The sequence below is a fragment of the Gymnoscopelus braueri genome, assembly GCF_963280865.1.
Source record: "Gymnoscopelus braueri genome assembly, chromosome: 4".
NCBI classification, from domain to species: domain Eukaryota; kingdom Metazoa; phylum Chordata; class Actinopteri; order Myctophiformes; family Myctophidae; genus Gymnoscopelus; species Gymnoscopelus braueri.
This window is the reverse complement of record NC_137605.1, coordinates 5,086,930-5,147,877: the sequence shown is the minus strand read 5'-3', so window position 1 is coordinate 5,147,877 and position 60,948 is coordinate 5,086,930. Positions and strand designations below refer to the sequence as shown.

The 60,948-nt window shown below is 41.4% G+C and overlaps 1 protein-coding gene across 1 annotated transcript; it reads right to left on the bottom strand.

The window, feature by feature from the left end:
- Positions 1-276: 276 nt before the first annotated feature.
- LOC308083820 (peroxisomal carnitine O-octanoyltransferase-like) lies at positions 277-36,905 on the bottom strand. The gene is made up of 17 exons (XM_080426215.1): positions 36,826-36,905; positions 33,604-33,726; positions 28,492-28,616; positions 26,062-26,243; positions 25,690-25,814; positions 24,681-24,789; positions 22,256-22,349; positions 18,999-19,124; positions 17,071-17,172; positions 14,807-14,890; positions 13,852-13,959; positions 11,846-11,976; positions 9,085-9,208; positions 7,094-7,172; positions 5,970-6,063; positions 4,444-4,563; positions 277-3,569 (listed from the first exon to the last, which is right to left on the bottom strand). Exons 2-17 carry the CDS (start codon positions 33,716-33,718, stop codon positions 3,449-3,451), a joined length of 1,839 nt encoding a protein of 612 aa, XP_080282341.1. The 5' UTR covers positions 33,719-33,726; positions 36,826-36,905; the 3' UTR covers positions 277-3,448.
- Between the last annotated feature and the right edge of the window lie 24,043 nt (positions 36,906-60,948).

Genomic DNA, 60,948 nt, shown 5'->3' with positions numbered 1-60,948 from the left:
AGGAGAATAGCCAAACAGACATTCTTTTGTGCACGGATTCCATTTTCTTTTTACCAGCTGAGAATGCAACCATGCTTGTCAGCTTTACCTCAGCTAACACAAGCTAATACTGTTAAATCATTTAACCAAGTTGTTAAGAAAACCTCTCATCTCAGTTAGAATCACTGCGGAAAGCACACTATTACATTCAAATCACTGATTCGATTCATGTTAGTACGTTAGTAAGAAATAACTGCAACAAGTTGATTGAAATAACTGCAACAAATTGAAATAAAATCAAGGTAAAACTATAAGACATGAATCATTGGATGCAGCCAAGCTGCAACCTTTGCATTGATCTGTGCTCAACATTAAACACGATTACTTCCAAGTAAGTTCAAGGCCAAAAACAAAAAGGCCAGTTGACTGAAAGCGTGGTCAGTTGCATAAACTCACAGTAATACAGTACTGGCCTCAGATTAGTCTTAACCACTATATGGTTCACCGGAGTCCCTCAGAGCTCTATACTAGTAGCTTTTTTGTTTTCTGTTATTGAGGGGTAAGCTTTTGCAGGGAAATAGCCTCGAGCTATTGAGCTTGTCGATCTACTATTTTCTGCAAAAGCTTTCCCCACAATACGAAGGCTGGGGTTTAAGTGGTTATACCTGATTTCATACTTTGTCATATTACAGCATCTTGTGTAAGACACCGTTGTACAACAGTAAATATTAGAGGGGATGTACGTGATATTTCCGTTAATATACGTTTTGAAATTTGAATAGCTCTATACTCAGTATATGTACAGTAACAGGGGTTTCCCCGTCTCGCCAACTCTTTAATAAGCATAAAATACATTTTCAGGTTGGGATACCAACTGTATCCAGTCAGGAGAGAGAACTCATACAGGATACAGGATAAACAAGTTAATTTGGAAGCGATGAAACAACAAATGAGCAGACAAAATTGGAACTGGAACACTATGAAATTGAGTTCCCTTCCGCCTCCATGACTGGATGAAATTGGTATCCCACCTGAAAAAGTATTTTGTATTTACTAATGAGCTAGAGAGATGGGTAGATCCCAGTTACTGAACAAACAAATTTATAGCATTGATTACTATCACAATACGAAGCTTTAACGTTCTAACAAAAAACATACACCCTTTAAGAAACCCCTATGAGTCTGTGTGCAGCATAAAAATTAAGGCCAACTTATTTTGTGGCACACAATTATCTCCCCTCCATTCCGAATGAAATTGTCATGCTTACAGCAAAACATCCAAGAAATGTAGCTAGCATCTTTTTTTCTAATCTAGGGCTTGTTATGTCAGGAATATATGGCAACCATTTGACCATGTTTCCTGCCATCAAAAGAAGGCTATCTGACCAAACATCATGTGAACTGTAAAACAGACATGCATTTTGCATGTATAGTTTCTATCTACAGTATGTTTAATAGGCTCTATGCACAGCAGCTAAATTGGGGGGAAAAAATGGGATACAATGATACTAACTAAGGTTGTGTTCCATTCTGGTCAAACAGAGTCAGGGTGCTGACATTGTGCATGTTGGCTCACTGGAAACACTCTGCTACACCAGTGGGTCTCAAAGGGTGGTCCAGGCACCCTCATGGTTCCTTGAGGGGGTTCCAAATGGCCCCTTATGGGCATGGGCGGTTTAATGCACTATGCAGACAACACAATCGTGTGGAACCCCGATACAGAGGGTTCCCCTGGGCTGCCCCCTAAAAGTCAACGATTAGCAGTTGATTTTTTCCAATAGCGTGAGGTAGTTTCAATCGGCTACGTGTCTACTTCTATTTCCAGTGGTACGATTTCAAAATAAAACATGTGATGAATGATCACATTACAAGAATAGATTAAAAAAAAGGGCTCTAGTTTTGAAATGCTTTGAGAGGAAACAGAGGCCCCTTGAGGACGTTCGTCAAGCCTGTGTTCTTCCGTGCGTAAAAGCAACACGAACATAATGGAATATAAACACAAGACTTTGGGGCAAAAGTTCATATTTACCATGCTCTCTGAAACCAAGACAATGTAGGCCTAATGGCCTATGGAACAAAAGTGTGTTCTCTTTCATCATCCTTTGCAGCAGGTGAGTAATTAATCTAATGCTGGCTAAAGTTGCCTACAGATACAGAACTTTACAGTATACATTCTGCACTGCACGCAGTGATGCGTCACATTGTCTCAATTAAATTGTCTGCCGTCATAAATTTAGTTGTCTAAAAATGCTCAAATATCAATATGGCATTAGCTCTTCTCTTGTTGCACAAATGTATGTGGTCTACTCAGCACTGAAATGTTTGCAAATGTAGGCTATATATGTAGGCTATATATTTAGTCATGAAGACAAGCTTGTAGATAAGCATTTTTGGGGGAAATCGCAGATATCTATTGGCAAATTCATTGGAATGTATTTCTGTCTGTATCCGAGTTAAGTTCAGTTAACTCGGATCCGAGTTAAGTTCTCCTTAAAAGTTCTTGAAAATAGTTGGCGTTCTGCTGTAGTAGGTATGTGCTCTCCTTAAATCCTTAATCTAATCATCTAAAATGATTGGTTAGGTAATTAATCCCAACTAAAATGACAACAAATAGGCTTCCTCTACGTCATCACATCAATCTGTGATGGACATTAGGATGACCTTAATTAAAGCATCTTTCTGAACTCCAATCCTCCTGTACCAATGCTTTAAGTTAAAATTGTATTTATATCTATGGGGGAATGCTGATATTATGTTTAATTTGTATGATAAAAACGTTAATTAAACTGCACTTTTACACTGCACTGTCCATACTCAAGTTCATACTCAATTATGACAATTTTTCAGTATAGGTATTGTACAGTTGGGGGGGGCAAACTTAAGCTTTGCATGTTAAATCCGCCACTGCTTACGGGTGTGTAACTCTGAGAGTTATGGGGGTTTAAATTAAGAAGTTTGAGAGCCACTGTGCTACACTAAATGGAACAGAGCCATGATTAGTATAAGTGAGCCTCTTCCTTACTTACGTCACAGGTCTTACCAATTTCTTTCCCATATGGCTGCTGTGCATAGAGCCTATTGCTATGTGTCCACACGTTTTATGCACACTGTCTCTCCCTTCCGGCAGAGAGAGGTAAGTGCAGCAATGTACTTGACATTGCTATTCAGAGCAGACACGATTATATACAGTAGTGCTTATTAGTACTTTGTCGTACGACAGTGTCACGTGCTGAAAATAGCAGATCTACAAGCTCATAACAAGCTCAATAAGTATAAATCGGGCTCAAGTCAGTCTTGCATTAGTCAACAAGGAAGTGTGTTTTATGCGTCCGGTTAAAGTCAGCTGTCAAGTTTGACCAAACGTTTTCCTTTAATCAAAGAGAGCAGTTTTATGCAACTGGTCGGTGCTGGGATCAGCTACACTGTGGACGTTGTACTGAGCTGGCCTGGGGTCAGTGGATCAGTCGGTTTACAGCTGTGAGGTGGTGGCTAGGTGTAGGATATCCTGGAAGGAGGCGCACAGGTTCTGGTAGAACCGCTCTGCGTCTGTCTGGGGGTCCGATTTCCACGCCGTGACAGAAGCCACGATCCTGAAGTCAAAGACAGAGACGTTAAATAGTGTTGCTGTCCGGCAGAAACCAGCTAATTCCATGTTTCCGCTTTTCCATAAATCAGTGCTATGGAACACCCTTTACGTCTGTCTGTTGGTAAAAAAAATATTGAACCAATAAAAAGTATTAAAAAGCGCTTCTGACAAAAGCAGCTAACTCCATTGGATCCTCAAACTTTCTGCTAAACCACCAAAGGGGGGTGGAGTTGCTGGTTTTGCTGGCTCCAGGCTCCACCCCCTTTTGACCTCCAACCTCATTGTGAGCTTGGAGGTCCATTCAGCTGTTCTTATCAATGATGAACAAAGCCTCATAACTAACACTTTTGTCTTGTTCCTTTCATTTCCTGAAAAATGTACATTTTGGAGTTAGCTGGTTTCTGCCCGACAGCAGAGATATATAGAATGTGTTGGTGCTCTTCAACTGAGCAAGATCTACTGTGTTCTAATGCACTGATTCCCAAACTTTGTATAGCTCGAGAGAGACCCAAAAGACACATCTGATGTCTCCCTGGGACCCAAACTAGCGAATCTACAAGCTCACAACAGTGTGGGCTTGTAAATCTGCTATTTTTTTTCACTACTTTTTCATTCATGGAATTCCTTTGATTTCATGAATTTCTTTTGAACTTCATACTTGAAAGATTTTTATTTAACTATTTTGGGGGAAAAAAATACAGTTGTAGGAAACATGCACTGAAAAATGTTTTTTAAAATAAAAATAAAAATGTTAGTAAAAAAATACTCGTGACCCATAGAAATGAGTCTGTGTGACCCAAACACGGTCGCCGCCCTAATGTTAGGAGAAACACCGCTATGATGTATGGACACAGGGTTCTACATCAGTCACCACTCACCTGTCGTCTCTAATACGGTAGAAGACGCCGTAACCATGGTGCACCATGGGAGCTACGGCGCCCAGAACAGTAGTGTAACCCACCAGGCTGGAGGACAGCACAAAGTTACCCCCACCACCACTGTAGAACACAAGACACAATATACAGAGTTCATTTTGACAGCTAATTTTGTTGTAGTTTTTTAGTCATAGTCATTTTAAATACAACTCCATTTAGTTTTAGTCACATTTTTTGTTAAATTAAATGTTTTAGTTTTAGTTGACTAAATTTCATGAGATTTTAGTCAACTAAATCTACAGTTGATTTAGTCGACTAAAATGCATGTTGGCGGGCCGTGATGGCGTCGTAATGCCTGATTTATATGAGCTGTTTGGAGAAAATAGACGATCTACAAGCTCACAACGCGTTGTGAGCTTGCAGATCGGCTATTTTCTGAGTGTGACACCCACACACAGACTAGTCTCTCCCTAACATTCTGTCTAGTCTTTATTTGTTGATGAAATTGTCAATACATTTAGTCATAGTTTTGGTTATCTTAGTTTTTTTGTTGTTCTCATCATAGTTTTTAGCCGACAAAATAATAACAAAATTAATTAAGTCACAAACATGCACATAGTCAGTGTTAAATGTCTCGACTAAAACTATAACGATTTTTTTCGGCAACTACCTTTTTCCACTGACGAAAACGAAATAAAAACTATGACTAAATATATTGACAATTTTGTCAACAAATAATAACTAGACTAAAATGTTAGGAAGGGACTAGTGGAGAAGAGATCCAGGAGAACTAAGACACGTCATTTCATGCTTGGTTGTGCGGGTGTCACGATTGTGCGGGTGTCCGATCTACAAGCACACAACGTGCCAGAGGTGTCATTGTGAGCTTGTAGATCGGCTATTTTCGGTAAACAGGTAAGTATAAATAGGAAGTTATGACGCCACCACAGTTATATTATTTTACAAGCCACAAACAGTAGTTAATGCATGAGGAAGTTGTCATCACTGTAGATGGAAACTCTACTCAGCTATTTAATAGTAGTAGCTGAACCATGCAAAATTCTAATTGATTGTGAATTGTTGCTATCTGTTTATATGTAGAGCATGTATGTATGTATGTACAGTTGGCGCCTAGTGAGTTTGTCGTTTCTCACGTTTCTCATTTGCTCCATGCAGCTAACCCACCTCACGCAGTAAATTTAGTTCCAAATACTACCACGAGGTGGCGCTTTGGAGTCACTAAACCCATGCCTTTTTTTTTGTTTCAAACAGACAGACAGACAGACAGACAGACAGACATACAGACAGACAGTATGCATGTCACTCTGCAACCACCAGAGGGGTGCAAGGAACACCAAAACAAACTGAAACAGCCATGCAGCTCCGCTATGCACAACTTTTGGTCGGTCTATTTTCAATGTATTTCAGAGCCTCCAGTGGCATCGCGCAGATATCCATTCCCAACACGAACAGTACAACCCAACGTGTGGTCTGTTGTGTGTATTTCTGATGGGTAAGTGTTACTGTACCTCTTGGCAAACATTGGATCCAGGAATATGTCTGGCGTGGGTATTCCCTCCTCCCCGGCGACCAAGGCCAGGCCTAGCAGGTGTCTGTCAAACCCTGGGAACAACAATCACTCTGTTGATGTGAGACACTGGAACTGTTGAGCACACTCACACTCACCCCCCACCTCCCACCCCTATACATAGCATAGGATGTAACATAGGAATGACCCTGGCTGGATGCATATCAATGGTCCATTGTGTGACCTGTTAAGCAATCCAATGCGGGGAACGCACCTCGTGTCATTTTAGATTTCTCTGGCTATTCAAAAATAGCAGATATACAAGCTCATAGTGCGACAATGGCGGCACAGAGTGCCGCGCTATGAGCTTGTATATCAGCTTTTTTTTATTGTTAACATTTGTGCATATCTTTAAACATACATATTTTTTAAAAGCAAACATGTGTAAAAAAAAAATGTTCCATGCAGGGTCCCCCCCCCCCCATAAGCAAAGATTTGAGTTACAAATGTTTGCTTTAAAAAATATATATATTCAAAGATATATATATTTTCACGATTTTTCTAAAAATAGCAGATCTACAAGCCCATGGCATGGCAAATGAGCTTGAATATCTGCTATTTTTGAATAGCCAAAGAAATCTAAAATGACAGAGATGCGTCCCCGGACTGAATGGGTTAAGTCAGGGGTCTTCAACGTTTTCAGGCCAAGGACCCCTATAGCTGAGAGAGAGATGAAGCAAGGACCCCCTCTATATTGTACAAAATTGTGTTACAGATTAAACTTTTTTTGTTTACATGGTCTGCTCTTTTTTCCCTCTACACCTATACCTCTTTGCCAAAAATAGCCGATCTACAAGCTCACAACGCCTCGCGCTGCGAGGCGTTGTGAGCTTGTAGATCTGCTATTTTTGGCTAAAGTTCTCCTCAGAAAAGGGACGCTAGGGTTCAAGTGGTTAAGGTAAAAAACAAAAATCATAGCACACAAAGATTTGGCGGACCCCCTGTAGTAACTCTGAGGACCCCCTAGGGGTCCCGGACCCCCTGTTGAAGACCCCTGGGTTAAGTACTGTTCTGAAGCAGTCAATGCAGCAGTACAGAGACACACAGTAACACACTGTAACTGACCCTGTGCATTCTGGGCTTCGGCCATCAGTTTGTTGTGTGTGCTGAGGGCCAGCAGCAGAGCCTTCCTCCTGGCATCAGTCTGACAGAGAAACAACAAACACATTGTAGTCAGTGGTCTGGGGACCCCCGAGGGGCCTTGACGGGGGTTCCAGGGGGTCCCCTAGGTAAATGACTGATACAACTAGAGAACGTACAAGAATGTCTATTTAAAAAAATTGTTGATAAAGTAGTAGTATGCTTCTATGGATTCTACTGGTTCTACTGGAGTGAAGACCCGCTCCTTGCTGCCTTTCCAGCCAATGGCAGGTCGTTTCCGACCTGCCACCAGCTTTTTCAAGATGGTGGATTTGAATTGGCCGAAAAAAAGTGGCTTCAAAACGGGGCAGTAGAAACCAATGGGTGACGTCGTGGCTCCATTCATTTTTAAACTCTATGCTTAATCCATGAAGATACCGGAGATACGATTCTACAAATGTCAACAGTTTTCTGAAAAACGCACGTTTCTATATCAGTGGTGCTCAAACGTTTTCATGCCAAGGACCCCAAAAATTATATGTATTTGGCCGCGGACCCCCAGCTGAAAATATTTTGTTCCAGGGACCCCCCCCCCCCCAACCAGAAGCAAAGATTTGAGTTACAAATGTTTGCTTTAAAAAATGTATATATTCCAAGATTTGCAAAACTTTTCACTAGTGCCACGCTATGAGCTTGTAGATCTGTTATTTTTTTAATAGCCAAAGAAATCTAAAATGACACAGATGCGTTCCCGGTCTTAAACCAAGCACACCTGGGGTGATAGGGCATTTTCCGTTGCAGCACCCACCCTCTGGAACCCACTCCCACCTCACATCAAAACCGCCCCCACCCTTGCCGTGTTCAAAACCTCCCTCAAAACCCACCTCTTCAGAACTGCTTTTCCCACCTAGCCTGATCTCCTACCACCTTTTCAACTGCCATCCAACTTTTGTTTTATTCCCTGGCCCTCTGCAGCCTTTTTAACTTTTTAACTTTTATTCTCGAGATTCTCTTATTAAAGTTGTTTTGTTTTGTTTTTATTTTGCTCTTCTTAGTTCTATGTAAAGCGTCTTTGAGTATTCAGAAAAGCGCTATATAAATCCCAGGTATTATTATTATTATTATTATTAATGGATTGAAGCCTATAAACTTAGTGGACTATGGAGCCAACACAGGAGCCTATTGGCAAAATCCTTTTTTAACCCTCTGCACTTTAATGTCTTCACCGAAAATAGCCGAACTGCAAGCTCACAATGCGTTTCGTGAGCTTGTTAAATCACCTATTTTCGCAAAATGTCCGCCCCCCCCCCCCCCCCACTCTGAATAGGGTTAACTCTTTTTAACGCCATCGACGCGTTTTCGAGTCAAATGCTACTTAACCCACCCACGCCATCGACGCGTTAGACGCGCTGATAGCTTTTTCATTGTTTAATCTGTGATCACGCTGTTCCGTTTATTTTTCACCAGCAGATTCTGTTTTTGTTTTTTTCTCACTCACCCGGATCCGGATTCATGACCCAGATTCCGTTTTCCGGTTCTCGGAAGGCCTTTTTTAGGCCTTTTAGGCCAGAATAGGGAAAAACACGTTTTTTTTCACACGGTATAAAAAAACGAACGGAGAGCTCTAGTTCTATTTTCTTTAGTCTGGATGACGAACAGTTATCGTCGTCGTGTATACCAACGGTCTGAAGCCCGATCGGCGAGCTGCGAAAACGTCACATCCGGATATGACGTATGGACTGTTTGAGCCTGTTTGGGGGGGGGTGGTCGAGCGAGTGAGCGAGTGATCAAGAGGTCGATCTGCTGCTCTCTGCTGGTCGCTCTGTCGTGTGTGTTTAAAAACGCAGCCAGACAAACTTAAATGAATTTAAATAACAAAATAACAAAACAAAAAAAACACGAAAATCGCTGGCACTGGGGGAGTACTTTATGAAAATACTCTGGCAGTAATAGTATGACACCGTGTGAACGCTTACGGTGCATGTGGGGTCCAGCATGGCCTGGCACCAGCTCACAGCCTCGGCGGTACACGGCCTCATGGTCTCGGTTCTCCCGTGATAGAACCTGCGGGTCATTGCCGTCTCATAGCAGCTGCCAGGCCTGAGACAAGGAAGAGACAGAGCAGGATAGTTTTATTTACATCATATTTTGTGTAAACCCATTCAATCCAGGAACGAAATATTTTTTTAAATCGTGAAAACTTTTGAAAATCTTTGAATATTATTTTTAAAGATCAGTGTTTTAACCCAGCAACCCTATGTAGATTACGCCACTGCTGAAAAGCATCCCAGCCCAAACAGTAACGTAACTAATAATTGGGCCGCGCGACCCGGAAATGACCGTAATAATCCTAAAACGGGAGCAAAACTATTTTTCAAAAAAATGGGGTGGCCCACCGGCCGTTTGCCCTGTCTTGGCGGCCTGGAATGGCGCGGCCGTTCTGGAATTGTCCCAAATTTCCCAGTGGCCAGCACGTCCCTGCCGGGAACGCATCTGTGTCATATTAGATTTTAGCAATAACCATTATTTTATTATTCTATGATTTCTAGATCTGCTATTCAAAAATAGCAGATCTACAAGCTCATAGCACGGCACCGCGTGCCACAATACAAGCTTGTAGATCTTTTTTTTAATCGTGAACATTTGGACAAATCTTTAAATATATATATATTTTTCAAAGCAAACATTTTTAAGTCAAATATTTGCTTCTGGGGATTCTATAAATGTCTTCTAAATCCTAAAAAAATGTTTTCCTAAACTTATGTTGCTATAATATCAGTGGTTCTCAAACTTTTTTCATGTCAAGGACCCCCAAAATGATATGCATTTGTCCGCGGACCCCTATGTCAAAATATGTTGTTCCAGGGACCCGCAGAAGCAAAAAATTGACTTAAAAATGTATACTGTATTTTCAAAGATTTGCACACATTTTCACGATTCTTAAAAAAATAAAAATAGCAGATATACAAGCTCATGATGTCTGTTATTTTTGAATAGCCAAAGAAATCTTAAAATGACACAGATTTAATGGGTTAATGTGCAACCAGAGAATATAGGTCACCCCGGTTTCCTTATGTGAGAGCTGCGCCTGAAAGAGTTACACCTCCAGAGTGTGTTTGCACTGAGAATATAAATATATATATTGTAAATGTCAGCGGAGTTGGATTTTACTGACCTTATAAATAACATCTTAGAGAAAAGAAGGAGAAAGCCCTTATGATATCAGCAAAGAGAAGTCAAATAGGCTATAACCTCGTAATTCAGGCTCGCGTTTAGGTTCGATGCCTGGCCTTCGTTGCATGGTGAATAGTGGTTTGAGCGGCGCAGACTGCTTGTAAACAAAAATTATGTCACCTTAACTGCTCTGTTTACATCGTCTTTGTGCGTTCTGTTCAATATGCTTGTCTAGCCAATCCGATTACTTAAAAGGGATAGTTCACCCCAAAAAATATGAAAATGTTTCTATCAATTAGTCACCCCCATTCCTAAGCCAATATTTTGATGACCAGCGGACTGGTAGCCAGCGGTTCCGGTAGGAGACATAAAGGAGACTATTTGTGTCTCCTACCCGAACCTGCTGCCGGTCATCAAATTATTGGCTTAGGAATGCGACAAAAACAAAACAAAAAAACCCTTTAAGGCCTAGTTTATTGGGTTTGGTGAGTTTGTGTCACTGTCTGAGCTACGGGACGTTGTGTTGCTCCAGACCTGCTGGTTATAGATCTGTTCTCTCTAACATCCATCTTTCTACACGCTACATTACATGTGGACTTCAAAGACATTAAACGTTACGAGTTGACAGCATAAGTTGTGTCTGGGGCGCTCAGGGTTAGGTGGCACAGTGGTTAAAGGGCAAGACCACTTTGGTAGCGGTTTGGTTTGTGTAGTTACCTTGCCATGATGTAACTCCAAAGGTGGACAAGAAATGAAAAATAATTGCTCCATTAATTAGAAATTGATAATTAAAAATATGCTCCCCATTGACTTACATTGTACACTGAAACAGCTCTCAAAGTCACTCTTTTAGCCCATAAACGAACACAAACTAAGCTGATTCAGACAATATAGAGCATCACTAAACCCAGTACTGTTAATTTTTTTAATATAAATGTCAACTTCCTGATCATTTTACTATTTGAAGATCCGGATCCGCCGATCCAGTCCAGGTTTTCTTTTGAATAAAAATAGCTAAATCAACAGTAAGTTAACATTTTTATTTAAAAAAGAAAACATTACTGGGTTTGGTGATGTTCTATATTGTCTGAATCGACTTTGTTTACATTCGTTTACATGCTAAAAGAGCGACTTTGAGAGCTGTTTTACTGTACAATGTAAGTCAATGGGGAGCATATTTTGAATTATCAATTTCTAATCAATGCAGCAATTATTTTTTATTTCTTGCCCACCTTTGGAGTTACATCATGGCGAGGTAACTACACAACCCAAACCTCTACCAAAGTGGTCTTGCCCTTTAAGTCCCTGTCCACCACCGCGGATGTATTGGGTTCAAATCCACCGTGGTGCATCCGGCTTTGTCGAGCGTCTATACGAACACAACTGGCCCGTGTTCGGGGGAAGGGAAGCAGAGAGGGTGATATCACTGCGAGTCAGCAGGATGCAACAGCAGTGACAACTCAGAAATGTGTGTGGGGAGGAATTCGTTGGCATAACGACTAAATCGGAGAGAAAAAGGGGTAAAAATAACAAAAAAACAAACAAACAAGTTGTGTCCGGTACCTTCCATGGATAGTGTGGTAGGTCAGCTGCATGGCCAGCTGAACAAACGTGTCGGGGTGAAGCTTCCTCTGTTTGATGTCAGTTTTTCCAAACGAGGTGAAGGCGCGGCACACAACCTGCAGGTCCTGGGTCTGTACAACCACAGAGAAACCCATTAAAGGGACATTTTTGGACCACGGTTTTCTTACCTTTTCTATGATGTTATGATATCCTAGGATGAATGGTACAGTAGAAAAATGTCATAACTCCATCCTGGGTCCACCACAGCTAGATCGCATATTTTGATAGCTTTTTTTTTTAGATCTGACGTTCATAGTGACAGAACACTATGCAATATGATTGTCTTGAATGCGCCCCACCGGAAGTCTCGCTAGACAAGATTGAAATCTCGTCCAGCGAGACTAAACTTCTAAATGTTAAGTTGCTATAATATCAGTGGTTCTCAAACTTTTTCATGTCAATTATATGTATTTGGCTGCATACCCCCATCTCTGGGAGCTGGGACTCGATTAAAAACATTAATCTAATTAATTAGAGGCTTTGTAATTAATTAATCGCAATTAATCGCATATCAATATTTGACCTGAGAACAGTGAAAAGTATATTTTTTGTACTCAAGAACTGTACTTAAGTACAATTTTGAGGTATTTGCACTTGACTCTCAAGTATTTCCAATTTCTAATACTTTTACTTCTACTCCAGTAACTCCACTATATCTCAGAGGCAAATATTGTACTTTTACTCCACTACAATTATTTGAAAACTTTAGTCACTAGATTTAGATTATTAATATAAAACATACAGTAACCATGTGAAAATAGCAGATCTACAAGGCATTGTGAGCTTGTAGATCTGCTATTTTCCACCACTGGGGGCTGGTCGAGTGTGTTGTTGTTACTGTTGTTTTATAGGAGTTTAATGAATTATTAATAAAATCGCGCGCATGTGACCCCGCAACGCATCGGGGTGAACACACGGGACAAACGTGAGCGTAGGGGGGGGCATCCATTACAGATTCTGATTTGCCCAGCCAATATTATCAAGCAGGCTATGCAGGCGCGTCTTCATTCATGTTTTCATGCATTGTGCTTGCTGCAGTTTACTTTGTTGTCTGAGAAGTGAGAAACACGTCGGTTGGTGCACTGGTATGATCGGTCCGTCTGAAACTCGTCCAGTGAGAAACGTTCCGCGGTGCAAATATAGGTGCGATTAAAATGCGTAATTTCTTTTAGCGCGATAACTTTTCTGTAATTAATTGATCGAAATTAACGCGATAAAGTCCCGGCCCTACTTATGAATAAAATCCCATTTAGTTTTAGTCATATTTTAGTCATCTGAAATGTTTTACTGTTAGTCTAGTTTTAGTCGACTAAAATGTATTTTGGCGGAACTTGATGATAACGCCCGTTTTATACTTAAAAATAAGCCGATCGATAATAGCCGATCGAGAAGCTCACAACACGTCTGCAAGGCGTTGTGAGCTTGTAGATCGGCTATTTCTAGACCCGCACGCAACCAAGCATAAAATGACTGAATCTAGTCCCTCCCTGACATATTAGCCTAGTTTTTATTTGTAGACGAAATTGTCAATACATTTAGACATATAGTTTTTGTCACCATAGCTTAGTTTTTATTTAGTTTGTGTCAGTGAAAAAAGGTAGTCAACGAACATTTTTCGTTGACTATAATGTATAATCGACAAAATTAGTGCATTTAACCTGGCCTCCTTATTTTGGGCTTGTTTGAACTTTTTGAAGAATCTTGAAATGTTCACGTAATGACAACAACAACTAAATTGCTTATCTACAAGCTCACAACATGTCAACATGTAGATCGGCTAGGCTATTTCCATAGTGAGCTTGTAGATCGGCTATATCCGCTACTTGTGCGTGACACTGTGTGTTCCCCCAATTAAAAAAATAGCACTGCAACACTGGTACACAATAACATAGAGTATTAATTAAGGTATTACTACATTTCTAGTGTAGCGTGTGTTGCTCTCTCACCGTCTCCAGGTAGTGCTGCTTGGCGTGGCTGATGTCTCTCCTAACCGCTTCGTCCACAGTGAACACCAACTCCTCTGGAAACGCCATGGGCCTCACTGTGTATGTGCCCTGTACACACACGCACACACACACGCACACGCACACGTTTTGGAGAAAATAGGAGAGGGTTAACATGTTAAAATTCACTGAAACTGACAAACTGTACAAATGGTCTTCCCTCTACACCAAGTCACTTTGTCATAAATAGCATATCTACAAGCTCATGTGTCACAATGCAACACGCTGTGTGCATTTCTTTTGCCAAATATTAACCTATTTTCTCCGAATGTTGACCTAATTATAACATGCCCAGAATAGGGACACAAGGGTTCATGTGTGTTGCAGAAAAAGAGACATGCTGCTTCCAGAGCTAATTGGTCCTTTTCTCGATCCTGTTGACTGTTAACCACACTGAATAATCTCCTGAATTCAGCTGATAGATGTCGTTGAGAAAGTACAGTGACAGATTTTGGTTTTCTGAACTCCCGTCTGCAACTATGTAGTTTGGACTAGCACATAGAAACCCAGCAGTAAACAACATAATGTCATATTATGCTGGATAATATCTAAATATTACAGGTACCATAACTAGGTTTGTCAGCTTATCTGGATTAGTAATTTGAGCTGCAAATGAAAAACTATTGTAATGAGGCTGTCTGGTTGTATGTACAATATTTGCCCACAAGAGGGTGCAACCACAAAACTAACTTGAGCCACAGCTCAACTATGCTTGCAAAACCTACTGTTGTAGGTTTACTTGTTTACTCTTGTGTACTCATTTATGAGATGTAACAATAAAAATAACCTGACATGACCTCTATGTCATGTCATCATAATAAATACATAAATGATGTTTTGCGAATATTAAGGGAGAATCACGACACATAATGGTAAATAAAAGCTAAGCTGACCTTACCTTCCACATTCCATCCGTTGCCTTCAGCTGCTGGTCCACATAATAGCACAGAGACACCAGAACCATGGCATCGTACGGTGCATGCTGCAACACAATACACTACATTAATACACTATACAGTATACACTATATCACACATGGGCAACATACGGCCTGAGGGCCGGACCCCACCCTTAAAAAGGCAGCATTTTATGTTAATGGTTTTGAGGGAAATGTATTCAACTCGACTCCGATTAATTATTAGTAATTAATATGTACCATTTGAGTGCATACCTGCATTATATATTCCATCCATATGTACAGTAGCTACTTAATGTTAAATGTTTATAATGTGACAGAAGTGAAACAGTCTACCTTGAGTGCCATATTTATTACGCATATAATGCAATATGTTTGATAATGTGAGTGATACAGTACAGCTGTAAAAAATAATAATACAAATAAATAAATAGTTGGCCCTATTGTAAGCAGTCTGTCGTGTCTACCAAATGCATGCAGTTTTAACAAAATTCAGCAGCAGCACTATGTGTTTCAAGTTTCAATCCAATTGTCCAATGTGTGGCCTGTTAGCCCTGGAAAATAATTCTGCCCACCCCTGCACTATGAACAGTACACATATCATCTCCCTACAGAAGCTCAGGCAGCCCCTGGCCATAATGTCAAAGTGTCCTTGAGCAAGACACTAACCCCTGAAGCCACGAGTTATACTTCGCCGCACGATCGGTGTCGCACACTTAAAACAGCCGGTCTGTCTGTCTGATCGTCTGTTTTCAGTGTGAGACACGGTTGTGTGACAGAGCATGAATTTGGCTTGACTCCTCAAGATGAGCAGCTTGGTGCCTTGCATGGTTTCATCCACCATCGGTTTACGCACACACACACACACACACATTGTGTGTGTGTGTGTGTGTGTGTGTGTGTGTGTTCTTGTCAACTAGTTGTACGAACGCTTGTTTTATTGTTTTATTGGATCTTGTTTAGTCGATACACTTATTTTTTTTTTTTTTTGTTTTAGCTATTTTTGTCTCATCTGTTTAAGGAAATAGGTAGCTGATATAATGCACTTTTACCTTAGCGCTAGGTATACTCTTGGTTGCTTGTTTTTGCAGGAAATGCACTTCAGACTTCTGGTGATTAGTAGTTTTCGTTCCCTACCTATGTTGAATGCACTTATTGTAAGTCGCTTTGGATAAAAGCGTCTGCTAAATGACTGTAATGTAATGTATGTAATGTAGTGTGTGTGTGTGTGTGTGTGTGTGTGTGTGTGTGTGTGTGTGTGTGTGTGTGTGTGTGTGTGTGTGTGTGTGTGTGTGTGTGTGTGTGTGTATGGGTGAATGTAATGAATAATATTGTAAAGTGCTCTTGAGAAAATGCAACCACTGATTTGCCATTTAGCATAAAACAATGTCATATTTTTTACCATTAAATTGAACCATTTATAAGCTTCACAAATGGCACACACACACACAAAAAGTCGATCTACAAGCTCACAGTGTGTGTGTGAGGTTGTAAAATATGTAAATAATATGTAAATAATAATGTTAAATATGCCCAAAATAGGTACACAGGGTTGAAAATAGTTTAATTGTGAAACATTTTAAATAACCTCCAGATAAATAATTTCTCCAGAATGTTGAACCTAATAGCATCTCGCTCTACTTTACAAAATAAAAAACACATGTACATGTACACGCACACAATGCATACATAGTGTACACACATGCGTGCAAATAGTGCATAAAGCAGGGGTCTTCAACGTTTTTCAAGCCAAGGACCCCTTAACGAGAGAGCGATGAAGTAGGGACCCTCACTACATATTGTATAAAATGGTGTTGCAGATTAAACCTTTTCATATATTTCATAGATAGCTTCATAGACTTGTTTGACAGCACTATCATCTACAGTGTTGTGTACATTTATGTTTTAAAAATATATATATATTTTAGATTCATGTTAATGTGCATTTCTAGACGTTTAACCATTTAAACCCTCAATACTGACCTTTGAATCTGAACTTGGTCTGCTCTTTTCCCCCACTACACCAAACCCCTTTGCCGAAAATAGCAGATCTACAAGCTCACAGCGCCTCGCAGCGCAAGGCGTTGTGAGCTTGCTGCTATTTTCGGCAAATGATCCCCCCAGAATAGGGAAGCTATAGAATAAAATGAATGAATTTTTTGGCGCCCCCCCCCTGTAGTAACTCTGAGGACCCCCTGTTGAAGTACTGTACATGAATACATGTACACAACACATCATGTACTCACATCGCAGTTGGATCCAAATGTACCGTTAGAGAAACACAGGCTGTTGTAGGACTTATCTCCCCATCTGATGGTAGGATCACCTATCATCGCCTGCTGGGTTATCTGCAGGTTTACGGTTCACAAAGACACAAAGCTCTTCTCTTAGAAACAGTGCTTTGTCAAGGACCCCCAAATCAACACGTATTTGGCCACGGACCCCCATCTGAAACTATTCTGTGCCAGGGACCCCCCAGAAGTGAAGACTTGTGTCGAAATATACTAATTAAGGCTCAAAATGATTAAAAACTAGAAAAAAGTGCACAGGTCTACCAGGTCAGGTAGGTTATTGTGGGTCAGCAATGTTCAGAATTTGCCCATCAGGATGGAATGTGAAAAATCTAAAAATTGTTTTGCAAAAATAGGCCTCCTGGTGGTGCTGTAACAGGACAATGTGAAAAGGGTGGCATGTGTTCCTTGGCCTAGTGGGAATGTGCGTGCAAAGTTTCGCGGCAATCGGACACTGCGTTTATGTTGAGGAATTTTGTTCAAAACAAGCCACTCCTTTTTTTTTTACTTGGCCTATAGGGAGTGTGCGTGCAAAGTGTCACGCCGATCGGTCCAGTTATAGGTAAAAAACACGAATTAGCCTGTTATAGCGCCAACCTTATGGCGGATTAGAAAAATGTAGGGTGACATTTCTTCCTCGGCCTAGTGGCAATGTGTGTGCAAAGTTACACGGCAATCGCACGCTGTGTTCATGATGTGAGGCGTTTTGTTCAAAATCGGACCACTCCTGCAAACTTTGGAAGCCAATCTTAGCCAATCAGGATGGAATATGAAAAATCTGAAAGAACTGTTTGGTTTAATGACTATAGAGATACTGTGTACGATTTGCGTGATGTTTGGACAAAATCTGTAGGAGTGATATCAAAAGAATTGTTTTGCCTTCGGCCTGGTGGAGACAAAGATGTCCAAAAATGAAGATGAAAATGAAGACTTTTAAAAAATAGCAGCTGTACAAGCTCTGCTATTTTTTTTATAGCCAAAGCATAAAATATGGATAAAGTGGTTAAAATGATTGTGACACTATATTAACACATTTTGCTGGGAACCCCCCCACCTTGACAACCAATGTCTTAGAAACATCGATTCAAGGGACATCTCAGCCCTAAGATAAGTCAACTGCGTCTTTCAGTTGTATTTACCACTTGAGTCCTATTTTAAACGTACTCATACGGCGGAAATAGGTGATCTACAAGCCCACAACGGGTCGCATCACGGTGTGTTGAGCTTGTGATCATGTGCAATTTAAGCCATGTGCTATTTCTGACATTGTATTGTCCACTCCAGGCTGTAGTTTCTCAACATACCACAATAATTTGGTAATATTTCAGAATAAGTTTCATCCTTGTGAGTTTGTATGTGATGGTTGGCAGTCAGACTACGGGGATAATAAATCAGCTGTGCTTTTAGGTGAAACACTCCATGATTACATACTATATACAGCTGAGCTCACACTAAAGGATAATTGGGGAGATTTTGCGTCAGAAACTCCCGCCTGACAATTGAGGGTGGTCGCTGTTCGAGGCTGATCAGAACCGATTATTTACCCAGATTATCCAGTAGTGTGAGGTGTTCAATCTCCTTATAAAGGGATACCCCATTATCAAACATGTTTAATATTCATCTGGATGAACACGTCGCTACTGTCTGAATGGGACGGCAGAAGTAGACAAGCCTACTGTACAAGGAGACAGACGTGAAGTGAATGAGTAGACTTTTAAGATAGCGACCACTCAGTGAAAACAACCTGTGGCGCGTTGGACAGCTGAGGCTTGTTGATATGTGGCAACAGCAACTCCTGTAGTGTGAGCCCAGCATTAGATAGGTCATTGTTTTGTGTGTGTGCGTGTGCGTGTGCGTGTGCGTGTGCGTGTGCGTGTGTGTACCTGTGTGTAGTCGTGTGGGGTGGCAGACGGCTTGGACTGGTCCAGAGAGATGACGAACAGGCTGCTCTGAATGGTCTCCAGATGGCTCTTATTGATCGGATCAATACTGATCAGATAGTCTCTGGCCTGTAGAGACATGGCAAAAAAACTAATGTTCATGTCAAGGACCCCCCATCTGAAAATATGTTGTGCCAGGGACCCCCAGAAGAGAAGATTTGTGTTACAAAAATATAAATTGTGTTTTTTCTTTTTTTTTAGCAGATGTACAAGCTTGTGAACTTTTAGATCTGCTATTTTTCAATAGCTGACGTATAACCGGTTCAAATTGTCGTGATGCTGTATTAACTCATTCACTGCCTAGAACGACTAAAACGACTTTTGTCCTTTAAGCCCCCACTGCCAAGAACGACTAAAACGACTTTTAATTTTTTTTTCTTTTTTTTTTTCTTATTTATTTATTTAATTTTTAACCTAAAGACCAAGGAGATATGATTTGTTGAAGATCTAGACTCCAATCCACTTCCTTGTTAACTTAAAACTTAAACATTTTGTATCTTGGCTCCTGAGTACTTTCTTTTTCTATGAAAAATCTCTGGCAGTTTGTCAAACGCAAAAATAAAAAAGTTCTGGCAGTGAATGAGTTAACACATTTGGCTGAGGACCCCCTGGAACCCCCCCACCCCCCACCCCCCACCACCACTGGCATAAACAACAGAGAACAGTCCAGACTATAATAGATGAATGGATCATTTATATGTTGTGAAAATAACCCATTGACCACTTTCACACTTTCAAATGTGCTCCAGATAAATAACTTCATGACTAATGCAATCCATTGTGTGCGTGTGTGTGTGTGTGTGTGTGTGTGTGTGTGTGTGTGTGTGTGTGTGTGTGTGTGTGTGTGTGTGTGTTTTTATGACTGTATGTACTAGATATAGAAGGTATCAGCTAGCTATAAGCTATGTTACAGATCTACTAAAACCAGCAGGGGTCACTGCACTCACATGACAGCATGTTCATGTTTATGTGAGTGGAGAGACCCATGCTGCCCCACAAAGCCAAAAGTGCAGTAATTATGCAAAAAGATTAACCCATTAAGACACATCTGTGTCATTTTTTGATTTCCTTTGGCCATTCAAAAATCGTGGAAATTTGTGCAAATCTTTGAATATATATATTTTTTTAAAGTGAACATCTGTAACTCAAATCTTTGCTTCTGGGGGTCCCCGGAACGAAACATTTTGAGATGGGGGTCCGCGGCCAAATACATATCATTTTGGGGGTCCTTGACATGAAAAAGTTTGAGCACTGCTGATATTATAGCAACATAAGTTTTTTTCAGAAACCTGTTAGGATTTAGAAGACATTTGTAGAATCGCCAGAAAAAAAGATTTGCAAACATTTTCCACAATTTTTCAAAAAATAACAGATCTACAAGCTCCTAGTGCGGCACTCTGCGCCGCGCTATGAGCTTGTAGATCTGCGATTTTTTTATAGCCAAAGAAATCTTAAAATGACACAGATGCGTTCCCGGTCTTAATAAAATAACTTATTTTAAAAAAAAAAGGGTTTTCAATAGGCCAGCCAGCCAAAGGGATTATCAGTATATAAGTGATATTATATCACTTACTGTAGGTAAGGTATATCTGTTATTGAGGTCATTATTTATCCCCGAAAAAACACGAAGGCTAATTTGACCTTTGAGACACATACATAAGTCAGTGTGTCCAACAACCTACTTGCTGCACTTTGGGCTTTGCAGGACAGCATTGTCCACAATAAAGATCAATAGAGGCCATAGATAGAAAATGTACCTTTATCTGAGAGAGGCAACATAACATATACATAACATAAAATAGCAGATATACAAGCTCATAGCGCGGCACCGAGTGCCGCGCTATGAGCTTGTAGATCTGCTATTTTTTTTTTAAACATTGTGACAATTTGTGCAAATCTTTGAATATAAATATATTTTTAAACAAACATTTGTAACTCAAATCTTTGCTTCTGGGGGTCCCTGGAACAAAATGTTTTGAGATGGGGGTCCGCGGCCTTGTAAGCTTGTAGATTGGCTATTTCTGCTATTTTTACATGTATACAATTATTAAATAAAATATGTCAGTAATTTCTTTGTATGTTTCAGTTATTTGTCATACATGCCCATGTGCAATGTTTTATTATTAAGACTAAAGGGCAAAAATAAATTAAAAATTGTATTCAAATGTTCAACAATGCCAAACACACAATTAAATCAATTATTTGAGTGACAATTAATCGTCAACATGAATTTGTAATCGTTGACAGCCCTACGTGGGACCTTATAGGGGCAGTGGTGTAAAGTAACTAAGTACATTTACTCAGTACTTAAGTAGATTATTTAGGATTTTTTTACTTTACTGGAGTATTTCCAATTTTCAGTACTTTTACTTCTACTCCGCCACATCTCAGAGGCAAATATTTTACTTTTACTCCACTACAATTACATGAAAACTTGAGTTACTAGTTACTTTGTAGATTTTGATTATTATTACAAAACATACAGTAAACCACTTCAGCCCATATATACATTTCGGTCATTTGAAAATAGCCGATCTACAAGCTCACAATGCGTCACGATGCGACGCAGTACTTTTTTCCACCCCTGGTCAGGGGCGGTCTTAGTAGTTATGGGGCCTCAATCAAAGTCCCAACTTTGAGCCCGCCTACCCCACCCCCCCCTCTTTACAACTTAACCCTCCACATGCTAGGAGTGTTAAAGACCCTCTCCTTGTTCTACTACTAAGTGTTATGTAAGTAGCATGCTTTGTATCATAAAGAAATACATGAAATACTGAAGAAGTGTTTGCTTCAGCATACTGTAGACCAGTGGTTCTCAAAGTGTGGTCTGGGGACCCCCAGGGGTCCTTGGAAGGGTTCCAGGGGGTCCCCGGCTAAATGTGTTAATACAGCATCACGATAATTTTAACCATTTATACGTTGGCTGTGAGCTTGTAGATCTGCTATTTTGCTATTTAAAAAAAGAAATCTAAAAGTTTTTAAACATAAATCTTCTCTTCTGGGGGTCCCTGGCACAAAACACATTTTCATATGGGGGTCCGTGGCCAAATACATATCAATTTGGGGGTCCTTGACACAATAAAAGTTTGACAACCACTGGCGTATTAAAACCCCTATGCACCTTTAATAGCAGATCTACAAACTTGTAGACAACCGCTCGTTAGAAAAGTATAAGGGGGGCGTTAAGCCCCGCCCCTGACCTTGGCCCAGCGGGTTCTCTCCTCTGAGGTGAGGGCAGAGATCCCCTCTCCCTCGGCCTCTCTCTCACAGCACTCCTTTACGTAGCTCAGCTGCCTGCGCACGCACACGCACACACACACACACACACACACACACACACACACACACACACACACACAGAGGGAGACATGTTTTCAAATGTAGAGAAAATGAATCCTTACATGTTTATTGTCAGTTAAAGGTAGGGTAAGTGATATTTTTGTGTTAAAACAAAAAGTATTTTGTTAAAAGGTTAAAGCACTATATTCTGATAGTAATCATTGCTATAGAGTGTTGCTTCAGTAACGGGAGTCTCCCCGTCTTTCCAGCTCTTTAATAAACAGAACATATGGTATGTGTCAAAATCTCAGCCAATCAGGAGAAAGTACCCATGTTTAAGCTTCATTTTTATAGTGTTCCAGTTCCCATTTTGCATGCTCATTTCTTAGTGTCATCACTTCCAATTTCACTTTAATCTTTATCCTGATTGAGTTCTCTATCCTGATTGGATAAAATTGGAAATGAAACTGAAACTAAAATGCATTTTCTGTTTTATAAAGAGCTGGAGAGACAAGGAGACTCCTTTGAATGAACAAACACTCTATAGCAATGAGTACTATCAGAATATAGAGCTATTTAACACTTATTTAAAACAAAGAAAATCACTTACCCTACCTTTAACCACTAACTAAAACCCTCTAGACCAGGGTTTGTGAAAGTGGGTGCTGTGGCACCCTAGGGTGCCGTGATGCAAGTCCAGGGGTGCCTCAGAATACTTTGATAATATTTGGAATTCATCAATATCACCTCAGTTTAACCACTTAGTAAAACAGACCTGAGTTGCACTGTACTTGGTGCGTTCTTCTAAGAGCTACACCAAATCTGTTCACCAAAAACAACAGATCTACAAGCTGTGTGACACGTTGTGAGTTGGTGAATGTTCCCCCCAGAATAGGGATGCTGGGGTTCAAGTGGTTACTTCAAGTATAAAGTTATGTTCAATCTGTCCTGTAATGGAAACGGATATTGTCCGTAAGTTTTCCTCCTGACATATTGTTTCTTAAAATTCAGGGGTGCCTTGGAAGAAAAGGTTATTTACAGGGGTGCCCTGAGCCAAAAAGGTTTGAGAACCCATGCTCTAGACTTACTAAACTAGACCTGAGTTAATTGGCTCTGTACTTGGACCGCTCTTTCCCCCATCTACACCAAATATCTCGCCAAAAATAGCCGCTCTACAAGCTCAGCGTTGTGACGCGTTATGAGCTTGTAGATCGGCTATTTTTGACCAATGTTCCCCCCAGAATACGGATGCTGCGGTTCAAGTAGTTAAATGAACACATTTAAACCGTGTGATGTGTTTATTTACATTATCTTGTTTTGTGCTTTTAAAAAAAAAGGTAGGGTAAGTGATTTTCTTTGGTTTAAATAAATGTTAAATAGCTCTATATTCTGATAGTACTCATTGCTATAGTTTGTTTGTTCTAACAGGCGTCTCCATGTCTCTCCAGCTCTTCATTAAACAGAAAATGCATTTTCAGGTAGGGATACAAATTGTATCCAATCAGGATGGAGAACTAAGTCAGGATACAGATTAAACAAGTGCAATTGGAAGTGACGACACAAAGAAACGAGCTGAACAAGTTGGAACTGGAAAGCTAAAAAACATTAAGCTGATAAATGGGTACTCTCTCCTGATTGGCTGAAATGTTGTCACCTACCATGAAGACCGGGAACGCATCTGTCTGTAATTTTTTGATTCCTTTGGCTATTCAAAAATAGCAGATCTACAAGCTCATAGCGCGGCACAGCTATGAGCTTGTAGATCTGCTATTTTTGAAAAATCGTGAAAATCTTCCAATATACATATTTTTTAAAGCAAACATTTGTAACTCAAATCGTATTGCTTCTGGGGATTCTACAATTGTCTTCTACAGTTTTTTTTTTACTTATGTTGCTATATATCAGTGGTTCTTCTTCTTCCCAAAATGATATGTATTTGACCGTGGACCCCCATCTGAAAATATTTTGTTCCAGGGACCCCCAGAAGCAAAGATTTGAGTTAAAAGTGTATTCAAAGATTTGAACACATTTTCAAGATAAAAAAAATAAACTAGCAGATCTACAAGCTCATAGCACGGCACTCTGTGCAGCGCTATGAGCTTGTAGATCTGCTATTTTTGAATAGCCCAAAGAGATCTTAAAATGACACAGATTATTTCCCGGTCTAAAAGGTTTAAAGATCCTGTTACTGAACAAACACTCTATCAGAATATAGAGCTTTAACCTTGAACAAAAAACGTTACGTTTTATCACTTACCCTACCTTTAAATACTACTGACAATGGGGCGACATTTACAGTATGTTTGCACTATACTGTGCTAAATACATCTCTACTCCACTTTCTACCTGAGCAGTTCGGGCGGGGTGAGGATCTGTCCGTCACAAAGTGTGTCGAAGGTGAAGATACGTCCTCGACACATGACCACCACATGGGAGGGACAGGGACCTTCACTCTCTGGGAACAAAACAATACTGCATTATATGGACCCTTGGACCGTCATACGTTTTATTAGTTTACTGCAGTGAGAAGTGTTTTTAATTAACAGTGTGTGCGCGTGTGTCTATGCATGTGTGATATAGACCATATAAGGTTAGGGTTAAGGTCAGTGGGGAATAAGGGCTGTCCACAATGATAACCATGGTGATAACTATAACAATTATGACAAATAACCCACATAGATGAATGATAACAATATGTACTGTATACACACTGGCCATGATGAATGGGATGGATTTTGATTGTCAGTTAGGGCTGGGCAAAATTACTTCAAATCAATATCACTATTATTTCAAACTTTTGCCTCGAATACGATTAACAGTTGTTTTAAAAAACAGTGAAAATAGCAGATCTACAAGCTCACAATGGCCGCATCGTAATGCGTTGTGAGCTTGTAGATCTGATATTGTTGCTATGTTTGTATGTTTATACAGGGCTTAAGTGGTTACTCTACTAATCTATTTAGTTGCTTAATAAGCAATTATTCAAATATTTTGTCGATCCGTTGATATAATAAAAAAGATAATAAAATAACAAAATGCTTCTCGATTATTCGGTATTCGGTCATTGGTTCTAAATATTGGTTTCAATAATTGCCCCGCCCTACTGTCAGTGCTTCTATCGTCCACAATCGCTCTGAAACTGATCCAAATGATATCGTTTGCCGCTATTATTGTCGTTATAGTTGTGGTGTGTGGACTCCGTCATCCACTTCAGTTAGAACCATCTGTAAACTAATATATGTATAGTTATCACTATGGTTGTTGGTGTGGACAGTATACTTACTTAATCTTAGAGTAAGGAGATATGGAATTAATGTGCTGATGCAATGTGAGTGAGTGAGTGAGTGAGTGTTACCAGTCTTAAAGTAGTTGAGTAGTGTGTCCTTGGTGAGTCCAGGTACTTTGCAGGTACAGAAGAGCATTCGGTATTGGTCCATATCCAGCGCTACATTACCAGCCTTGTGGACTGCCATTCTCTCCCTGATGTGTGGGCACAGACACACACACACACACACGTTAGTAAATAAAATCATCGCCCTAAAATGTTGATGTCCTCACAAGTGTAGTAATACAGACGTGTGTGTGTGTGTGTGTGTGTGTGTGTGTGTGTGTGTGTGTGTGTGTGTGTGTGTGTGTGTGTGTGTGTGTGTGTGTGTGTGTGTGTGTGTGTGTGTGTGTGTGTGTGTGTGCATGCGTGTGTGTGTGTGTGTGTGTGTGTGTGCCTTACGTGCGGATCAGGTCCCAGTACTGCAGTGTGTGCCACGTTCCCACGCTGGTCCTGTATAGCTGAGTGCCCTCCATGGGGGGCCAGCAGTGCTCCAGGTACGGAGCGGGACCCCCGAAGTTGACATGGAGCTGAGAGGGAGCACGCACCTCCAGATAGGCTTTGTCCAGCCACCACTCCTCCAGCTGGGAAAACAAAAAGTTTTGATTTAGTTTTAGTCATATTTTAGTGCCTAAGCCTACTCCTACTTAGTAGTCTTATAAAGAGGAATGGAGGGAGTGTCTAAAGCTATTCTCCTTAAGTGTTTCCTAAGTTTATTTTGTAACAGTCTACTATTCTTATTATATTGTTGTACAGTCTGACGGTCAGTATCACACCATCATTTTGCTGTTTAAACCACTTAAACCCTCTATTCTTCGTAAAAACAGACCCGAGTTGCAACTGAACTTTTTTCTTCTTTTTTTTCTGTCAACACAGAATCTTTGTACGGTTGTAGATCATGCCACTTTTGGCGAACGTTGCCACCCAGAATAGGGATGCTGGGGTTCAGGTGGTTACGTAACAAATGAACCTTCTTGATTCTTGATTCTCACAGCACAAGGCGTAAATCATTAAACCTTGTGCTGTGATACAGTGTCACAATGTCATGTATAGTCCAGGCGCTGTATCATGTATCAGTACACTACACACTCATGTTACCATGTGAATGCCAAGGTGGTGTACATCATTCAAGAACACAAGCAAACCCTTGCTTCTGTGCAACACGCTGACTCCTTTTTTTGGGGGGTCATCCTATGTTCCCTGGGTTTTACGATCCCCGCTTATCTTGGGGTTAGGGTTAGGGGAACATAGATATGCTACCCTTTTTTCATACCGAGATGGAATTCTTCATAAAACATGTTGTGTCTTAATTCAGTATCTTGATTTGCAGTATCAAATGCCTGAACACCCGATGTCTGGACAGTTTGTACCCGGTGAACATGGTGATAGTTTAAGAGAGAAATCATGCTGAAATCCAAGATTTGCCTTGAAATAAACGTCACCAGTGAAATAATGGTATGAAGTCCTCTACTATAAGCCACCTCAAAAAGTCAGCTATTTGGAAACTGTTTATGTTGTATGTGCTTATTCATTACTCGTGATAGAACTCTTTGAACTAAGGACCCTGTGCTGAATGGTTTAATACCAAGGTACCAAGGTTTATTTTCTTTGTTACATTGGGCTATATTGTTTTTCTTCTGTATGATATGTGTCTGTTAATGCTTTCTTAGATGTGTATATCCCATACAGAATTTTATCCTACAATTAATGTAAAATATGTCCCTGAGAATGCCACTTCTTAAGCCCATGGAGGGTTTTTAGGCATTCTCATTCACATTTGACTGAAAACAAACAAACAAACAAACTGTTACTCCTCTATTGTCTAGTATTGCGTCTGCCAGTGCCGTTTGTTATAGGACCTAGATAAACTTTGTGTTACCGCCACGCTCTGACTCCTCTGGTGCGATATCCTCGACCAGTATCATATCACAAAAAGTGATGGGTCGCACTCAGAATGGCAAGAGTGAGTTAACTTTGTTATTGTTAATTCTTCTCCATGTCTTTAGGTAACAAAGGACAAACGTTTCGGCTATCCACACTGACGAAGGCCGGACAGCCGAAATGTTTGGCCTTCATAACCCAAAGACATGGAATATAAATAACAATTAAAAAAAACTCTTGCCATTCTGAGTACGACCCGTCACTTTTGTAATATGTTATACTGTAGGAGCTAATCATAAACCTATGACCAAATAGTTATGTCTGTAGCAGTGTTGATTTCGTCGACTAAAACTATGATGAAAAATGTTCCGTCGACTACCTTTTTTCACTGACGAATACGAAATCAAAACTAAGCTATGATGACTAAAACTAAGACTAAATACATTGACAATTTCGTCAACAAATAAAAACTAGACTAAAATGTTAGGGAGGGACGAGTGGAAAAGAGATCCAGTAGAACTAAAAGACAAGTCATTTCATGTTTGGTTGGGTGTTGCGCTCCGAAAATAGCAGATCCACGAGCTCAAAACGCGTCACGCTGCGACACGTTGTGAGCTTGTAGATCGGCTATTTTCAGCATGCAACCAAGTCAGCCATTATGTTATGACGCCATCAAGGCACCGCCAACATACATTTTAGTCGACTAAATCAACTGTAGATTTAGTCGACTAAAATCTTACGATATTTAGTCGACTAAAACTAGACAAAAACTAAAACATTTCAGATTACTAAAATATGACAATTTTTTTTATTCTAAAGACTATGACTAAAACTGAATCAAAATGTGCCGTCAAGATCAACACTGGTCTGTAGCAGGGTTTTGATTTGTAAAGTACGAACTTGTTTTCATATTTACAGGTTCAGTAAACATTGAAGTGCTGCCATTCCTACCCAGTTCCTCTTGGCCCTGGCCCTCTGCAGCAGTGTGTGGTGCAGGTGTGCACCGACACCCTCTTTGAACCGCCTCACTGTGGCCTCTGTCGCCCGGTACTCCTCCGCTGATGCAAAGGGACGAACTGGAGGCCAAACATGGTGCAAAAAGTTAACCCCAACCCATTAAACAGTGGTGGAAAAAGTACTTAAGGGATAGTTCACCCCAAAAAGGCTTTTTTCTTATGGATGAATCACCCCATGGAGATTTTTTTTCTTCTTGTCGCATTCCTAAGCCAATAATTTGAACAGGAGAGGAGACACAAAGGAGACTATTTGTGTCTCCAACCGGAACCGCTGCCAGTCAAATTATTGTCTTAGGAATGCAACAAAAACAAAAAAATCCATGAATTCAAGTCTCCATGGGGTGACTAATCGATAGGAAAAAAAAGTCATTTTGGGGGTGAACTATTCCTTTAACCACTAGGCCATCGGTGCCCCAGATTTGAAGTTGAAATTGGGTAGAACCTATAGGTTGCATACCTACTTGGCCATGATAAGTCCAAATATTGCCCATTAATTTTATCTGTTCCGTGTCTGTGCTGTGCGACAGAGGAACCAGTAAGTAATGATTCCGAATTCACTCTCATTAATTGTGTGTAGAGAAATCAACACATTCTCACATCCCAACTTTGTCATGTTGATGCTGGCGCCAATGACAGCCTTTCACGTACGCTGTACCCATCACAATTATAATAATAATAATAATAATAATAATAAACTTTATTTGTATAGCACCTTTCATGACATGAAATGCAGCTCAAAGTGCTTTACATAGCAAGAATACAATTACAGTTAGAACCAATTTAACAATAAAGCAAACAAAAATAAAATAAAATAAAATAAAAGCAAAGGCAAAAGCAAAGGCATAGAACAACATTAAAATAGGGAATACAGTGAGGAATTAAAAATCAACCAAAGAATCAGCTAAAAGCAAGAGTGAAGTAATAGGTCTTGAGCTGTGCTTTAAAGCTATCGACAGAGGCTGCCTGTCTTAAGTGTAATGGGAGTTTATTCCACACTGTCGGTCCGTAAAAGCAGAATGCTGCTTCACCGTATTTTTTATATGTCATTGTAGGCACCTCGAGCAGGTCAGCACTTGAAGACCTGAGGGCCCGGTTTGGAACATATCTCTCTAGGCAGTCAGAGAGGTAGGAGGGGTATAATGGAAATAGCTAATCTACATACCAGCTCTGATGTTTTAACTTGTCCGAATGTCATGTGTTTCAATGGCGACATCGCTGTGTTATCAATCACATCTGCATTCATGTCGTTTCGATGTTTTAATGCCAACATCGCTGTGTTATCAATCATGTGACGTAACGTACCCTGGCCTGTGTGTTGAAACATGTCTGTATGTGACGAGTTAGGACTGAGAATAAGGCATAGGAACGGGGCTCAAAATTACACTAGCGCAGGGGTCTTCAACGTTTTTTCAGACCAAGGACCCCCTAGCTGAGAGAGAGAGAGATGAAGCAGGGACCACCCACTATATATTATATAAAATCATGTTTTTAAACGTTTTCATAGATTTCACTTGATAGTTTCATAGACTTGTTTGACAGCACTATCATTGAGCGTTGTGTTCATGTTAATTCATTCATTTTGTTCATGTTTTCAGACAGTTAACCCCCAATACTTAGGAAACTTGTACTTGGTTTGCTCTTTTCCCCTCTTTGCCAAAAATAGCCGATCTACAAGCTCACGACGGGCGTTGTGGGCTTGTAGAACTGCTATTTTTTGCCTAATGTTCCCCTCATGGTAGGGATGTGGTTAATGTAAGAAAATAAAGGAAAAAAAGTGTCTAGCACATTTTTCTAGCAGATTTGGCGGCCCCCCTGTAGCAACTCTGAGGACCCCCCCTGTTGAGGACCTATGCTTTAGCGCATAAATGCAGCAGAATGATTATACTATATTGTTATTATGGTTGTTTGTATCCAACCTTTATATTATTTGGTAGGCCTGTAGCAGCCAAGATGTCTCAGCTAGGCCTGATAGCTATTGTTTTGGGTACAGCCTCTTGTTATGGTTCAGCTTGTCCTTGAAGCAGCTGCAGTAATATAACTATTGTCTGATCACTGTGCTCTTTGGCAGAATTACCGTACAACCGACCTGAGTGTTACTGGGATATCTCCCCATGATATCACGTACATTAAAGCAGTTGTTTTCAACCCTTTTCATATCATGTTCCATTATTTATTCGGCGTTTTGAGCCACGGACCACCGTTTGATGGGATTTAGCCTCTCAGACCCCAAGACTTTGAATATTTTGTTGTCGTTGGATACGATTCTGTCCACAATTCCATGCTGTATTGATGTTGGTGCCATAGGAGAGATAACAGGCAAACGTTGAGCAAAATAATCATTCTTCTACATTCTCTAATTGTGTAGAATGTGTAACAACAATTTAAAGGGGTATTTCACTTTCAAAAACATTCTGGGTCATGTTATCGTCTACTCAGGCTTTTGTGAGCCCCCCCAGAGAGTTTTTAAGTTGCTTGATTCAGTATTTAGATATTTAACATTCATTTTATCAGACACGCCCCCTTCCTATACAAACCCATTGTAACTTCAAACTCCATTTTTAACATGTTAGATTCATCAAGAACACCCGTCCTTGTTTCTGGTGACTCATCCTGCCCTCCTAATACGTGAGGGGGCCGTGTTTTTTTTATTCCTTTTTTCATTTAAAAAAAATATATATATATATTGTATTTTTTCCAAAATAAATATTAGAAATAAATTAAAGAAGACCTTGAAAGCTTTTTAGTCTTTATTTCGTATTCGTCTGTGAAAAAAGGTAGTCTCCTCCTGCATTAAAAGGACAATATCAGTCACCAGAACCAAGGACATCTAAAGTATCATTCATAGTCGGACGTAAGGATACGTAACCAGCGCCAGCGCTCCTTGCGTTGTCGTTTTTGTCTCCCCCTCCGTCACTTACGGCTCCAGGATTTCCGTCCGTGCGATCAACATTCACCGTCAGGCCGACGTACGTTCGTTTGTACGTTGCCTGTAGTACCAGTGGAAACCGTTGGCAGTATATCAGGGAAAAAAAGTTTTCCTTGGGCACTCTTTCTCCACAAAAAGACCCACGTTGGTGGTGGAAGTACTTGAGTAAATGTACTTAATTACTGTGACGAAATGAACCCAGCCAGCCATTCCCTAAACACACACACACACACACACAAATAATATAGCACAGTGCAGTATGGGTCGAAACTCACGTTTTGTAGACAACCATTGTTTTTGTCTAGTTTGTGGACTATAGTTTGTGTCTTTTATTGCGTTGTTTTGGCGTCCATTTTAGCGCTGTTGCCAGGTTTTGTGAGAGAAATAAGCAACCAGGTCTATGAAAACAAGCCCAAAATAATCGACTAGGCCACATCACATGAAAATAGCAGATCTACAATATCTATTTGAGAATCACTGGTTTAAATAATAATTGGCCCAAATAAGCAACTACACTTTAGAAACAAGCCCAAATAAAACCGCAACCACCAATGTTTGTTTACAAGCAACTTTACAGAAAAATAAGCCCAAAGTCGCTTATAATAAGCGGACATGGCAACACTTTTCACAACATTTAAAACCTCGCAGCTGCCATCTAGTGGATTAATAGGTGTACGACGCCCAACGTTATAATTCCTACGGATTTAACGTCAGCGACTATGCATGCGTCTGTAAAGAACGGACGGAATCCCTCACCCCCTGACGCACGTTTTAGACCCATCTAGGGACTATGAACGGGCCTTAACATGGTTAAAATGGAGTTTGAAGTTACAATGGGTTTGTATAGGAAGTGACGTGTCTGATAAAATGAATATCAAATATCTAAACACTGAATCAAGCAACTTAAAAACTGTCCGGGGTGCTCCAAAAAGCCTGAGTAGACGATAAAATGAGAAATATCCCTTTAACTCCTGAGTGCGTAAAATGAAACCAAATGGACCCGTCATTTTACACTCTCAAGAGTTAAAGATCTAAGGGTCCATTTGGTTTCATTTTACACTCAAGAGTTAAAGATCTAAGGGTCCATTTGGTTTCATTTTACACTCTCAAGAGTTAAAGATCTAAGGGTCCATTTGGTTACCAACTCTTCCATCATTTAGCTGGGGATCACCTGGAACCCCCTCAAGGACCATTGGTGGTCCCCGGACCACTGGTTGAGAACCACTGCATTAAAGCATAACCATCACCACCTAGAATCCTATTGCCTCATCAATTACGTATTGATCCACGACAATGCCAATAGCCTTAATTGCCATTGCCTTAAAAGGGCAAGACCACTTTGGTAGAGGTTTAGGTTGTGTAGTTACCTTGCCATGATGTAACTCCAAAGGTGGACAAGAAATCTAAAATAATTGCTCCATTGATTAGAAATTGATCATTCAAAATATCATATATCATTACATGGTACGGTGAAAGAGCTCTCAAAGTCACTCTTTTAGCACATAAACGAACACAAACAAACAACAACGCAAACAGACAATAGAGCATCACCAAACCGGGAACGCATCTGTGTAACCACTTGAACCATTATTTTATACTTTGGCTATTCAAAAATAGCAGATCTACAAGCTCGGTGCCGCGCTATGAGCTTGTAGATCTGCCATTTTGTTCTAAATCGTGAACATTTGTGCAAATCTTTGAATATAATATCGTTTTTCTAAAGCGAACATTTTGACTCAAATCTTTGCTTCTGGGGGTCCCTGGAATAACATTAGTTTGATACGGGGGTCCGCTCATAGCTCATGGCTCGTAGCGAGGCACTCGTGCCGTGCTATGAGCCATGAGCATGTATATCTCCTATAGCAAAGTATATAAGATAATGGTTAAAGTGGTAAAAATCTAAAATGACAGACCCTTTCCCGGTCTTAATGGGTTAAATAAGTGGTTGAAACCTGGTGTCCCTATTCTGGGGGCGAACAGTTGGCGAAAATAGCCAATCGACAAGCTCCCTACGCGTTGCTTGATATTTGTTAACAACAACAAAACATGACGTGGTAGTATAGACCTCTGGGGGAGGTTTAAATGGTTAAAAAAAAGGACCAGGCATTGTTCCTTTCCCACCTGCGTCCAGGTATTTGGCCAGAGAGATGTCCAAGGAGGGGACAGGGAGGGGTGGCAGGCTGTCCTGGTAGTGGAATGTCCTCTCTGGACGGACCTCTGACACCTGGTTAGCCATGTCTTCCCCTGCAAGGAGGACAAATCATTAATTCATGCTTAACCCATTAAAAAAGGAGTAGTTCACCCCAAACATGACTTATTTTCTATCAATTACACACCCCATGAAGCCTTGAATTCATGGAGATTTTTTTTGTTTTTGTCGCATAGCCAATAGTTTGATGACCGGCGGAAAGACGCTAATGTCTCCGGTTGGAGACTCAAATGCAGGTCAATTGAGTCTCCTACCGGAGTCTCCGCCAGTCATCAAATTATTGGCTTAGGAATGCGACAAAAACTAAAAAAAAATCCATTAAGTCAAGGCTTCACGGGGTGTGTAACTGATAGAAAATAAGATTTTTTTTTGGGTGAACTACTCCTTTAAGACTCGAGGCTGATTCTACAAATTCTTCTAAATCAGTAGTTCTCACACTTTTTTGTGAGACCCCAAAATGATATGTATTTGGCCACGGACCCCCCATTTGAAACTGTTTTGTGCCAGGGACCCCCAGAAGAGAAGATTTGTGTTTAAAAAATACATTCTTTCAAGATTTTTTGCACTGTGAGCTTGTATATCTGCCATTTTTGAGAACCACTGTTCTAAACCAATGTTCTAAATCCTGAGAGTTTTCTGAAATACTATGTTGATATAGACATATATATATATAAAATCTAAAATGACACAGATGCTGTTTTATTGTAGAGCTACAGTACATTCTATAGGAACAAACTCCCCATTGCAGACTCACTCCCAATGTTCCGCCGTAATCTGAAGACTCACCTCTTCAGACTCCAACTACAGCCCGTAACACTTGACCTAGCCTTGACACACCATGCAGTCTTATGCAAAGGTTAAAATGTCACTTAGATGATATTTAGACAGATGCCAAGTTCATTTGTTTCCTTTCTATAGTTTCAATGTATAGAGATTATTATTTTTGATAGTTTATCGTTTAGACTGATGCTAGGTTCTTGGTTTACCTGGGATCCTAGTTTACTGAGACACTACACTGTCACTGTCTCTCTGCATTCTATGTACCTGTTTGTGTTTACCTTGCTTATATTGTAAGTCAGTCTGGAAAAAGAGCGTCTGCTAAATACCTACATTGTACATTTTGGGTTAGAGCTGGGAGATAGGCACACGATCAAATGTCACCATATCTTTGAACAAACTAACACCTCAATATCAATATTGCAACGATATTTGTGGGGATGACTATCGGTACTTTCACAAAGTATTTACACTTTATTTATATAAAGATCAGTAATGCCTATGAATGCTGTCATAACTAAAAGTGGGTAAAGGCAATTGGCTAATGGAAACAGTTATAACGGTAAAATTACATAACTGTAATGCAGCCTTTGAAACAAGGAAAAGATAGCACTTAGCCTATGTCATAACACTATCCAAAATCTAAATATCATGATGATAGTGATATATCACTATATAGCTCAGCCCTACACGAGAACACTACTTAAAGGGATATTTCAATTTCAAATAAAATAAACATTCAAAGAATGTATAAAAAAATTGATGAAAAAAAGCATTAGAAGGACTTTCTAATGTGTGAGGGGGCCGTGATTCTTCCATTACTTTTTTAATTTATTTGGTATAAAAAAAAAGAAAAATACGTTTATTTTATATGAAAGTGAAATATCCCTTTAAAGCACTTCACGTGCATCTAATTAGTAGTAATATCAACATGTAGATGCATTAACGTGTAATAACATAAACATAAACTAATACAAATAAAATGAACTATTCTCTCAGGCTTATGGCAACTATTTGTTTGTTCTTTGTTTTAGTTTTCTGTTTGTTCATGAAAGGTGCTATATACATTGATTGTCATTATATTTATTATTATTATTATTATTATTATTATTATTATTATTATTATTATAAAAAAAACATGACGATTGCATATATGATAGAAACGTAGCCACAGTGGTTTCCTGTAATCAGTGCACATTCCATGCATGCTCAGTAATCTGTAATCCTGCAGATTTATAATGTATAGCTCCGTATCAGATGGTGTCACTTGCCAAAGAAAAGAGCAGATCTACAAGCTGACAACGCGTTGTCAGCTTGTAGATCTACTCTTTTTAGCACGCGACACGTACGATTGCGTACACTGTACATACATCAAGCAGTGCATTAATAGCCTCAAACGACCCCTTTTGCAAGTCAAAACCATAAACAATTATGTGGAGGAAAAACACAATAAACATTATAACTTTAGATCATAGAACCCCTACACGTTTTTTGTTTCTTTTTTTGCGATCTGATGCCATTCCATAACAATCCTAATTAATTATAATATCAAATAGGTTAGAATCTATTGTTTAACCCGTTAGATTAAAACTAACCCTGGTCCCACAGCGTTAGAAGGAGTTCTCCTTTAACGCTATGTTACTTTCGAGCCGTTGCCGCGACACCCGCGGTAGCTCAGCCTGTCTCGTCTCTAGTAAAAAATAAAAGATACGCTTTCGCTACTCACCAAAACAAAGACGGTTTAAAGATGTTGAAAGCCTACTTTCCTTAGTGGGAACACTCGGACCCCCCCCCCCCACCTCGCGTCTAAAATAAACTTTTGGCCAGAAAAGAAAATATTTCACCGGACGGGAAAAATGTTTTAGTTGCTCCACTGCGCCCCCTACAGATCTTGTCGATAAAAAAAATACCACGGACCAAATCTGTAGGGGGCGCAGTGGAGCAACTAAAACATTCTTCCATCTGGTGAAACATTTTATTTTCTGTCCAAAAAGTGTATTTTAGACGTGAGGTGGGGGGGCTCTGAATGTTCCCACTATAAGTAGGCTTTGAACATCTTAAACATCTTAAAACCGTCTTTGTTTTGGTGTGTAGCAAAAGGGTATTTTTTTATTTTGTCTACAGACGAGCGGCTGCGCTGCCGCGGGTGTGCGGGAAACGGCTCGCAAGTCCCATAGCGTTAAGGAGAACTCTTTCTAACGCTGTGGACCAGAGCTAGTTTAAACGTTTAGACAGACATTAGAATAGATTGGACAAAACGCCAGCCCATGCATGCAGAGATAAACACCGATCACGACCATTTAAATGCCTTATTTTTTTCCCATTGTAATAAATAATAAAGTCATATTTGGTCTCACCTTGTGGACACAGTAACGGTGGTGTGGAGTTTAGAGACAGTTAAGTAGGTTATTTATTTATTCTCTGCAGGGGGGCGGAGCCTCACTGTTGTTAACAGTTGAACGCGCTACCTTTGCCCTAGTTTCCAGTGTTGCCAGACTCTGTGAGAGACACAAGCAACCAGGTCTATGAAAACAAGCCCAAAATAAGCGACTGGGTTTGATTGATTGATTGAATTTACTTTATTAACAGTTTGCAACAAAAGCACAGAAAGTTGTGAGCTTGTGGATCTGCTATTTTCAAAAATATCTTGGGAAAAAAAAGTGCAAAATGTGGAAATTTTCAAAACATGATTCTAACAACATATCATCTTGCATGGGGGGTTTCTGGAACAAAATATTTTCAGATGTTACTGTTAATGTTTGAGAACCACTGGTTTCGACCATAATAAAATACATAAAACTAAAACAATTTTAGGGAACAAGCCAAAGCAAGCAACTACACTTTAGAAACAAGCCCAGAAAACTGCAACCAGCAACATTTACCAACAACTTTATAGAAAAACAAGCCCAAAGTCGCTTATAATAAGCGGACATGGCAACAATGCTAGTTTCGCCTCCTCCCGTCACCGGCGGAAAGCCATGGTTTCTATTTACTGCCATGTGCTCGTATCCGGTATATGACCCGCCTACTGTATCCGGTCATTTTTGCAAGCACACATGAATGAAAGCACACGTTACTGTTACTGTTTCTGCATCCGCTCCAGACCGGATCTTCGAAGTGCAAAGTGCTGCCAACACCCGGAACACAATACACACATCCTATGACCCGAGGAGACGGTCCCATGGCCTGGGGGGGCCGGTTCACGCTATGATTGGTTGTCGTCATAAACAACTTGGCTTTTTTCTTTTCTGTATTTATTGACAAAAACACAAATACATTCAAACAAAGAGGCCATTAGGATTTAGTTTAAATAATTATCAAATTGTGTAAATAGATTTAGCTCTTCACGTGTGTTGATATCATTATTAATATCGTGTTACTGTATAAACCACTGTACACAGGGGTCTTCAAAGTTTTTCAGCCCAAGGACCCCTTAGCTGAGAGAGATGAAGCAGGGACCCCCATTACATTTATGTATAAAATTGTGTTGCAGATTAAACTTTTTCAAAGATTTCATAGATAGCTTCATAGACTTGATTGACAGCACTATCATCAATGTTATTTTCTTTTTTACACATTAGCTTAATGTGTATTTTCCAAGCCCCCAGAGTTGCTGAGAAACATTAAAGCTGCCACCCCAGTGGCCAAAGCTGGAACTGCAGGCGGGGAGAAATATATGCACCCGCAAAACATACTGACAGATATTTATATTTATACATATAAATATGTAAACATATTATACATACATACATATGCATTTACATATAAATATGCATCTCGAGTGTATTTAAAAAATATCTCGCGTTCAATCCTTGACACACAGGCTGCCGTAGAACGCAAAAAGGACACTAGTGCGCATGCTCATAACTCTATGGGGATACAAAATCGAACCAATAATTCTACTTCCGGCAGGTTTCCGGGTGCTTCAAAACGCCACTGAGCACATTCATTGAAATGATAGCTGGGGGCGGGGCAATCCGCCCTCTAGTTATATTATACCTCTATGGTATTTTCAGACATGTAATCACTAAAGGGTTAGTTCACCCCCCAAAAAACAACAAATTCTATCGATTAGTCAGCCCATGCATGGAGACTTAAATTCATAGATTTTCTTTTGTTTAAGCTAATAATTTGATGACCAGCGGGCCGGTAGGCAGCGGTTCCGGTAGGAGATACAAAGGAGACTCTTTGTGTCTCCTACCGGAACCGCTGCCGGTCAGCAAATTATTGGCTTAGGAATGGGGGGAAAAAAAACATGAAAGTCTCCATGAGTTGTTCGATAGAAAAAGTCATTTTGGGGGTGAACTATCCCTTTAAACTTTAAAGGCCTTGAGGCTTTAAAGTTTAAAGCCTCAATACTAAGCTTTGAAGGCTACTTGGTTTGCAATTTTTTTTCCCCCCTCGACACCAAACCTCTTTGCCAAAAATAGCAGATCTACAAGCTCACAAGGGAGGCGTTGTGTGCTTGTAGATCGGCTATGTTTTGGACTAATGTTCCCCTCACTCCCTTCAGAATCCTCATCACACAAAGATTTGGAGGACCCCCTGTAGTAACTCTGAGGACCCCCTAAGGTCCCGGAGCCCCTGTTGAAGACCCCTAGCTGTGACCTACATGATTTTTGCCAGTAAAGAGAAAAGTCAGACAGCTTTCCAAAATGTGTGCATCATCATGGAAACAACATCCATGACTGACACCTATGGGCGAAATTAAATCATTGCACTCTTGGGTGGCGTAGATAGTAGAACATTCTATTCTAGATTATTCTCAAACCAGGACCCCATTCTGGGGGGAATCTTTTTGGCGACCCCACACTTGATTCATAGTGCAATTTCTGAGTTGAAGTAAAGCATTTTGTTTTGTTCTTTATTTCACAATGGTAGTAGCTGAGCAAAAGTGCACATGTTCTGCACATTAAAACGTGGGAGTTGGCCCTTACAACCACATTTATACTGTTGGCCACTGCAGCTCCACTGGAGCAGTTGGGGGTTCAGTACCTTGCTCAGTCAAGGGTACTCCGATGTTGTGATTCCTGCTGATTCTGTGTCAACATACTTTAAAAGCTACGGAAAAGTGTTTCAGGGCCAGGGCCACAGGCACAGTGTTGCTCCAATCTGCACCAGACAGGCACGCCCAGGTTGCTCCAATCCTCACCAAAGACCAAACATGGCACAAATGCTGTCCAGGGGTCTGCCATGACAATAGTCACAGCAAAAAAAACTACAGCAGTGTTACAACAGTGGAACACCTCTCCACATGTTGTGGAACTTGTGGTTGTTTTGGTTGGTTATCATCAGTAACAGACAGCAACTGGGAGCGCCATGGAGAACGGCTGCTTCCGTACGCGCTCCGTAACATCGCAACGTTTTTCCATCTTTTTAGTATTTTTTAGCCTTCTCTTTTTTCCCTACACCGTCGCGTGTCTAAGGAGTTATGACAGACAAGCACTTATGGACATCAGCACAGCGATTACGTGTAATGAGGTCAATAACGTCGACAAGACCAAAGAACTGATCGTGGACTTCAGGAGGCCGCGGAGAGACCATGCGCCCATCCTCATCGACGGTGCTGCAGTGGAAAGGGTCAGCGAGTTCAAGTTCCTCGGAGTACACATCGAGGAGGACCTCAAATGGGAGACGCACTCCACACACGTGAGGAAAAACGCTCAGCAGCGACTGTACTGGCTCCGCCGCCTGAAGAAGCTCGGAGTAGGACATTGTATCCTCAGGCTGTACTACAACAGTTCTGTTGAAGGCATCCTAACAGGCTGTGTCACGGCCTGGTACGGGAACTGCACTGCCCGAGAAAAGATCAGCCTACAACGAGTAGTGCGATCGGCAGAGCGGATAATGGGAATCGAGCTCCCAGCGCTCCAGGAACTGTACAAAAAGCGGTGCGTGGTCAAAGCCAAGCGCATCATCAAGGACAAGCACCACCCAAGTCACGAACTGTTCAACCCCCTACAACGACCGCGACCGGGCAAGGGGCTCTACCGCAGTATCAAGAGTTCCACCACCAGATACTGGTGTAGTTTCAATCCGGCTGCTGTCAGAATGCTGAATGGGGCATAAGCCTGAATGAGGCATAGGCCTTGTTCAGCAGCCTGACAACAGGCGGCGCAGACTTTTCTGGCTCTTCCTGAACACACCTGTGGATTATACCAGGGACAATGACTTGGACTTTAGCCCCCCCTCGGACACACCTGTGGACTACACCAGGTACAAATGACTTTTTGTTGCACTCCCTCATGGAGCTACTTGCGGATTATACTAGGGTCAGTCCACTCTAGGTGGACACGCACTGACCTTTTGCACCTTATAATCCCTTGTATAACGCACTGACTTTTTTTTTGTCTTTTTTTATTGTGCTCCTTTTCCTCTAAGCACCTTTAACGTCCATTGTCTATCATGCACAGTATAAGTATAACATGCACAGTATACAATACATTGCTGCTATGCTCAGGCACCTTAGTTTAGTTTTTTTTTGTTTTTTATTATCTCAGGTAATTTGTAAATATGTAGATAACTTGTCTGGCCTTCTGTTGCTCTCTTGTTTTGATCTCCTTCCCACTTGCCCCCCACCCTCTTCTTCTCCCCCCCCCCCCCTCTTCTTTCTATGGAAACTAACGTTGCGATGGGAACGATGTATAAAAAAGAATTTCACCCACTTTTTTACCTTGTAAACCTGTGATGTGACAATAAAACTGATTCTGATTCTGATTCTGATCAGTGGTGGAAACTAAGTTAATTTATTCAAGTACTATACTTAAGTACAATTTTGAGGTACTTTTACTTTACTGGAGTATTTACAATTTTCAATGCTTTTACTTCTACTCCTCTACATCTCAGACGCAAATATTGTACTTTTTACTCCACTACAATGATTTTAAAACTTGACTAGTTAAGTATTATTATTAGGCTACAAAACATGCATTAACCACTTCAGCCCTTTGGCTATTTGAAAATAGCCAATCGACAAGCTAGTGATGACAAGACGCGTTGTGAGCTTGTAGATCAGATTTTCAAAAAATTGCAATACATTTTATACATAATATACTAGCAACGTTACCACTACTATTATTATATATTCCTATAACACATATACACTGTGTGTACAATATTACAAAACAGATGCTATTTTCATTTTTGCTTTGAATAACAAGGCTTAAAGGTAGGGTAAGGTAATATTTTGGTAAAATGAAAAAGGTTTTTGTTAAAAAGTTAGGTTTAGGGTCATGTTCTGTTTCTGATAGTAATCATTGCTGTAGAGTGTTTGTTCAGTCACATTTCTCCCCGTCTCTCCAGCTCTTTATCAAACAGAAAATACATTTTCACTCAGGTGAGAGTACCCATTTATCAGCTTCATTTTTATGTTCCACTTCCAATTTTGTCAGCTCATTTATGTGTCATGTCATCACGTCCAAATTCACTTTAATCTGTATCCTGACTGAGTTCTGTATCCTGACTGAGGTCTGTATCCTGATTGGACTAAATTGGTATCCCAACCTGAAAATGCCTTATTCGGTTTATTAAAGAGCTGGAGAGACATGGAGACTCCTGTTACTGAACAAACACTCTCTATAGCAATTATTTTAACCAAAGAAAATCACTTACCCTACCTTTAATGCCAACACAAACATGATCATATGCATCCAAATACTGCCCTCTTGTGACCAGATGGTATCACTACTGCATCTACATAAGGACAATCAGATGTGTCACTATCAAATATCAGTTCCTTTCTTTATAATTACTAGACAGGTATTAAAACATGGCATTAATTTCTTTAGCATTACTGGACAAGTATTAAAACATGGCATTCATTTCTTTACCATAACTGGACAAGTATTAAAACATGGCATTAATTTCTTTAGCATTACTGGACAAGTATTAAAACATGGCATTAATTTCTTTAGCATTACTGGACAAGTATTAAAACATGGCATTAATTTCTTTAGCATTACTGGACAAGTATTAAAACATGGCATTCAGACTCTTCATCTTATCACATTGTATGAATGTACATGATTGACAACAGAAAATTGAACGATGACCCTCCTTTTCACAAAGTTCAAATGAAAGACATAATGTCCTATGAATACAACCACTGTCGTAAAATATAATAATATAATGTTACTCACAATTCACAGTGGTGCGTCTTCTCAGGAAGAGAAAGAGGAGAATGTTTCCATGACAGTGGTTCTCAAACTTCTTCATGTCAAGGACCCCCAAAATGATACGTATTTGGCCACGGACCCCCATCTCAAAATATGTTGTTCCCGGGACCCCCACCAGAAGCAAAGACTTGAGTTACAATTGTAAAAAAAAATTGCAGATCTACAACCTCATAGCGCGGTTGTAGATCTGCTAAATGTAAGAAACCTATGAGGTTGTAGATCTGCTATTTTTGAATAGCCAAATAAATTAAAAAAAATGACACAGATGCGTTCCCGGTCTTAATGGGTTAATTAACACAATACATTTTAACCACTTAACCACTTTTAAACCCCATAGGTTGAGCAGAGTACCTCGGGGCTCTATAGAGCGTGCCAACGCTTCGTCACCACGGGGGGGGGGCGTGGCATAGTAGTTCAGACATGTTTGTTTTGGGCAATGTTAAGTCAACCTGGTTTATACCCCTCAAAGATGTCCGCTGCTACCAAAAGACACTTGTTGACGCCCCCTTCAGGATTTTTGGCACGCTCTATAGTTCTACTAGTGTATTTTATTTTTTCTGTTATTGTGGGGAAAGCTTTCGCTGAAAATAGCAGATCGACAAGCTCACAGCGCGTTGTGAGCTTGTCGATCTGCTATTTTCTGCGAAAGCAATACGGATACTGGGGACTGGGGTATAAGTGGTTAAGCTCTATATAGCCTCGATCTCCAGGCTTTTATTGTTTAGTTTTGCTAAAAAATAAAAGCCTGGACCAGCACGTCGGTGTACCCGGTATAGGAAGCGTTTCATTTCCCCAACCAACCAGAGTGCAGTGGGCGTCGCTCGTAATGTTGTGTTGACGGGGCGGGGGCTGACGGACAGATCGGTGAACCAATGGGATCAGGCGCATTCTCTCTGCGCTGATTTTAAAGCCGCCCCTCTATACACGAAAGCAGGAAGGCTAGTGCAGCCTAAGCTCTATATAACAAAAAGTTAAAGTAGCCGATCTACAAGCTTGCAAGACAGTGTGAGCTTGTAAATGAGCTACTTTTATGGTTTTTGAATACTTTATTGTTAAAAAAAAGTATTATTGTTTTTAATACTTTATTGCAGGTTCGTACATTACTTTTCATGTTATTGATTTCATCATCTTACAAGTTCTCTTTACTTGTTTAATTCATCCTGCATCATTTTTTATTCTATTTTTTAAATACATATACAAACAGAAATTAATACAAAGAAGGTAAAATAGAGGAGAGAGAGTTTTTGAAAATTCTTAATTTAACTGACTTTTTTTCTTTCTTACATTTAGCCTGCAATGTCCCAATTTGACACCAGGGTTACTGTTTAATTTCATGCTTGTCATCATCACAAGAAAAATACAATAAATCATTAATAATTGATTCACTCATAAGAGGCCAGATAAAATCACAACAGAATAGAAAGGGGAAAAGTACAATTTAGTTCAACAGGATTAATTGTTTGTGAACTGCTTATATAAAAGTATGGTTTGGTACCTTGACAAATTTGACAATAGATTTCATCTGGTTTGACATTCTTGCAGGACTTCATGCTGACATAGTCTCTGATGTCCAAATGATCTTTTGTGCAAAAGATCTTTTGTGTCATTACCAGGTACTAAAATCAAAACTTCATTTTTGCGTTTTTTTCCCCCTGATGTTTTCAGTCAGGAATGTCATACATGAAAGTCCGCCATTAAAATAACTGGTTTGTTCCTTGAAAAAAACATAAATTGAGTGTTGGCCATCCCAACCCATGACCCAGGCCAGGACCCATTAAAATTGCATTATAAAACAAAATGTGAGACGCCAGAGGGTTAATAGAGTTGCTCAGGAGTCTATTCTACTAGTTCAAAGAAGACAATGACAATGTACAGAAGAGACGAGGATGTCAGTGTTTCTTTCCCTTTCAAGCATTTCAGAATTTATAAGAATGTTTAGTGCAAAAATCGTTGCGGTAACTGTGGGACACCTCAACTGTCTACTGGTTGTCTTGATGTTCCGCCCACTTGACTTACTTGACTGACCCTTTTGCTCTTTGGGGAGCAAAGGTCATTATGAACTTCTTCCAGCTCGTTCGGTTTTGGGCGATTTTCTCTGCTTCCTTCCAAGATGTTCCTTTTTCTCTGAGTTCCACCTCGACAGACCTTTTCCAGCTGTTAGCCAACTATAGCTTCTTTAAAAATGTTTTCAGCTCTTTAGTGACATATTTGCTGCAAATAGTTAACTGTTCTCTTTGCCATGCTTTATACTAAAGGCGCACATATTTACCATTAACTAGGTACATATGAGCATGCATAATCAGAGCATATTCATAGGATAATTGTTGGCTTCTCCTTTATTAGTCATTATGAACTATGAATACATGATTTGTTCTGTATGACCATATTCTACAACCTTTCCATCATTAACGTTCTAATTAGTGCTTAGGTAAGCAAGTTGTACATAATTACAATATGAATATGCTTTGTTCAGTATGGGATACACAGAAGATACATCTTGAGACCAAGAGGAATTAAGATGTGTTGAATGAATGGAACCAGGGCCCTGGGCATGTGCCATTGTGCTCACTTTCTCTGTGTGCTAATCCATCATTGGTGTCAGGAGAGCAGGGAGGAGGAAACAAATGCAGACTGAAGTGTGCAAACAGAAACTGTTTAAAAGCTAATTTATTTATAAATCACATTTCAACAAAAAGGCCCATATATGGGCATATATTGATGACATCAGGGATCTCTATGGGCATAAAAGAGAAACAGGCAGACAGACAGATACAAAGATCTCCATATGGCCACAACAGGGACACAAATATCTCCATATGGCCACAACAGGGACACAGACAGGTATCAGTGTCCGGCATTTATGAAGTTTTATAATCCTTGACCTTATAAGTCATTACACAGTACAATGTTTTATAATGCATTATGATTATTAGCATTAAGCTTTTTGATTAGAGTATTCAGTAGTGCTTATAACTATACAGTGTTTTAAGAAGATTATAAAGCATTATAGACATGAGATGCATAGGAAGTGTGTTACATTTTACTCTTATATACTGGCGTGCAAAATATAACAATACAAATGTTGAATCTTGAGCACCCAATGGCCACTCAATGACCACAATGATCACACTATAATGCATTATAACAGTGATTATAGTGCAAATTATTAAAATGTATTACACAACAATAAATCATGAGAATTATTATATACTAAGATCCTTGCAAAGGATCCAGCAATTCCAGAAAGTTTGAAGCATTATGATACACATTATAAAAGGCTTTATAATGTGTTTTAATTATATGAAAACCGTTAAAATTGTTAATGTAATTTGAGCTGTCTTTTCCTATACGTGTTTCAAAGACTGTAGAACTACTGTACATCAATGTCTTTTCAGGTGACTTTTCTGATATACAGTAAAACTATTTACAGTTTTTTTTTTTTTTCTTAATTTTTATCCCACGATTTTGCAACCCCATTTTTAAAAATTCTTTTTTACTATTTACAGTTTTAATTGGTCATAGTTAGGAACATTTTGAATACAAATCAAATGTGCTTCTCGGCAAATGGTACGGTGTACAGAGTTACCTATTATGCTTATGTAACATATTCAACATCACTTATTTAATATATTATGCGAGAAACTCAGAATTACGAAATCATCTTTTATGGCCACTCCAAGCACTGTTGTTAATAGACGTGCATCAACATCTGAGTGGTGGCTGGCTTGACCAGGTTTTCACAGACAGCGGCTCACTTGACCACTCAGGTTCATCCTCGTTGATGTCCAGAGGACCAATTGGTAGTTGGACATCACACATCAGATGACTCAGAGATGTTAACAGAACCTGTGAGAGTTGAACAACAAGAAAAGTTTAAAGAGCTTTGGGATCTTTCAAATGTTATTTCAGTCAATCATGCAAATCCCTAGTCTACAGTATAGTGGAACTATTATCAGTTTAAACCTGAGTGAAAGAATAAATCTTACCGAGGTCTTGGTTGTCTTCAGGCTCCTCCTGTATAGAGATGGTCCTGGATGGTGGATGGGTCACAGTAGAAATGCTTCTCTCTCCAGTATGGATGTGCTGATGTGTTTTTAATGTTCCATACTGAGTAAAAAACTTCCCACATTTATCACAGCAGTAAGGCTTTTCTCCAGTGTGAATTCTCTTGTGTGTTACAAGGGTAGACATTGCAGCAAAGTTTTTCCCACATCGGTCGCACCAGTAAGGCTTCTCTCCAGTGTGAATTCTTTGGTGTCTTCTGAGATCAGACCTGGAAGTGAAGCTTTTCCGACACTGGTCACAGCAGTAAGGCTTTTCTCCAGTGTGAATTCGCTTGTGCTGTATGAGGCTAGACATTGCAGTGAATCTTTTACCACATTGGTCACAGCAGTAACGCTTCTCTCCAGTGTGAATATTCTTGTGTTTTACAAGGTATTCCTTTCGAGTGAAGGTTTGCCCACATTGGTCACAGCAGTAAGGCCTCTCTTCAGTGTGAATTATCTTGTGTTTTATGAGGATAGACATTAAAGGGAAGCTTTGCTCACATTGGTCACAGCAGTGAGGCTTCTCTCCAGTGTGAATTCTGTGGTGGTTTCTGAGGGAAGTCATTTCATCAAAGCTTTTTTCACACTGATCACAGCAGTACTTTTCTCTGGTGTGAGTGACCTTGTGTTTTATGAGGGTAGACCTTGCAGTGTAGCTTTTTCCACACTGATCACAGCAGTATGGCTTTTCTCCATTGTGAACTCGCTTGTGTCTACTAAGGTCAGACATTACAGTGAAGCTTTTACCACACTGGTCACAGCAGTAAGGCTTCTCTCCAGTATGAATTCTCTTGTGTTTTACCAGGTTAGACATTTGAGTAAACCTTTTCTCACATTGGTCACAAGAGTAGGGCTTCTCTCCAGTGTGAATTCTCTGGTGTACTTTGAGAGTAGACATGTTGGTGAACTTTTTCCCACACTGGTCACAGCAGTAAGGCTTCTCTCCGGTGTGAACTCTCTGGTGTATTTTGAAATTAGAAACTGAAGTGAATCTTTTGTGACACTGGTCACAGCAGTAAGGCTTCTCTCCAGTGTGAATTCGCCTGTGTTGTGCGAGGTTAGACACTACAGTAAATCTTTTCCCACATTGTTCACAGCAGTAAGGCTTCTCTCCAGTGTGAATTCTGTTGTGCGTTATGAGGTCAGATATTTGAGTGAAGCTTTTTCCACATTGGTCAAAGCAATTAGTTTTCTCATTATGGACGCGCTGATGAGATTTTAAGTACCCAAACCGAGTAAAACGCTTCCCACATTTTTCACAGCCAAAAGGCTTTTCTCCAGTGTGACTTCTCTTGTGTTGTACGAGAGTAGACATGACAGTGAAGCTTTTACCACATTGTTCACAGCAGTAAGGCTTCTCTCCAGTGTGAATTCTCTCGTGTTTTACGAGGGTAGACATTTCAGTGAAACTTTTCCCACAATGGCCACAGCAGTAAGGCTTCTCTCCAGTGTGAATTCTCTTGTGTTTTACAAGGCTACTCATTTCAGTGAAGCTTTGCCCACACTGGCCACAGCAGTAAGGCTTCTCTCCTGTATGAACTTTTTGGTGTCTTTTGAGATGAGACATTACAGTGAAGCTTTTTCCACATTGTCCACAGCAGTAAGGCTTCTCTCCGGTGTGAATTCTCTTGTGTTTTACGAGTGTAGACATTTCAGTGAAGCTTTTACCACACAGGCCACAGCAGTAAGGCTTCTCTCCGGTGTGAATTCTCTTGTGTTGTACGAGGGTAGACATTCGAGCAAAGCTATTCCCACATTGGCCACAGCAGTAAGGCTTCTCTCCAGTGTGAATTATCTTGTGTTTTACGAGATTAGACATTTCAGTAAAGCTTTTTCCACAATGGTCACAGCAGCAACGTCTTGGTTTAACTGAGGACATGGCACGACAGGGAGAAAATTCAGACCTGATAAGAGCCGGCTTCATGCATAAATGTATTTAAGATAAGAGCAAAACATTACAACAAAAGTCAGTTTTAATATGCTATGAGTCTACTTGTTTTAAAAAAATATTTTACCTTTGTTAGGAGGAAGACCCAGCCAAGGTCTCCAGACCTTAGCTAGGTCTGGAGAGTTCATCTTCACCTGCAGTCTGGACTCCATAGACTGGTCTGGAATGAAGGAATTGAAATATCAGGGGAGTTCATGATGAATTATCTGAACTTCACCAATAACAGACAATCGGTTTGGTAATTGCTGTTTTTGATCGCCATGCACTGTGCAGAGCAAGCGTGCTATTCCCATTTGTTTTTGGGGGTTACCTTGCATCCAACTAGGGATAGAGATTAAGACCGGTTTGTGGATACTGTATGCACCAACCTGGGAGTACTTGTATGTTCACACTGTTTCCTGATTAACACAGCACACTCCTCCTGCCTATATTTTGATTCATGATGCGGTAATGAAGTTCCAAATAACATATTGTCTACGAAATGGAGTTGGTACAACTGAGGTTCAGGAGGTTGACCAAGGAGAAGACAACCTATCACAACTCTGACCATCCACCAGTAATTCCACCCATGCCAACCAGTGCCAACCCATCTCCAACCAAGCTGACAACTCCTCCCCTGCCGACTACCTGGGTATTTAAACCCAGATTTAAAAAATGGCGGCGTGCTAGTTTTCTGTAAACAAGCACACACTAAGTTCGTTGAGAGCATATTTATTACTTATCTCTCAATTATACTCAATCTAACTTTGCTAACACTTCAGCTACTAGCTAAGAATGGCACACATTTTCAATGTAAACGCCTCAGATGATGAGGATCTATACGTCGGGGCCGGTCAGGCGGCCGCCCCAGGACCGGTACCTACTCACCAGATCCAGCTACCTCAAGACGCGGATCCCGTCTTCCCGGACTCGGCCCAGTACGTTCCGGATACTCCACCAAATAGACGCCAGGTCAGATCTTTAATCACCATCCCTCCTCCCGGCTCTGTGTCATCACTCAACAGAACACCACGGGAGTTCCGCATCACCCCACCTCACAACAGGACCAGCCGCAGGCTCACCCCACACCAGCGGGACCCGTCACCAGCACAGCAACACCAGTCATCCCGTAATCCCACCCACCGATCCGGGAAACCCGTCGCCTCCCTCCAACTCCTGATTTCCGACTGGAACAAAACTGGAATCCAGAGGGCTTTGTTAGCAAAAGGGGTCAGGTTCGCCCGCTCTGCCTCGAAACAGGTGCTGTTTAACCTGCTCCTCTCCACCACCACTCAGCCGGACCGGAGCTGCAGCACCACAGCACGAAATAGCAACAGCAACAACAACAACAACAACGCCGGTCCGTCGCGTGGCCGTGACGTCGCGCAGCCAGCTGCTTCGTCGCGTGGCGTTGACGTGGCACAGCTGGCTGCTCCATCGCGCGGCGGGCCGCTCCACCGGCACCTAGCGGCAGAGTCGCCGAGCGGGGGGTCGCTCCGTCGCGTGGCGGTGACATCGCGCGGCAGGTGGTCTCGTCGCGGGCGGAAACGCTGCGCGACAGGCCGCTTCGTCGCGCGGTGGTGACGTCACGCGGCCGGCGGCTCCGTCGCGGGCCGATGACAGTGACACCACCTTCCAATGCCAGGCTTTCTTACCAAGCCATCCAGCAACACCGATGGTGGTAACAAGCTTTTTACCAACCAAACCAGAAACGGGTAGTATTAATCCACTTATTAATTATCCTACTCATGTTCCATATGTGCCTGCTCCCATCCATACTGCTCCCCTCCCTACTGTGTCGTTTGTCCCTCCTTCCCACCACCCGCAGCAAGCTGCACCTCCCTCCCACCCCCCCCACCCATCTCACGTGCCCCACATGCCTGCTCCCCTCCCTTCTACATCGTTTGTCCCTCCATCCCATTACCTGCAGCAGGCGGCACCTCCCTCCTACCTCCCCCCTCTTTATTCTGCTTGGTATTTTCCAACTTTTGGGGGGCCCCCCCACCATGCACTTGGTGCCCCCGTACCGAACCCCACTGTGATGTCTTGTCCTCCCAACCCAGTGTTTTCCACCCCCCCCCCCCCCCCCTCCCGCCCCTCTTTTTGTCTTGCTACAGCCACGCCAGCACCCATGCCTCCATCAGCCATCGCCCTCAACGCCCCCATGGTCTCCTCTTCACTCAGAAACCAGATTCTGTTAGGTATGGATTTCGACCTATCATCACTCATCTGCCCATCCGCCAGCAGTTTCCACCCACGGTCCGTAGATGTAGGAGGAGTCACAATAACCCTCCGCGACCTCACCCCATCCACTTCATCCATCCTCACCCCAACCGAGTTCATCCTGGCATTCTCCATTTATCGCGACACCCTCTGCTCCACATACCCATCCCGGCGCCAGGAATTCGACGACTACTTATATCTATGCATGGACCTCTCCGCCCGGTTCGGAGGAACCCGGTTCTATGAGTACCACCGCCAATTCTCCTCCAGAGCCGTATCACGCTTACAACAATTCAACTCATCTACATACTGGGGCACTCAGGATTTGGAATTATATTGCCGTATTTTTGCAGGGAAAACCGCCACATCTTGCAACCTGTGCAATTGCCCCGCCCATCCAACCACCCTCTGCACTTACATCGCACCCGCTCCAAGCAGTCCCACTCCACGCCCTTCCACTTCACACCAAACCAGCCCCGCCATTCCTTCACTGTTCAGTATTCCCAGTTACCCTCCAAAATCCAACAGCAACAACTACCCCGCGGCTACAAAGGCCAAGGACAGACGTGGCCGTCCTTTGGTCTTCCTGGGATATAGAATGCTGTGCAACAACTTTAATGAGGGCGGCTGCGAACTGTCATCATGCAAGTTACTCCATGTGTGCACCTTCTGCGGCGGCGCCCACTCCCGCCTCACCTTTCCCCTGAAACCCACCAGGCCATCCCGCAGTTGACTGGGCAACCATCTCAACACACCTGTCATAATTCCCGCAATAGCCAAGGAACTCTCCAATCATCCTAATCCCCAATTCATCCGTTTTTTCATTGATGGCCTCAACTTCGGTTTTTCTCCCGGACTCATCACCTCACCCTCATCCAACCACACCTGCAAAAACCTCCTTTCAGCCACCACCGACCCAGAGAGTCACAACCCTCCTTCAAAAAGAGGTAAAAAACGGCTTCATGATCGGTCCATTCTCTTCCCCTCCCTTCCCCACCTACCGCATCAGCCCCATCGGCGTAGCCACCCACAAATACTCCGGCAAGAAAAGACTGATCATTGACCTCTCCTCACCCCATGGCACCTCCGTCCCCAGCATAAACAGTCTCATCCCCAGTGATGATTACTCTCTCCAGTACGCCACAGTCGACAATACAATAACCCTCATCCGCCTCGCAGGCCGCGGGGCCTGGCTATCTAAAGCGGATATCACCTCCGCCTTCAAAGTTTTGCCTCTCCATCCCGACTCGTGGCACCTCTTCAGAGTCCTCTGGGAGGAAGCTTATTATTTTTGCAGTGCGCCTCAAGTTCGGATGCAAAAGCAGTCCAAAACTGTTTGACAATCTATCAGAACTCCTCTGCTGGATCCTCACAAACATTTACAAACTCCCTCACCTGGTCCACCTCCTCGACGACTTCTTCACGGTTGATCCCCCATCAGCAGGTCCCTCCACCACCCTTGAGTTCCTTGGCATCACCCTCAACTCCACTACTTTTCAAGCATCACTTCCCCCGGACAAACTCAATCGGATATCAATGCTCATCTCCAACTATCTCGACGTCCCCCAGTGCACAAAGCAGCAATTACTCTCACTCCTCGGGCATTTCAACTATGCAATCCGAATCATTCCCCAAGGCCGCTCTTTCATTTCCCACCTCCTCCTCCTGGCATCTTCAGTCCCATCACTTCATCACCAATTCACATTCACACCCGATTGCCTTTCTGAGCTGAGACTGTGGCACCAGCTCCTGTCTCATTGGAATGGCATTTTCTTTTTCTACCAGGATTACTCATCTTCACCAGAGGACCTACAGCTTTTCACGGACGCGGCACCTTCCGTCGGGTACGGCGGCTACTACGGTGGCCGGTGGTTTGCTGCCGAGTGGCCAGAGGAGTTGATTTCCCAATTAACAGACGACGTCCACTCCTCGGCGCTCTACGAGCTGTACCCCATCGTGGTGGCGGCGTCCCTCTGGGGCTCATAATGGACAAGCCGTTCCGTCCTAATCCATTCAGACAACCTCACCACAGTGCACATTATCAACAAAGGCCGTTCTTCCTCACTCCCCATCATGGCCCTTCTCCGTAGACTAACTTGGACACCGTAACCAAAAACTTCATTTTACGTGCAGCTCACATCCCCGGCCTCCACAACACAATTGCTGACTCTCTTTCCCGTTTCCAATTCCAGAAATTCAGAGGATTGGCCCCCCTAGCAGACCAGACACCAACCCCGGTTCCACCCTATTCAGAGATGATCTTCAAATAAATCACCCGCTCCGCCACTTCGTCACCATATCCCGGCATACCATTCTGCAAGGCGTCGCCCCTTCCACCCTCTCCTCCTACTGGACAGCCTGGAAGAGCAATCAATCTTTCCACACCCTCTTCAACATCCATTTCCCATCCATGGACCTCATCACCCTCTCCTCCTACGTCAGCTACCTCCACACAACGGCCATCAGGACATCAACCATCAGAGTCTACTTGTGTGGTATCAATTTCTTCGCCAAACTGTTAACCGGCACTCCCCATCCATCCATCCAACACCCCCAGATCACCCTGCTTCTCAAAGGCCTCCAGAGGAACGAACCAAAGATATCTCCACAACGCCAACCACTCACCATGGGAATTCTAACCAATTGCATCCAGATCCTCCACTCCGGATACTCAGATCCACACACAGACGCCACGCTCGAAGCCATGTTCCTCCTGGCTTTTTTTGTCTTTTTAAGATGTTCGGAGTTCACTGCCTCCAACTCCAGGTTCGACCCGGCCCCTCCTCAACTACACTCTCTCCCGATGCGCCCAGCACGCGGCTACATCGGACCCCCTCTTCACCACTAACACCGGTTCCGTAGCCACCCGCACCTGGTTCCATTCCCACCTCCGACTGGTCCTCACCAAAGCCGGATACTCCCCAGAACGCTTCTCCGGTCATTCTTTTCGAATCGGAGCAGCATCCACGGCATCTAGCAAGGGAGTACCGGATCACATTATCCAAATACTTGGCCGTTGGTCCTCTCAAGCCTACCACAGCTATATCCGTACAAACTCTGTGGACCTCCATAACGCCCACTTTTCCATGATCTCGTAACACATTCCGATACTTTTGGGGTCCATTAATCTACTTCTGCACGGCAAACGCCTCGGACCCCTAAGCCAAAGTATCTGGGTCCACGACCCCCCGGAACCTCCTCCTTGGCCACTTCCCCTCTTAATCACGCCTGCCTTCCCATGACCAGTGCTCTTGACCATCTCAGCTGCACACTACACGCTTGCGAGTAGTGATGACCTTAAATGATCACGCCGGCACCCCAATGCCATTCTCGTGCCCATGACCATCTAAGCCGCACACTCCACGCTCGCGCTCCAGAATGTCATATCCCTACCTGTGGCCATCTAAGCCGCACACTCCACGCTGGCGTGTAGTGATGACCTTAGATGACCATTTCGCACTCAGCTTATTGGCCGTTTATGCCGCACGTCCCATGCTGCCCATGTGACGCTCCCATAAACGACAATACCACTACAGCATAAGATGTTGTTCGTGCCCTTGGCCATCTAAGCCGCACACGTGCGTGTAGTGATGACCTTGGACGACCATTCCGCACTCTGCATCCTTGGCCGTTTATGCCGCACGTCCCATGCAACGCATGTGACGCGCCCATAAACGACCATACTCCTGGGTTTTAAATAAACAACCTAAACCTATTTTTGTCTGATGTTTGGTCTTTCCTAGTGAAACCAAATTTAACATTGACAGTATATGTTCAAAATAATCCTCACATTCTGTGAACAGACTGGGTTACTGCTCACCTCACAATGTCTGATCAACCCAGGGCTTTCATTTGTCAGTTAAATGAATGGGCAAGGTTTCAGCTCAAACAGAGCCCCATTGACTTTCATTTTAAAATAAAAGTCAAAATGTTCAAAAATATAACATACTGTAAATGTGGGAAAGATAATAGTGGATGTACTTCTGTGGCATACTGGCAGTGTGAATACAAAGTTTGGCGCTGATCAGCCAACCAGTACGCACACACGCACACACACACACGCACACACGCCCGCCCACCCACCCACCCACACACCCACACACACACACACACACACACACACACACACACACACACACACACAAAAATGTCTGGAATTGCTGGATCCTTTGCAAGCATCTTATCATCTTATCAGAACCATGATGTGAAAAAGGCTCACTCAAGAGAGCCAAGACTGAGTTTTATGACCACCTTACACAAAATGACCAAGTTGTTGGGAGTGCGCCACCTTTCGAGCAAAACTATCATGATTTTATTCCAACAGTGACGACAGCATCTAAGCTGCCCTGACAGGGATCAGAACCATCCTGGTTGAGGACCAGCGCACCGACCCTGGCTACATCTTACAGTAGCAGCATCATAGAGGTATAATATAACTAGAGGGCGGATTGCCCCGCCCCCAGCTATCATTTCAATGAATGTGCTCAGTGGCGTTTTGAAGCACCCGGAAGTAAGAATAGGAACCAATATGGAACCAATACGAACCAATGGAAGGAATCGCTCCATGCGTCGTGACGCGTCGTGAGCATGCGCACAAAACGGGAGACGCACGCGCAGTTGCATTTAAGTGCATTCTCAGATTTGACCACCAGGCTTGGCCGCTTCAATGTTCTACCGTAGTTCTGGGGGCTTGAGCAGCATCCTGGTGAGGATGGTTATGAGAGGTCAAGGTCATGAGTTCATACAGGCGATGGTGGAAGAAGTATTTTTTTTTTTTTACTGAAGTAAAAGTAGCAATAGCCTACACTTTGTTACAAGTAAAAGGCCTGTATTCAAAAATGTACTTGAGTAAAAGTATAAGTTATTACATCAAAATATACTTAAACATTTTCAAAATCATTCAAAAATAGTAGATTTACAAGTTCACAACACATTGCATGGGACGCGTTGTGAGGTTAGATAGGATATATTTTTAATAAAATTATAATTATAAAAAAGTATACATTAAGATTTATGTGGCTCTGTTTGTATTAATAATCTAAATCTGAAATGTCACTAGTAAGTAAAACTGTCAATGAAGTGTAGTGGACAAAAAAGTGTTTGCCTCAGAGATGTAGTGGAATAGTATAGTAGTAGTAGTAGTAAAAGTAGCTGAAAAGTGTACTTAAAGGATGACTTCACCCATATATCTTCATATCATTGGTCCTCACTAATGCTCATGATAAAATGGTAAAAAAAAATTCTACTCGATCTGTGTCTCATAGGAGGGCTGTGGACGCCTACCAATGACATCATCATTAGGCATGTTTCTTTTTTCAGCTTGAATTCCCCATCGATGATGTCACTGGTAGGCGGGTTTCTGAACTGTCCACAGCCCTCCTCTGAGACACAGACGGGGTACACACAAATGCAACCATCTTATAAATGAGCATTAGTGAGGACCAATTATATGAAGATGGGTGATGTTGTCCTTTAAGTACAGTACTTGAGTAAATGTACTTAGTTACTTTCCACCACTGCATACAGGAACATCAACAGTCAAACAGGCAAACCATGCAGGACACAGGCAGAGAGTTGGATCAGTCTGAAACCTTGCCAAATATGGAGTAGTAGCTACTACTTTATTCATTTATTCATGCATGACTCACAGAATGGAATGAGGTGAATAATCTGCTGTTACCTGATCTTGATTCAATCTGGAAAGCTGGATAAGTACAACAGACAAAACATGCGTCATTTAGTGAGAGAGAGAGAGAGAGAGAGAGAGAGAGAGAGAGAGAGAGAGAGAGAGAGAGAGAGAGAGAGAGAGAGAGAGTCACTATGGGAAGTGGCAGCAGTGTTTTGAAAAATATATGAGAGAGAGAGAGGGAGAGACAGAGAGAGAGAGAGAGAGAGAGAGTGTGTGTGTGTGTGTGTGTGTGTGTGTGTGTGTGCGTGCGTGTGTGCTGTGTGTGCGTGTGTGCGTGTGTGTGCGGTGCGTGCGTGCGTGCGTGCGTGCATGCATGCGTGTGTGTGTCTATGAGGAAGTGGTCGCAGTGGCTTGCAAAAGGAGAGAGGTAGACATGGATTTAGAGAGCTAAACGGAGCAGTGTTGTAAGACATATGTCATGATGAATTCCATGTAATGAACAGTTGTGCAAACACATTGCAGTGCATTTCAAAAGAGTGAATGTTCTCATACTAGCTTACAGTCATACAGTTATCTTACAGTATAATGTAATGCCATCACACATGGCCTGGTGGATCGCTAAGCACATACCACATGCTAATTGATTAAAATTGCCTAGGGTGGACAGTGGAAGTCACAAATGTATAACGTGCCACTATATGGAGGCTATTCTGGCGCACAGACAGTTATATAAACCAGTGATTCTCAAACCTTTTCTTGTCAAGGAGCCCCACCTTGATATGTATTTGGCTGTGGACCTCCATGTGCGAGGACATTTGAATTTCAGAAATTCTAAATTATAATTATGATTCTTTTTTTTTTCAAGATTTTTCAAATATTTTCAAAAATAGCAGATCTATAAACTCACAGCTTGTAGATCTGCTATTTTCGAATATAAAAGTATAAAAGTATAAAATATGGTTTCAGTGGTTAAAACGATATGCAATGCTATATTACATAATTTAGCTGGGGACCCCCCGATCTAGTGCAACAAAGTATTTCTGGCAGCTGATCCGGGTTCAAATATGAACCAGACCACTTTATTGCATACCTAACGGATTAAATCCTCATCTGTTTTGTTAGCTCCATAAAGAACCTCTCACTCCGCTATACAGCTCCGAGATGAGGTTCTATGTCGTTACCTTCCAGAATCGGGTGAACGTCCGCCAAGGCTCCGCTGTTTACCCTTTTGTATACGTCGTATCCCAAAACTAATGGTAGATTCCAAGCCGCACGGATGTTTAAAGTTTGGTTCGGCGCATACAATTTTAGGAACGGAGCGAGACTACACGTTTAAATCGCTTATTCAGTCAGCCTGTGGCCATGTTTCCCATTGTAGCCAAACCGGGAGCAGTACTGGCAGAGGACGTAGGGGGGTTTTCCGGGTTGAATGGGAAACATGGCCACAGGCTGACTAAATAAGCGATTTAAACGGGTAGTTTCGCTCCGTTCCTAAAATTTTATGCGCCGAACCAAACTTTAAACATCCGTGCGGCTTGGAATCTACCATTAGTTTTGGGATACGACGTATACAAAAGGGTAAACAGCGGAGCCTTGGCGGACGTTCACCCGATTCTGGAAGGTAACGACATAGAACCTCATCTCGGAGCTGTATAGCGGAGTGAGAGGTTCTTTATGGAGCTACTGTTTTGTTAGAGTTGATGTTTATTAAACAACAATAATGATGATCACGGTCATGTCAGAGCAACCACATGAACGATAGTTGTCTGATGCCTATTATCCAGTGGCCAACATGTTTTGTCACACATGGCGACAAATCCCTGGTCTGAGGCTAAATATGGGTTGCTCCCTGAGGTTTTGTACAGTAGTACAGTAGGCTACCGTACAAGTGCCTCCTGTCACCATGAAGCAGTCATGTAGTCTAGAAACCACAATGACTTAAAGGTTCTATGACATTCATTTTCACTTTTTTTGGGGGGTTTTATGACCTCAATTACACCCAAAAAATCTGAACTTTGAACATTCAGTGGATTTTCTGTGGTCTGGGGTTTTCTGAATAATTAGGCTGAAAAGTAATCTGAGCTTAGCCCTTGGGCAGTGAAGTCACAGGCCATTAATCCCGCCCACTCTCCTCCTCGCCCCCTCCCCTCCCCTCCCCTATCCTTTCCTTGGGGGGGGGGGGGGGGGGGGGCGGAGCAGAGGCGATGATTGACAGGCAAAATCCCTCAACAGCGACACCCGCAGGCAAAGATTTCTTTTTTCATTGCAGTTGAAAAGGCTTTAGAAATGTGAGAGAAAAACACCTGCCATGGATCACTGGAGTGGAATTTTTTGTTAAAACTTTTTATACACGTTTGAAGGGCCATGACAAAGACTTTTAATGTGTGGTAAAACTGAATGTCATGAAACCTTTAAGACAGCTGATTTGAAGAAAGAGGGTTGTGCAGTGTGAACGGCAAAGCAATCGTAGGGAAGAACGGGGTAAGATGAACCACTTTTTACTTATGTTGACCTCTAGGCAAGGAAAAATGAGATGGAAGTAAAATCTAAACATCTACTAAAACTTCAAGATGTCTTCTATTAATTGAAATAATGATTGTGCATCTATGACAAATGGTTGTAAAAATATGGGTTCTCAAAAAAAAGTGGTCATGTGGTTCAACTTGCCCCAGGTAAGGGGTAAGTTGATCCCAGTCAAGGGGTAAATTTACCCATATGATATTTTGCATTTTCAAGTTTAAACTTGAACAAATAATGTATTCACGTATCAACAATAATTTAATAACACATTTCCCTTTTGCAAATAGTCTTATTTATTTTCTTAATGGTATTTAAACAATATAAAACCAATTAAATAAAGTTTGTTATTCAGAACCTTTTAATATTTGCAATTGTTAATACAATATTGAAAACTTCTCTTAAATGAGTGTATTCATCCAAATGAAAGGTCATACAGCATAATTTGAGAAGCAAAGACATAATAAAAAATATGAATAGTGATTAATATTAGGAAAATTGGCTCAATTTACCCCACGGCATTTGGTTCATCTTGCCCCATGGCCACCATTTGACCTAACCTGGCTAGCTTAATGCTTCAGGCTAATCTTTAGCTAAATGATTCACATGGTTTTATACATTGGAATATCACCAACATGCATGATATATAAGTTTAGACCTGGGTACATTTGCTTTAAAATAAAAATCATTGTACCAGAAAAGTAAAAAAATAACTTTGACCAGCAAAAAACACTTTTTTTGTGTAGAAATATGCTTATCACTTTACCCATGTCTCTCTCAACTTCACAGCCAGGTGGAAATGATAGGTGTGTCCTGATTTTAAGGTCATATGACAACTCGTGTGTATAGTTTTAAAGATACAGGGGGTGGTTCAACTTACCCAGAGGTTCATCTTACCCCGTTCTCCCCTATGACTGTCTTACAACGTGTTATTACAAATGTACTTATTTAACACAGAAATATTGACACATAATTATTAAAAACTCTGTTACTGTCAAAGTTCTGTGTCCTCTACCTGGATACAGAACAATGGACAAGCTCACAATGCGTCGCAATGCGACGCATTGTGAGCTTGTAGATCTGCTATTTTCAAATGATTTTTTATACATTTGAAAACTTCTGAAATGGGACATTCTTCAAAATGAGTACTTTCTACTTTTGGTACTTTAAGTTCATTTTGATACCAATACTTTTGTATACTAAGTACATTTTGAATTCTTGACTTTCACTTGTAACAGAGTATTTATTGATACTTTTACTTAAGTAAAAGGTGTGAGTACTTTTTACACCACTGCCGGCATAGACTGATTATGTAAAACTGTCTTGTGACCCTGTGTATGTGAGTCCCTTGGTTTGAGTCAGTCTTTGCCGAATGGTTAAATGTCTTCACTGTTTGACTGTCATTTTCACCTTCCCAGTAGGACAGTGTACCTTCTGTTTTGTGTCTATTCTCATGGAAGAAATCTGTTCAAGTATAAACCACTAGCCTACATTCACCTACAGTATCTACAGTATAGAACACAAGACTAGAGGAATTTGTTCTAGTTTAACCCATTGAGACCTGAAGCCGATTCTACATGTCTCCTAAATCCCAACAGTTTTCTGAAAAACGTATGTTTCTATATCAATGGTGCTCAATCTTTTTCATGTCAAGGACCCCCAAAAATATATGTTTTTGGCCGCGGACCCCCATCAAAATATTTTGTTCCAGGGACCCCCCAGAAGCAAAGATTTGAGTTAAAAATGTTCGCTTTAAAATACATATATTCAGAAGATTTGCACACATTTTCACGATTTTTCAAAAATAGCAGATCTACAAGCTTGTAGCGCGGCACTCGGTGCCGCGCTATGAGCTTGTAGATCTGCTATTTTTTAATAGCCCAAAGTGTAAAATAATGCTTTTTAGCTCAAATCTAAAAGTGACACAGTCTTAATGGGTTAAAACACTTATGCTAAATTCCACT

Bases quoted from the DNA above. Each gene is read 5' to 3' on its own strand.
- LOC308083820 (XM_080426215.1), bottom strand. From the start codon at position 33,718: ATGGCTAACCAGGTGTCAGAGGTCCGTCCAGAGAGGACATTCCACTAC. The intron at 28,617-33,603 runs GTGGGAAAGGAA...TTTGGCCTCCAG, and splicing joins GGCCAAATACCTGGACGCAG to TTCGTCCCTTTGCATCAGCG. The intron at 24,790-25,689 runs GTAACACTCACT...TTTTGTTCCCAG, and splicing joins ACTCAACTACTTTAAGACTG to AGAGTGAAGGTCCCTGTCCC.